The 72,089-nt window shown below is 42.6% G+C and overlaps 3 protein-coding genes across 6 annotated transcripts in view; 1 reads left to right on the plus strand and 2 right to left on the minus strand.

Moving 5' to 3' along the window:
* The first annotated feature begins 6,120 nt into the window (after nt 1-6,120).
* On the plus strand, nt 6,121-16,858 carry tbx1 (T-box transcription factor 1). 2 transcript variants are annotated; one of them, XM_020650575.3, is made up of 8 exons: nt 6,121-7,019; nt 8,151-8,541; nt 10,804-10,905; nt 11,333-11,504; nt 12,344-12,499; nt 13,567-13,634; nt 14,288-14,388; nt 15,818-16,858. In XM_020650575.3, the coding sequence occupies exons 1-8, from the start codon at nt 6,836-6,838 to the stop codon at nt 16,201-16,203; spliced, it is 1,560 nt and encodes a 519-aa protein (XP_020506231.1). In that variant the 5' UTR covers nt 6,121-6,835; the 3' UTR covers nt 16,204-16,858. The 2 variants fall into 2 exon arrangements, with proteins under 2 accessions (XP_020506231.1, XP_065818842.1); XM_065962770.1 differs by having other exon boundaries at nt 8,202-8,541.
* An 8,864-nt stretch (nt 16,859-25,722) lies between these two features.
* Nucleotides 25,723-57,145, minus strand: gnb1l (guanine nucleotide binding protein (G protein), beta polypeptide 1-like). 3 transcript variants are annotated; one of them, XM_020650577.3, is made up of 7 exons: nt 57,037-57,145; nt 47,104-47,275; nt 45,888-46,013; nt 45,479-45,641; nt 41,439-41,531; nt 33,663-33,878; nt 25,723-27,173 (listed from the first exon to the last, which is right to left on the minus strand). In XM_020650577.3, exons 2-7 carry the CDS (start codon nt 47,211-47,213, stop codon nt 26,895-26,897), a joined length of 987 nt encoding a protein of 328 aa, XP_020506233.1. In that variant the 5' UTR covers nt 47,214-47,275; nt 57,037-57,145; the 3' UTR covers nt 25,723-26,894. The 3 variants fall into 3 exon arrangements, with proteins under 3 accessions (XP_020506233.1, XP_020506234.1, XP_065818847.1); XM_020650578.3 differs by having other exon boundaries at nt 56,949-57,105; XM_065962775.1 differs by lacking the exon at nt 57,037-57,145 and adding an exon at nt 55,103-55,124.
* Nucleotides 57,146-70,907: 13,762 nt separating this feature from the next.
* Nucleotides 70,908-72,089, minus strand: part of txnrd2.2 (thioredoxin reductase 2, tandem duplicate 2) — a 30,566-nt gene continuing 29,384 nt past the window's right edge. Inside the window, exon 17 of the mRNA XM_065962779.1 lies at nt 70,908-72,089. This exon is cut by the window's right edge and continues 1,172 nt beyond it. The gene's annotated coding sequence lies outside the window, so the exon portion shown is untranslated.

A 72,089-nucleotide genomic window follows, 5' to 3' on the forward strand; every position in this document is an offset into this window, starting at 1 on the left:
CTTGTCCGTGCTTCCTCTGAGAATGGTAAAGGAATAATAAAGAGGAGGGGGGGGGGGATCATAAAATGAGTAACAAAAGGTGAAGTCTGCGGCCTATTTTCCCATGTTTTCAACAATGTGTGGGAATAAATATAGGACACACACTGGGGAATCGTGATTTTTCACCTTTGCTCAGCCATTGTGTTCATTTCCATTGTGATTTTTTTTTATGCACATGTTCACTTATGATGACCCCCAAATTACAAAGAAGAGGGCCGGGCTGGACGGGAAAACCACATTTATATGCCAACACGGAAATGTGTTTGGGCTTTTTTTTTACCTTTTCCCCAGAAATATAGCAACTCTATGTGCTTAACAAGTTCAGTAAAATAACAAACCAGATCTCGTAAAGGTCTGAACTGTTTGTAAAAGTATCTGTACCACATCCTTATAATGGATTTATTATGGATTTATGTATGGTCTATTTGATAGGGACAGATACAATACACATAGACAAACTGAAAACAGCAGCTATCAGAGTGTTTAAAGATGCTAATTTGCAACACTCCTCTCTAGAAGTACTTTTGTGGAAATAAGAGGTTAAAACAGTTCAAAAGGAAAAAAAGAAGAATAAACTGTGTACAGTAGGATACAGTAAGACACACATTTAGCTGTGATACAAACTATTAAACATGAGTACTGTATGTTGCTGAGCTTACCAGGATTTTGTGGCTTCCTTAAATGTGATGAAGTTGACAATAAGTTTTAGTGATCAGGTTGTGAGTTCCAGGATTTGACTCCTTTCACAGAAAAATCTGTGTGAGCAAAAAGATGTTTTGCAAAATGAAGCTTCCCACGTGAAGCTGCTCTGCTGCAGCCCTGTAGTTTCAATATGTATGTGTCTGCAGAAATGCTGAAGAGCAAGTTTCAACATAATGGAAGTCAAATGTGTAAAACTTAAAATATTGTGTTTAATGACTTGAAGGTGTGAAGCTTTGCTCTATGTCTGTGTTAAACTGTCTCTCTAAGATTAGTGCACCATGGTCGCCTTTAGGCATGACTGAAGCGCTGCTGAATTACCTTAAATATCTGCAAACATTTCCACACACGCGCATCAGTATTTACGATCTCCCCGTGCACACGCGCGCACTTGAGAAAAAAAATCGTTTTTATACTGTAATGATCTGTTTAAAAAAAAAAAGCATGCATAAATGCTGCAAAACAACGAGCCCATATATCATTAGAGGATGTTATTTTTTTAATTATTAGTATTTATTCATGATGGCACAAACCAACGGCGCGGAAAACGTCTTTTAAATAAGCGCCTGACCGCTCAGTGACAGATGTTAACTTGAAATGACAAACAGGGAAAAACAAACAGTGATAGACATCGGACACGTATTCATCACTGTGGTCAAATGTTTGGACGTTCAGACTGAAAAACACTCATTAGGATTCGCGCTGATGTGGACGTTTCAATAAATCAGAGGCCGGAGGTGGACTAGTCTATTTTTTTAAAATATATATTTTAAATTTGGAGGATTGAATGAAGGCATTCACTGATTGAACAAACACACAGAATTAGATCAGCGCTGGTGCTGAGAGGAAGGAGACTGCTTGCACCTGCACAACAAGAACCAAAAACAAATCCACGTACTCACCTTTACGCACAAAGACAAAATAGATTATTTTATACTGAAAGGCTTCTATTTGACTTTCCATGTAATGCGCGCGACTCCGCAGCAGCTCATATGGACATCAAAAACAGATTGACCCTCCATTTCCCGGGTGACAGTGTTTTACTACATTTTAAAGGAACTGTGGTTGTGCAGGTCTGGCTGGTACGATTAATTAAATTTAATAAAAATGATTGCTTCAGTCTTAATGCTTTTATAGCCACATGAGAAAATACGCATTTATGTTTATTTTACTACATTCTTAATGCATTAGGGGAAAAAATGTTGAGGATTTTAACCCTTTAAATGCCAGTTTGATGACATAATTCTAATATTTTTTATGAAAATGTCCTCAAAATGATTTAATGTTTGGTAGTTGTGAGCAGGGCGGAAGTTGTTTAAGAGATTTATGCAGAAAAAGGCAGAAAAAAATATGAATATGTACTATTTTTTTCAGCACTTTTTTTTTGGAAGTGGACATTTTTGTCCTTAATGTCTCAAGAGGGTAGTACATTTTTTTCAGTGTTGATGTATTAGAAAAATAAAAATTTTAATTCGAAAATTTTTCAAGAGAGAGACTTTCTTACAAAAAAATGTGTGCCGTATGTACTAACACAGACAAAACGATGGCCAGACCAAGAGGAAACATTTGCCCAAATGGTCAAAAATGTCCATAATGATGCATGAGGGTTAAAGGGGTCAAAAAGCTCCGGCAACACGTGCAGTATGAAGATCAACATTGTGAACTTTATTAGTCTGACGCGTCATCATGATGACCCTGATGAAGGCCACGAGCTGAAACGCTTGGGTCTAATAAAATGTATCTTCATACTACATGTGCTGCTGGATTCTTTTGACCTCTTCAAGTCTTTCACTCTCCGTGCACCTTTTGTAGTTGGTGAAGTTTTACCAGAAAATCCATTGCTTCTCCACCATTATTTAAAAGGACAGGGTCTCTGTTCACCCCCACAGTTTACTATATTAATATATTTAATGCATTTTTTTAAATGAGCTGCCAAAGAAAAGTCCATTTAACATTATTCATTAAACCAAAAATAATTAATATATTCCTCCCCAGATAATGATTCAGCATTCCTCGTGTCCTTTTATTCTTTAAGGTGAATTAAATACTCCTTGATTACGTGTTTCGTTTGTTTTTATATCAAAATAAAGGCCTTTCAATTATTTTTTTCTTCTAAATGTATAATGGATTTGTATTTATTTACTGCCTAAAGAAAACGGTGTCTCCGCTGTGAATGCTTCCTCCCGCATACCTGCGTCCCCGCGGAGAGGGAGCGGACACCCCGGGCCCTCTGCTGTCAGCGGTCAACTGCTCACTTCCTCTCCGTCTTCTTCAGGGACTCGCACTAATATTTAGATAGGATTGGGTTTAACACGTGGAGTGCGCCGCCTCGGTCCCTTGCAGCCTCACCCACGCAACATGTATGTGAAAAATCATTGTTTTTATGATCCGTGGAATGAAGCCGTGATTTATTATCTGTTAAATGACACGCGCGTGTAATTAATAACTGGATCGTCCTGATTGTGGCGCAGACAGGATCATTAAAATTAGAGAGTGGAGAATAAAAAGTAACTCCAGAGCATGAGACAACATGAGAGATAGTTTGAATGACTTCTGCTGGGAGGATAAATTAGAAAGAAAGAGGGATAAGAGGAAGATGGTGAAAAAAGCGCGCAGCCACGGGCCCTTCCAGATAAAAACCGATGATCTAATCAAATCTTTGCCGAACAAGAACACACAAACAGCAGCCGCGCGCTTTGACGTTTACGAGATCTGTGGCATTTAATGAGGCGTGGGTGGGAGTTGTTGTTTTTTTTTTGTCGGGGGGGGGGGGGGTTGGTGATATGCCATGTAACCACAACAAGACACACAAGAGCACGCAGGCCTCAGCTACAGGAGAAGCTTTTATAGGAAAGACAACAGCAAGAAACCCAAACAGAGTGTAGGGATCCGTGCTGTTCGGAGCTGACATGTCATCATGAGACAACCGAATGTTCAAACCCAACATCGATCACTCCAACAGGCTTTTATTTATTTTTTGATTAGATTAGATTGATTCTTTTTTTCTGAATTTGTTTTCCTATTTGTTTGATAAATCTTGTGCGTAAAAGCGCACCCCAAAATGAAACTACTCTACATGAAAGTTATCTTTCTTTCTGCTGGCCCTGTTTTCTTTCATTGTGTGCAGCCCGAAGAAGACCAGAGAATTGAACTATAAGGCAAAAAAACAAACAGATATGAATTCGTTTAAAATGTGGACACTATCGTCTTGTGCAAAATAAGCGCGGAAAAAAACAACACATCAAATCCTGTAAAATGTCCAAATCTGTAAATCGCAGACTGTCCTTTCAGCTTTAAATGTTTTTTAAAGATCATAGATTGATGCAAAAAAAACTCAAGCTGCTTAAACAAACAATAACATTTAAATGCATTATGCGGATGCAGTCATTGTCTACATTTAGAAACGAAGAATTAAAATGTTGAATATCAAAAAGCGGAATTTGATTAAATTTGTAAAGAAGTTTGGATTCAGAAGAACTTCATAACGAAGTTGTTGATTAGGACTCTAAGGCCTGAGAGAGACCTGTTGCGGTCATTTAACTAGCTCACGCTTACTATACACTTCATAAATATCACAAGTCTATTCTTTATGAAAGAGCAGAATCCAGAGATCTATAAGGACGTGTATAGGAGCAGCAGCTGCAGACAGATGTGTCTCCCGTTTTGTTCACACTGTTCAGTTTCTATCCGTCAGTGGAGCGGTGCAGCGGGTGTTCGGGCCTGTATCCTCTAATCAGTGAGAGCTGTTCACATACTTTGCTCACTTTGTCTACTTGTTGTCGGCTTTGGTCGGAAACGTGCTAAAGTCCTCGGGACACCGTCCACAGTTCGCGGAGAACCCCTCTGATCAAAGACGTGGAGATTATAGGCTGCATACATCTTTGTGAAAATGACGCTGCTGTCGGGGGAACAAAAAAGATTAGGATGATGTTATGATGAGATTTCCACAAGTAAAGGAAAGTTTACAGCTGCACCTTGTGGAAACTATCAGGCTCCAACGACAGACAATGTGGAGCCTTCATGCGTTATTAATTGCCTACTATTTGTGTTGCTAATGCACAGAAATAAATTGCGTTTTTAAGTATTGTATGCATATAAAGGTGATTTATCAAGCACTGACTCAATCATTATTCTTATTTATCTTGAACCTCCTGTTATTTCTGCTGTCACTGACTCCGCTCTAAAAGTGTTAGGGAAGATGTTTTTTTTCCGTGGTGGAACTATCCGCTGTTAAAGTTTATGTAGTTTAATGTATTTATTTTATTCCAAAGTGTGCCGTCTTGTCCACATGTGCAGAGCTGAATCCCCTCCGCTGTGCTCTCTGGTCTGGCTTCTCCTGAGGGCCTGCGAGCAAAATTCCAACAAACACAGTCTCTTCCCATTCTGTTCTGCTCCTGTATTCTGTCTGTTATCACCTGCGCATTTACAAAAGGAGGCTTCCGACTTGGCAATGATGAAGTGAGACGATATCGATGGCATCATATCTGATTTAAAAAAAAAAAGAAAAGAAAAAAACGACAACACAGAGAGGAAAACATAGTGTTGGATGACGCACAAGGTCTGAGTGCGCCGTGCGTAATTATTAATTTTACCCAATAATCCATGCGTCATCTATCTATCTATCTATCTATCTATCTATATATCTATCTATCTATCTATCTATCTAATTTTGTCTCCATACCGCTCGCTGCAGTAGTTTATTTGTGCTTCCTGCCTCCCGTTGAGAAACATCCAAAACAAACAGGACTAATCCTCTAACTGCTTTATCTCATTAGATCCCCGCCGCTGCCTTTCACGCTTCATTTAATCAAGCTGTAAATTAGACTATAAGCTTGCGATCGCTGCCGATCCGACCAAACACACACACACACACACACACACACACACACACACACACACACACACACACACACACACACACACACACACACACACACACACACACACACACACACACACACAATCTTTTGATTCCCCCGCACATTATAAAAAGCTGAACCTCGATAAGCTGAGAATCAACGAGGGGTCAAGTCCAGCTCGGGGCCTGAAGCGCTATGTGCGTGTTTATTCTAACTGCAACACTGCTACATACATTGGGATGTGATCTGGTGAAATTACGCAGTTAATGATATTGGAAGAATGTGTATTCAGTTGGCAGATATAAGTGGGGTGGATTGTTTGAATAACAAAATATTTATCTCAGATGGGAAAGTGTCGCTAAGTCCTGTGAATCATTTAAAAACTTCTACTTTGTTTCATTCCTGATTTTCTTTCATCCACATTTACTTTCCGACTCAATCCTTATTTGTTTCTTGAAACCATGAAACACCCCAACAGATTAAATTTTAAGGACACAACGTGAAGTTTTATTATGTCTTTGTGTTTAAATTCAGATTTTTTAAGTTCTGCACATTCAGAGTGAATGTTCCCGTACAAGTGGTTTTGCTCTTCAGCCCCTGATGTTCGAACAGAAGGCAGCTCTATCCGGACTCAGACTGTTAAAATATGCAAACGTACATATAAGCCCATAATTTACTGGAAAAGTGGCGCATTTTGACGCCGGACTTTTGCAATGACGTTGGAGTCGAAGTCAAATGACTGTCTTATTGAAATAAAACATCCAGTGCGGAGCTGCAGACACCTTTTTTTTCCTGGCGGTGCAGGGGAGGGGAGGCGTGGATCTTGCTCACTTTTGACATTCTCGTTGCAGTAGTAGCTTCTCCTCAAGGCAGGACTCAGATGACACCACCCCGACATCGACCAGAGGAGCAACAAGGGAAGCGCTCTCTCTCTCTCTCTCTTCTCTTCTCTGCGGATGAACTTTGTTTTGACACCAGGACGCGTTTAAAAGTTCATCAGATGAATCGGAGCACCGTGGAGCATTTGACGTCTTCACAATAGCAGCGGGGAGAATACTCTGAGAACAGTCCAGCTCAGAGTCTCGCACACTCGGAGCTCCGGGGGCGGAATGTGAAAAACCCCATTTTTGGCGCATGATCTTCTCCGTGGTGAGCTGCCTTCTCCTGCTTTCTGTGCGGTTGGAAAGCGGAGGAGGAGGAGGAGGAGGGACGGCTTTTCCCGACCCGAGCCCTTGCCTATGGACGACGGAGGTCCCCTCTCTCCAAAGGCGAATGCTTTCAGTATTGCCTCTCTGATTTCGGCTGCAGAGCAAGCAGGAAACGCAGCGTTTCACAAACAGAGCGCCGGCCTGGACAAGCCAGACCTGCACAGCCACAGCTCCTTTAAAATGCACTACAGCACTGTCACCCGGGAAATGGAAGGTAAATCTGTTTTTGATGCCCATAGAGCTGCTGTGGCCTCTTTACATCTCACCCAAAATTACGTAACACTCCTGCGTCTGTTCGGTTAATCGACTTCACCAAAACGCACAATCATTATCAAAGCGCAAAACAACATATCAGTGTTGTTATGTGTGCACAAATCAAACTGTGGTTAAATCAACAACCCTAAAATAATATTAATTTAGTCCTGTCAAGGAGAAGTATGCACACATAGCAGTCAGAGAGTAAAAAAAATAAAGGTTTCCCATTCCAAAAGCCCAAAGCGTTGCACAAAGCGTCAGCTTTAATTCGAACAGAGTCACAAAGATTGAAAACGAAGTAGGAGGAGGGTTTACACTCGTGCCCTGTGCGTAATGGTGAAAACAGACCATAATGCGCATTTCCAGCTCGGAGGGAGGTGTATATCCATACCAGGGGTCTATTTGTCCAAAAGTCACCTGTTTGTTTGTTCATGCAAATCAATGTGTGTTTACCTTGCAGACCGTTTACCCTCCGATCGGACGAGCAGATCCTCTATTGTTTGCTGACGGGGGTGATGTGGGCGATACCCTTATCCAGAAGTTAAATGGGTGCCGGAAAGGCCATTAAAAGGGGGCGCACTTCACTGTCAATCAGTCTCGTCCCAAGGCGAGGAAAAGGCACATTACCTGAAGTTCCTTATCTAAATAGAAATAAGAACCGGTTTTATCGCAAAGGGGAGGCCCTCTGCGTCAGATAAGAGACGAGGCAGGGTTGCAGTGTAACACACTGCAGCAGTGCACAGCAGAGGCCGCGCACAGCGTGATCGATCCACAGGAGAAACGCTCACAGCTCCTTTCTGCGTGAAGCAGGCTTTCTCCGCGAGCAGCGCACTTTTTGGGGAACATTTACGTCTCTATTCTGACGCTTATCTGTTTTACATTCGGTAGGCTGTATTATGCCGGCAGCGGATGCAATCTCAGGAATTAAAACGCAGTCGAAACGGAAACTTTTAAAGCGAACGGGTTGCTCTCGTGTGTGACTTCTTCGTCTGGAGATCGCTGAATTCTGCTTCTGTTTTTACCCTCTGTGTTATTACCGACTTCTGTGCACGGCATATTTAGTAAATCCAGTCTTTTGGGATGATTTCAGCCATATCCAGCCCGTGGCTGACGCAGCTGTCCCATTTTTGCGATGTTGCAGCCTTCACGACGAGCAGCCTGAGCAGCCTCAACACGCCGGGGGGCTATCACCTCTCTCCGTCACCCGGGGACCCCTACAGCCAACATGAGTCCCACTTCGAGCCGTGCCCGGCCGCCCAGCACAACTACAACTACCCGGGGTCTAACCCGGGCCAGGCCCCGCCGAGCGACAACGGGACTCCCAACTGCTCGTCGTCGTCCTCCAACTCCACGCCGAACAGCAAAAGTCTGGTGAAGAAGAACCCCAAAGTGGCCAACATTAACGTGCAGCTGGAGATGAAAGCTTTATGGGACGAGTTTAATCAGCTGGGGACGGAGATGATCGTTACTAAGGCTGGCAGGTGAGCACAGAGTCCACTCGGGACACACACCGAAAGTAGACCGGACAAATACTGCAGAAGAGAGCACACTCTTTAAACACCCAACATTAGGACTGTTCGATTAAGGAAAAGTCATGGCACAAAAAAACTAAACTGCAGCTTTTATGTGCTAAATTTAATTTATTTTATCAGCAATCAAGAGCAAGGACATTTACGGAACATGTTTCTCAATATAGATTCAGTTTAACTGAACATTTGTTATTGCAGAGTCATCAAATCAAATCAAAGAGAAACGTGTTTTATACACACAAATCCATAGATTTTAGAAGAACTTTCTTTTACACTATTCTTTCTTATGCTTGAAGTTGTTGTTGTTGTTGTTGTTTTTTACACTAAGATAACACACGAGGGTTCAAACTGGTAAAACTCTATTGCACAATAACACAAATACTCCCTCAAATGTTTGTTTACATCCAGATGAATTAAAATAAGGAACAGAGACCTTTGCGTCATTATGTTAGACTTTATGAGACATATTTAATAAAAAGCTGTGCAGGCGAGAGCAGGCCTTCTGACCAGGAGATGATTTAAAGTCTAAAAACAAACGCATCAGCACAAATATGTGGATGTGTCAGTGTGCGTGTGTGTGTGTGTGTGTGTGTGTGTGTGTGTGTGGGTGCGTGTGTGTGTTCGTGCTAAAACACCGTGACGATCTGATCCTACCTGCTTTTTATGGATTTAATAAGAACTACTCTGGCCCTCGGCTGGTTCCTCCGCCGTCAGTCTTTAACTTTTACGCAGCGCTCTCACACGGAACAGGGTGGCACTTGTTTTTCTTTAAATATTTATTTGATTAAAATTAAAGATCAGACCCCACAAGAGACGATTACAGCTCTGCAGTTTTGTTTTTATTCCAGCCTTGACACGTGTTTACTCTTTCTTATTTCCTCATTATAGGAGTGTCTGTCTGCCCCTCTCCCTTTTCCTCTTTTCTATAAAAATCCTCTGTGGTTACATAAGCTGCGTAAATACACCGAAATCTGGTTCCGATTTTTATAAAGGTCAGTTAAATGGATACATGACCTCGACCTTATTTATTCTAATTATTAGAAGAATTAGAGGGTCATTTATAGCGTAGAATAATACTTTGTGTCTTCGCGCTGGACTGAATTCTCACAGCGTTCACCTCTGACCCTCACTGAGAGCCAATAAAATGCAGCTCTAAAATATTCCGTTTACTTTTATCTAAAGGTGTTTGTCATGTTTTCGAGGCTCCCATGTGTTTGTCAGCGGAGCAGTAATACAAAGAGGCATGAGATAATTGATTTAATCCTGAAAGTGAAGGGTTGAGTTTCCCCGCGCTGCTGTCTGTCAGGAGAAAGGAGATCAGCAAGCAGAGCACTTTAAGAGCTCCTTCAGCCTCACCTAGCCACAACACTGACGTTAATTGAGCGTTGATTTTGGGCTCCCTTTCACTGACTCGCTGGATTACTCAACTTTCGGCTGAAGTTCTTGGGGGGATATGGATCTAGTCTGAATAGTGACCCGCGTGAAATGGAGGGGGGAAAGAAATGGCGCTGACGAACCTGTTGCATATAGAACACCAGCACTAAAAGCAAAACGTCCCTAATATTACCATCCTCATTTCTAGGCCGAAATCAGAAAACGTGTTTATTATAAATTAATTAAATTCCTAATGCATCGGCATGCAGAAAACAAATCTTTTAAAGGAAGGATTGAAGTGTAAATTTCACCTGATTTAAAAAAAAATTAAACTTAAAAACAAGCAGACTTTCTAAAAATCTCCTCGACATAAGGCAGATTGAAGTGTGTGTGTGTGTGTGTGTGTGTGTGTGTGTGTGTGTCTTTAAGTGTCTGAAACTCATCAAAACAGCAGAAAAGATCTATATAGAGAAAAGGACAACAGACCGGAAGCTGGATTCAGATTAAGTAGATTTTTTTTTACGCATTGACTGACTCAGGTTGTTTCTAGTCGCTGGCTTCAGTCTCCTTGTAGCCTCCAGCTCGGGCCGACAGGAGGCTCTGCGGGCCGGGAGCTACATGCCGGTCGCTGTGCTAACACGCGGCTGTTTCTGTGTAAAATATTTCGGCTCCTCTGACTCATTAGAAACACTTACAAAAAGCAATGAAAACATACAAATAAGCCCGTTGTAAAAAAGTGGGACAAACAAAGTAAATGTGCACCCTTCATGCAGCTGCAGCTACAAATGCTAAAAGTTATATTTAATAGTTCCTCTCTTGTTTTTATTTCCCCTTTTCTAGGAGAATGTTTCCAACTTTCCAAGTCAAAATATTTGGGATGGATCCCATGTCCGACTACATGCTCCTGATGGACTTCCTGCCCGTGGACGACAAACGTTACAGGTAACTTTTTGGACACGTGGTTCTATAGGGCACCTTAAACAGAAACACACACATGTGATCTGCCAAGAAAACTGTGAGGAACATTAAATATGTTATGTGTTTTTTTTATTGAGCTGAACAAACAGTATGCACTCTGCAGAAATTAATCCCACAGCAAAATTTAAAAAAATTACAGTACAGTGTTTTTACGCAGCGTTTTTCTAAATGAACCCTTTAGGAATATATTTACAATTAATCGATTGGTGCCCGAAACTATTTTATGAAATATTTCCTACATTATCAGGGTTATTGTTTTGGAAAAGCCCCACTGTGTTGTCGACTTTTAATTGATTTTTTTGTGAGCGTCCGGGTTTTAGTGACGTGAATCATGTCGGAGATTAAGTCGAAATTTTAATTCTAACTGGGTTTTTTTGTTTCGCTCTTGCAGGTATGCTTTCCACAGCTCCTCGTGGCTCGTTGCCGGTAAGGCGGACCCTGCCACACCGGGCAGGGTGCACTACCACCCGGACTCTCCGGCGAAAGGCGCACAGTGGATGAAGCAGATCGTCTCTTTCGATAAACTGAAACTCACCAACAACCTGCTGGATGACAACGGCCATGTGAGTGCGCAATAAGTCAATCAAGGATTCAGCGAGGCTGCAGCATTTAATTCACCGTAACGAGGTGCATTATTTAGTCACAGTTTAAGATGTTATCGACGCTTAAAGGAGTCATTAATATGCAAATCAACTTTAAATACATCTTTTAAACATTATCTTACACGGAGGCTGAACATTTTATTCTTTAGTAAATTGATTGATTAAAAATAATTACATTTTTAATTAGAAGTCAGATATTTTAATTAGAAGGCAGCTGTTCCTCAAAGGCTGCTTTCAATCCACCAAACTGCGCTACACAGCATGTTTAACTCCGGAACTGGAAACAATTTCATCCCGACCTCTTGATCCTCCTGCGTCTCTCTGTGCGTCACTTTCAAAGCGCAAAGAAAACGAGATTTATTTTAATATTAGAGAATCTATTGAATTATTCTCAGGACTGCAGGATGAAAATGAGGATGAATCAGTTTATTTTTTCCATCTGAGTTAATGGATATCCTGACAAAATCTTCCTTACTGTTCTTTAAAGATTTAGATGTCCATAATTTGACACTAAACATAGTCAGGTTTTAAAAAAAATAAGTAGTACTGACCAAACCTGCAAAAATATCCACACATAGTCATGCATCTTGACTGTGCATGTTTTTCATATTAATTAACAGCTTCATTAAGGCTTTATGCTTTTTTATTTATTTTTATTATTTTGTGCGTAATCGCCGTTTTTTAATTCTATAGTTCTTATTTATCACAATCTTGTGACCACACCAGAGGATCTGCTTGTCGGCTTGTTTACAAAATAATGTCTGAGTTCTGATAAGTCCTCTGTTTTTTTTCTTTTATAGATCATCCTGAACTCCATGCACCGCTACCAGCCCCGGTTCCACGTGGTGTATGTGGACCCCCGCAAAGACAGCGAGAAGTACGCCGAAGAGAATTACAAAACCTTTGTTTTTGAGGAGACCCGCTTTACGGCGGTCACAGCGTACCAGAACCACCGGGTAAGAAGTCTGTCTTTAAAGTGTGGCAAACTAACACCGTGTGTTTAGTGTGCAGAGACAAACAGCAGGTTCATGTGACCTGATTCTAAAGGCCTTTAAATATGTTCAAACGTCATGCGTACAGGGAGAGAAAATGATCGGAACACACATCTGATCAAAAAATTAAGATTTACTAAATTTTATTTAAGTGGATTTCTGCTTTTTTCACTGTGGGACAGTAATTGTTTTTTGAGTATAAAAGTCTTAGAGCGCTTTTTTTTGTGCGTAAATGTTGCCTCTGCTCTTTACGCACAGCCGTGCTCCTTACATGCTTTGCCTCTGCTCTGTCCTCCATCAGCTTCGGCGTCTGCTTAGATTTACACATCAGATCCGTTTAGTCGTAGCGAGTGAAACATCAGATACAACTCTGTTCCTATCTGCGATATCTCAGTAAAGTTTGTCGCTGCGTAATTGTTACATTTAGTAATTCCGCATGGTGATCAGGCTGTGGAGGATTATATCATTTGATTACGTTAGAGGTTAAATGTAGCACATTTTCCAAAGTGGAAATTATTCTTTGATGTCCGGATGGCTGAAGAAAAAACACACAAGGGGGCTGCTTTTTAAAGTGTGGAAAAATAGAGACAACGTGAAAACAATGAGCTGCGAATTTAAAACGCAGTAAAGTAATAATGATGTTGAGAGAGTTAGTGAAGCGGTGGTTATGAATAAAACTGAGACTGAGTTGTTCCTACAAATGGTGACCTACATACAGTGTGGAGTGTTACAGAAGAGGTCAGAGGTGAACTTATGATTTAAAGCTGTGCATCATCTTGATGTTATATAATCATGTTTTTAATATTAGATATGATGCCACAGATGTACACAACATCAGTAATAAAATGTGTGAATATTTTTTAAATATGATTTTGAATTAAAAACAGCTTCGTGCTGCTGACATATATTTTATATATTTAAAGGAAGAGCAGACGATTTTAACATTTGAATTAACTATAGATTTTGAATGCAATAAGTAAATTTATTAAACGTACAGTGTGGTTTATTTTCTGCTCTGCTCTGGATTTCAGATCACACAGCTGAAGATAGCCAGCAACCCGTTTGCAAAGGGCTTCAGGGACTGTGACCCGGAGGACTGGTGAGTGCTCACACTCAAACTAAACACACACACACACACACACACACACACACACACACACTCTTTACTGGCAGGTTTCCCACACAGTGTAAGAAAACATGTGAAGAAGCATTTTGCAAAAATAGATTTGGAATTTGTTTTATCTCACTTATCTCTCAGATGGGTGGAGTTTGCAACATGAAAGAAAACAATGAGCGGCATGAAGTTTAGAAATCACTGGGTATTGTGTGAGAGTCAATCGACTGTGATTTTCTGTCACTGACAAATGTCCTCTTTATGTTGTAAAAAGCCACCCATCTGGTGTACTCAGGCGGCGTGCAGCCATGAGGAGACTTACTCCACATGCTGTTTGTCCTGCTCTGCAAACTTTCTTTAAAAGCATTACATGCAGCGATTACGTCAAAGTTAATGAAAACTTTGGATGCTTTTATAGCACAGGACAATCTGAGTCATGTAATCAGCTGCTGCACATTCATCCTTTGTAAACCAGGAGGGGGGACGGGGGGACGGGGGCTGTCGATGTGTAAATGCTCATTACATGCATGAGAGTAAACTCTTAAATGTGCATTCATCATTTTTATATATTTAAGAAAGAAACCCTTGACTTTTCCATTAAACGCGACTGTAACCTAAACCCTTCATTTCTGTTGCAGGCCCAGGAATCACAGGCCCGGCTCTCTGCCAATAATGAGTGCCTTTGCCAGAACAAGAAACCCGATGTCGTCCCCTCCGCAGCAGAACGGCTCCGAGAAAGGTCTGCAGCACGCCCTTTGTTTCATCTCACAACTCGTGCCTGTTATTTAAAAAAACACGACTCAGCCGCGTTTAACCTCTCAGCGTTTCAGTCAGGTTTTTTTTTTCAGTAGAATTCAAACTTCAGCTCATGTGTCCTTCATTTATGATGCATTAAACAGCGAGACAGGGCTTTTAATTAAACATCAAACATCAGCCGGTCAGAGTCACCCACTGCCCGACATGATGGAGGTCATGTTACCTGCAATAATTCATTTATAAAGATTTAATTTATCCTTTCAGTAACAACATTTAAAAAAATAATAATAATAATTATTAAAGTTTCTGCAAGTTTCACCTTCAAAAAGCTTCAGAGAGAAGATTTTATAAATAGGTTTTCTACTCACTGTGTATCTGTTTTCTAATATTCAAATTTCTAAATCAGTTTTTTAAATATAAATATTTGTGTTTTTTACGATTTAAGTTTTTTCATTTTTTTTTTTATTCGACAATTTATTTCACATAAACATAAATTCACATCATGTTTTTATCTGATGATTATATTGCAGCCTTTAAGTCTCTCAAAAGATCTAAACACAGCTTTAATAACATGACTAGTAATAAATACCGTCTCCATGGCGATAACACTGTCAGTCAGTTGTATTATTATACTTCAGGACGAAGTGCAGAATGTGCTACTTGTAAAAACAAACAAAACATGTATCATTGGAATTTGTCACTGGTCAGAAGTAGGGCAAGAATCATAATCATGACTATTTTTAAATGAAACAAGATCATGGATTTTATCACATCTGCATCTCGTGAATTTAGCGAACTAAACACTCTGAACACTTTGAAAAACAATCAATTAAAAATTAACATTATGCAATTATTACATACAATTTAAAAATCTAAAATAATAATAAACTGATTAAGTCTGTTTTTTGAGGTGGTGGTAAGGAACTCTTGTGGCTAAAAATCTAACAACAAACATTTTGAAACATTTACCAAACGGGACAAAACCTTGGACCTAAACGTAGCCACGGTCATCATTTAATTCTCTTGTTTTCATGATCATGGGACGACAAATATCCCGATCTCTTACCTCCAGCAAATAATTTTACATTCTGTTGACAAGCCTGAATAAATGTTGTATTTCATTTTTCATTTTTTTTAACCAGTAGGAATGTTAAGTTAAATCCTTGATGTATAAATCTCTTCCTATTCTTATTTTAAATATTTTAAGTGCTTATTTATGTATCTTTTCTTATATTGTTTTATTTGCTTTGATGACATGCTGCTGTAACATCACAATTTCCCAGTTTGGGATCAATAAAGTCATTCTATTCTATAAGTGAAACTGGATGCATGTCCCAGCTCTAACTAGTTAACCTCAGACTCAGACTGTGCCCTCCATGTCGTCTGACTCTCTCCTGTCTCTTTCTGTGCAGAGGACAGCAGGCGGGAGTACGAGCGAGACCCGAGCGGCACGCCCATACACGCCGACCCGGCTCACCAGCTCATGTCCCGGGTCCTCAGCCCCGCCTTGCCCGTCCCAGGAGGCCTCCACGCCGTCCCGCTCACCAGTGGCGGCAGACCCAGCCCTCCCCACGACCTTCGATCAGACCACCACGCCCTCCCGCCGGACACCCTCCATCACCACCCGTACAAGTACCCCACCACCTACGAACACTACCTGGGCGCCAAGACCCGGCCGTCGCCCTACCCGTTACCCGGTATCAGAGGACACACATACCACCACCACATGAACCCCGCCACAGCGAACATGTACTCAGCCACCAGCGGCCCCTCTAACTATGACTACGGGCCCAGATAATGGCGGCTCTCCACCGGGGGGAGAACGGCACACAGCACTCTGGGAAATGGGAGCGAGGCAGGAAAAGCAACACTGTCCTGTCTGTCTGTCGGCGGCTCACACAACCCGCAGGGAGCGTCCATCAGGCTGGATAAACCCCGCCATATTTATTTAAAGGAAAACCTTTACGGCCACCTGCTCTGAGGACTGTTTGACCTTTGAACCCCAAAAAGGCTAAAAGCTCCACACCAGGTAACTTAGCGGTGCAAGACATTGAGCCGGTCGATCAGGAGACAGGAGGGACCTCTCCTTAACTCAGACTTTTTTTGATCACAGACTGGAATTGAATTCTTTTATTTGTGTTGAATGCACTTTTTTGATTTGCCTTGTTTTTAATGCTTTCAAAAAAAAGCCATACGTTATTATAGTCCTCCATCGACCTTCTAGGTAGAAGAGATGTTTGCATGTTGAGCTCATTGGAGAGAAGAGGAGAGAGGCTGTCGAAACACAATCGAAATGTTTTTGTTTAAGAAAAAAAATACTAGATTTGATTTTGAAACGTTGTGAACATCCCGGGCCGCTCTGAGAAGTTTGTACCATGGCACTGACTTGCAGCAATTCAAAGTAAATAAATGAAGCAGACTGACTGTTCTGTATCTGTAAAATAAACATTAAATTCTTGTAATTCATAAAAAGAAAAAAAAAGCAGTCTATGAGCAGATCTTCAGTTCCTAAGCTGTGTGTGCTGCTGCTGGGGGGGGGAGGCGGGGGGGGGGGGGGGGGGGGGGGGGGGGCGTTGTGGGGGTTAAAGAAAGCGTACCTCACTGATAGCATTGTTCAGGTTTCTCCGGCCGGATTTGCCCGGTTGAGTCGGGATGCGGTGTCGGCTGCTCCAGCTCTCACTGGTGATCAGGACTTGGAGGCTGTCTAAACATTAGAACACACTGAAGTTCAAATGTTGAGGTCTGCACCTGGTTCTGTAAAAGAAAACACACACACACACACACACACACACACACACACACACACACACACACACACACACACTCTCTCTTAATAGCCAAACTCCCGACTTCTTCAAAAATCCTAATTTTTCAAAAATAAAAAATAAACATAAGAGTGTGAGACTTATGGAAGTGGTAGTAAATGTAGCAATTAATATGAATCTCTATTCACAGATGTAACATTCAAACTTGTACTCAGGGGTCTTTATTTTGGTGACCTGGTTTCTGTTCATAGTACGTTTGTAAGCTCAAATTGGCCAGTCACAAATCAGCACACGTTGGTGTATTTCTGCTGAATCTCTCTCTATGAACAGATATCTAAATGCAAGATTGGCTAACAGTCAGTTTCCAGATCACATACTTTGAATTGCATGACAGATCAAGTTTTACACACCTTAAAATTGCTGCATTTAAATAGTTAATCATGATTAATCACGTGTTGAAAATTTGATTATTTTGCATTTAAAATTACAAATTGTGAGGCTTTTATTTTGATTTGTTCTTAAGCTGAGAGTACTTTACTTGCTGTGTGCTTTTATTTTGAAAATTAAGTAAGGAGCTGCCGGTAGCTGGAAGGTTAAGACATGAACTATAAAAGCACATAAACAGGAAATGGTTAGAGGTCGTCAAACACAGTATTTAATTTAGTATTTAAAATGCACACAAATTAACTGGCATTTACTAAACACGTGTAAAAACACTTCATACAGACCGAAAGAAAAAAACACCACATCAGTTACATTTTCCTACTTTCCTAAAGGAAATCATCGCTCATATTTAATGGGACAGTGTGATGATATTTTAAGGATGTCACGCGCTCCTATCTGCAGCTACCCCCCCCCCTCCTATTTGAAGTCCTATGAAGAATGCTTTGTTGTCAAGGTTAATCTCGCTGGAAAGAAAAAAAAACTCTGCTTTTGGATTTGTGCGTGTCACCTCACCACGGGAAACAGAGCCTAATGATTCATTTTCAATCATGTATGTTTTTTTTCTCCTTGCCATGGAGCCGAGAGGAGGGGAAGAGGATGCCCGAGGGCGCCTGACCTCTGACTGTTTAATGGCTTGTAAAGGTGTCAAAGGTTAAATAATGTTTCCACTCATTTAAACGCCGCGACTAATTGGGTGTATCACTGTGTTGTGTTTGTGTGCGCGCTCACTAAAGCATTAAAGATATATGGGAATTATTTCAAAGCCAATTAGGACAATAATGACGTCTCGAAAAAAAATAGTTTACTGACCTAGGTCAAAATTTAGAATTAAATATCCTGAGTAAACCTGACTTTAAAGGTTAAAATTATCCGTTTCGATTGGGGCTAATTTATATACTACTAATAATATGCTGCAGCTAATTACTTCATTAATACTCCACTCTGCCTCAATTTATTTTAAGAAAGGAATAAGGTTTTTTAATTCAGCTAAATTAGGAATTTTAAGACTTTTTCTTTTTGTTTCTCATCCGGGTATCCCCCTCAAATATCTAATACAACCTGTTTCCGTGTTCCTGTGTTGTCCGGTCAGGGGGCCGCCTGGTGTGGACCGACGGCGGCCTGCAGGTGCTGAGATCCCGGGGAGGACCACGAGACAGCGCCGGTGTTGTGAGGAGAAACGCATACCTGCCAATTCCACATGCACCGCGCGGTGGTATAGTCTACATCCCATTCCTGGGGTCAAAGCTGTGATGTCAGAGTGTGTGTAATAAACACGAAGTGTCTGTAAAGCGTTTTCATTATCCTGCGTAAATATGAGTTGCAAACTGTGTTTCACTCTGAAGTGTCTGCAGAGGAAATGTAAGAGTGGATTAAAAATACTGCAGTGTAGAAAATGTGTCTGCCATAGTTTAGATTGTCCTGTGAGGTGCATGCAGTTCTCGATATAACACCGGGTTTATGGTTTGTGACATTAATCTTCTCCACTTCACGCTGAGGCTCGTGGGGACTTTGGCAAGAGTATCGCACGCGAGAGGAGAGAGAGAGGGAGAGAGAGAGAGAGAGAGAGAGAGAGGGGTCGAAAGGTGAAATTGAGACTAATTATAGGTTTCTTCTAACACAGAAGAAACATCAATTAGACTGCCCATGCGCGTAGTAAAAGGCTGTTATCTGTATTATGAAGGATCATTTGACCTCACTGACCGCAGTGGGAAAAAAAAACAATCACAATGTAGGCTATCTGTGCACACTTAGGTAAATTAAAGGAAGCATATCCTATAAAAAAAAGTGAGTTTATAGCCTCCATTTCAGCCAGAGGAGACACTTTAAGGAAGGCCAATTTAAAAACAAAAACAAAAACCCCTATATTTCTATATATTCAGTGGTGTAGTGAAGGGTATACACATTTGTTTTTCAGTCTACAGGGTATACCCACTTCTAAATCCCCTCTGATTCATCATATTCAGTAGTATATGCTGCAATTTGTTTTCCCTTGGACGGTGAAGGGACTTTGTAGTAGTCTCATCCTGTCGTCTGTTTGCCAGTTAAAATGATAAAACCTGCTCTTCTTTTGTGGTAAATGTTCATTCATAACAATCCCTACTCCCGTTGAGGAGTCTTACATGTCACTGTTTATAACAGAGGCCGTTTATCCTGTGCTGGACCGGACACTTTGGGGGAAAAATGAAGAGTATACCCACTTGTTCAGGCACCACTACACCTCTGAATATAATCTATAAATGAAGCTGAGTCAGCACAGTGAGGTCGTGATAAATCAGAGGAGGAGGGAGTATATCGATGCTGCCTGTAATATCAAACGCTTCATTAAAGTCAAGCTCAGCTGTGAACCAAGCAGTTGCCTGTTGACAAGCAGCACCTCTGGAGATAGTTTAATAGAACATACAGGAGAAAATATCATTTTAAGGTGAATTATTTTAGAACAACATTCAAACAAAGATGTGTTTCAATTTATGTAGTAAAATTATGGAATAGTCCAGAGAGCCGTACATTGCTGTGTGAACGCTCGACGATTCAGAAGTCTTTATCGCTCAGTATGAGTCTGAAGAATCATGTTGGAGTTGATCCTCGACTCCTAAAGTTGACCTGAATGATTGGTTTCTCTGTCCTCTGTTAAACGTGGGGTGGATTGTACTCACACGAGGATTATGTGAATGTGTGTGTTTTTACAGTAAATTACTGTATTGTAAAATAAAGACAAAAAAGAACATTTCTACTTATGTATTAGTCATCGTACAAATTGTACAAAGGGCAGGTTTTTACGTTTTCCTTCCTCGTTCTTTGTAAAAGTAAAAAATAGAAAACAAAGTATTCCTCTACATTGAACTGCTTCAAAAAAACAAAATCAAACAAATTCAATAATCAGAAAAAAATCTCCCCTAGATCAAAAACATGGCTTCAGTATTTGTTCAAAGTGGAATTTATTTGTATTATTATTAAGTTACAGGTATACTGCATACTTTAAATTACTTTATATGCTGATGAATTGTGCTGTGATTAATTACAGAATAACTTTTAATACTGAAGTAACCTCAGGTTTGTTATTGTCTCCATCTTTAGTATTGAAGTTGTTTAACTTTGCATCAAATAATATCTATAAATGAAATGTTCTCCTGTCGTATATCACACCTGTGCAGAATGACTCGGTCCTCGTAGACATGACATCCAGGTCTTATCGGGTCCTGCTGAGAGGAGATCAGAGCCGTTTGTATGAATAATCACAAATGTCACATGTTGAATGTCCTCTTAAAAACAAATTTTCTGAATTCAACTCATGAAAGGACAAAGTTTAACAGGCAGAGAGGAGATTTTTTAATGGCTCTACAAAGACAAAGACTACACACACGTACTGCACACATCTCTACAGGTCGCCCACATGAAGACATTTAGCCAGAGGTCACAGATCAAGTTAACCGACTGCATAGGAAGTCATCATCACTGCTCCTTACAAGGTTGTTCTGCCTCCCACTTACGAGGTTTTCACACCTGTGTTCATTGCAGATTTGAGCTATATTATATTCCTCTTGTTTATATATTCTCAGAGGACTATCCAGGGTTTGTAGGAGATATTTTAAACTCTTTGCAAACTTAAAAAATATGTGATTTTATAGCCAGAGAAACTGTGCCTACTGGAGGAAGTAAAGTGAATTACACCTCAAAACTCAGTGAATCAGCACGTTGCCTTTCTCATGTCACATCTGAACATATCAAGATTATAACCGTTTCTTTATTAAATACCCTTAAACATTGCACTATATATCCAGTGTATTCTCCATATGTATGTGTGTGTAGATATTTGATTGTATTTGTATTTTCTTTTGCTCGTCAAATCTTAGGTCCAGGCCTCCTCGTGGTCATCAGGTTCATCTCTCTGTCTGTGTCTGTGTGTTGTTTGTCCTCCTGTTTTTGTCTCTCCTGTTATTTTAATTTCTTGGTTTTGTTTTGTCTGTATTGTGTGTCTAGGACCCCCTCAGAAACAAGATGGTTCATCACAAGCTGTTCATCCTAATAAACAAATCTGTATCAATAAGTTCTGATTTGGTTTTGACTCTTTCATTTTTATTTGATTTTAATGTTTTTAGTTTTTGAAAATGCTTTGTTTTAGTTCAGTTTTATTTGATTTGTGTTGTCTCTGAATTGTTAATGGTTCAGGAAAAGATATCACTGAGTGTGTATCTTTAAAAACATGGAGGCTGCAGTCCTCAAAGCAGGCGGCCCAGGTTCAAATCCAGCCTGTGGCTCCTTTCCCGCATGTCATTCCCCACACTCTCTCTCCCTGATTTCCACCTCTATCCACTGTCCTGTCTCTCCATTAAAGGCTCAAAAGCCCAAAAATAAATCTTTAAAAAAAAAATATATATATATATTTTATAAGAAATGGAAAAAAAGCGTTAAACTTCTGCAGTCAGAGAGCTCATCCATACAAACAAACCAATAGGATAGGTTTTGTGCAGATGTGGAAAGAGTACTGAAATATTCTACTCAAGTAAAAGTACTATAACTTTGATGAAACTTTACTTAAGTACAAGTAAAACAACCAGTTTAAAAATGTACTCAAGTAAAGGTAAAATGTAGCTCCTTTAAAATTTACTTGAAGTAAAATTACTTAGTTTTTTTTTTGGGATTGAGTTTTTTTCCCCACTAAAGTCAAATCTTTAAAAATTAAAGTGCATTAACAAAATAAAACACGTCGACACAAAACATTGAGACATGATATTTAAAACACTAAGGGAGGTTGAATGTGTCATTTCAGTCGAGACCACCCCATAAAACATTTTCAAATAATACAACCACTGAAGGTGGATTCTTTTCTTCATCAACAAACACCAACATCAGTCATACTCCAGATTTGGAAATCCAAACAGGTCAAGGTCATACATGTTGTAACTTTCCCTAAATGACCCAAACAAGACCAAAATCTGAGAATCAGGGACATTCAAGATGCTTTAAGACAAAACTGCATCAACTCTTGTTATTGTAATTCTTCTTCTGTGGTGTTTATTGGAGGTTGACATTGCAGTTGTTTTTTCTTTTGTTATTACCTTAGGGACTCTGTGATTTAAAATATTACTTACATACTAAAATAAAACCTACTTCAGTAAAAGTTAAATTACAGATAAAAAAAAAAACTACAAGTACACAAAAATACGACTCAATTACGGCAACACGATTAAATATAATTCACTATTTTCCACCTCTGGTTATGTGTCACTCAGTATGTTTGTGTCGGGGGGGGGGGGGAGGGCATGTTCAAATCCGACCTGTGGCTCCCTTCCTGCATGTCTGTCCCCACTCTCTCTCTCTCTCTCTCTCTCTCTCTCTCTCTCTCCTGACTCGATCCACTGTCCTGTCTCTACGGTAAAGGAATAAAAACTCCCAAAATAAACCTTTGAAAAAAGACAAAAAATAAGGAAAATATGTCTTTACTTTGATCTGAGTTTCAGTTAGTTATGTATCTGATAAAGCCTAGTTTCTTATTTGAGTTTCAGTAAACAAAAATGTATTTACATTTCAGCTTTTCTTATTTTGTAAGTATTGGTTCATGATAATAACCTGGGTACACATGCACAAAGATAGAATACATACAGGTAAAAAAGAGCAACCTGCATCCGTCTGATCACATCCAATCAGGTTAAAGAGCCGTCATGTGCCCAGATGTCTCAGGCTTCTGGAGACATGGTGCTCAGGACTTTGCGGCATTGAAGTATGAAGAGGTAGAGGACGGATGAGAGTACAACCTAGAGGCATCATTTGGCACTCAGCTGCATCTGGAAAATATGTTGTGACCGGTCGATCAGCGTCTCCGTTCTCTCCCTCCACCTCTGCGGACGTTTGGATTTAGAGGCCTCAGCTGTTTGCAGGATCTGAGGGAAATTATTAAAAATACATTTCAGGTAAACCAACCACAGGCCTCCACTTAAACAGCTGAACACCTGTTTCATACCCCCCCCCCCCCTTTAGCCTCTCAAACTTAGAGACAAGTGGAGGTGCATTTTATGTGGGACATAAAAATTCATCATCGATGACAAGAAGCTTTGTACTTTGTGTTAATTCACAAAGCCTGAGGTGAGATCTTGTAAAAAAGGATAATTTTCTTCATATTAAATATATATTATCTAAATAATCAGGTTCAGTTTGAAGACTAAAACTCAAAGGCTTAGCAAGTGTCAGCATCAACAAAAAAACAAATGCATTACGTCCTCTCCCTAAGCCAGGCTGACCTCTGACCCCCGGGGCCGAGGAAGACACACGTTAGGCGATAAGTGAAGCACAGGCTCTATTGTGCCCGTCCATTTATTGACTTCCTAAATGATCCATTATGAAGTGATTTATGAGGTCCTCCCCACCTCGCACTTCTGAAGGCCGGGGGGGGGGGTTGCCGTCCGCTCGGCTCGGCACACATCTGCACCGATGGGAGCTGGCGGCGTTTGATTTATCAGAGGACGGACGGAAGCTGCAGGCCCACGCCGCCTCCCGTGTTTGTTCAAAGTCAACAGCGGAGTTCGGAAGCTGTTTGTGAATGCAGTGGGGTCAGGGACAAAAGGGATGGAGGGTGCTCTGCGGGGAACAAGTGAAACAAATCAAAGGCACAGACTAAAAATATTATTTAAAAAAATAGTATTCCATGTTTCTTTAAATGATGACACATGATTTATGAAAGTTTGAAGAACAAGACTCAATAACATAAAAAAGGAAAACAAGAAAAACAACCAACCCAGCAGCGACACACTTTTTTGTTTCCACCACACGGAAGCTTGTCGTGCAAATGACCTCGTCTTTCCTCTGCTCACTAATGACTGGTGGCGGCCGTGTGAGTCTGGCTCTTTGATTTCTCAGGCCTTTCCTGTACAGCGTGATGAGCGCCTCCATTCGGGGTCATCCCAGGAGACACAGTTTTTTTATGAAGCAGAACATGGAGCGTTTGAAGCCTTTGGCCCCCCCTCTGCACCGTGCTCCTGGAACAAACGGGCTGCCATGCTGCTCGCTGCCTCACACAGATATTAATAGAGACAGTGGAGAGCTCTGGAACACCTCTGGATTCTCTCTGGGACGCTCACAAACAAGATCCCGTCTGTATTTGGGATGCATGTGAGGGAAATGTAGACGGTAACAATCATCTGACCAAGGACATGAAAACATTTTATTTCAGATTTTGGGGCGGCTGTGGCTCACTTGGTAGTCTGTCCTCTCTGGAAGGTCGGGGGTTCAATACCCAACTCCTGCAGCAACATGTCCAATGTGTCCTTGGGCAAAACGCCTAACCCCAAGATGCTCCCACTGCGTCGTCAGCAGTGTATGAATGGATGAGTTAATTCTGATGGTCTCTTTACTCAGCAGTCTCTACCATCAGTGTGTGAATGTGTATGAATGGATGAGTTAATACTGATGGACTCTTTACTCAGCAGCCTCTACCATCAGTGTGTGAATGTGTATGAATGGATGAGTTAATACTGATGGTCTCTTTACTCAGCAGCCTCTACCATCAGTGTGTGAGTGTGTAGGTGTGACCTGAGGTGTAAAAGCGCTTTGAGTAGTCAGAAGAATAGAAAATAAAGTCCCTTTACCATTTTCTTATTTTAAATAATGCTGATCTTATTCATTAATAAAGAGGTAAGACTAAGAGAAACAATGCTGCTGATGAAGGTGAGCATCTACCGCTCAGCACCTCCACTAAACCAACATCTCTCTCTCTCTCTCTCTGCTCTTTATTCCCCCGCTGTGATTGACCTTGTTTGACAAATACAGCTCACAGATCAGCGTGTGTGTGTTGAGCTTAGAGCCGCTAAAATAACAACACAAGATTACATAGTTGCTCAGGTGCCTCGTATATGCCTCAAATTCAAATGCACTGGAGCAAATCTCCTATGGGACGAGTCAACACAATCACATCGCTGCATGGAGCGATCACAAAAGACCTCGGCAAACAGCTGGCTGAAAAGGTCAACACAGGCCTCATTAACTAGTGGTATGGCTTCACATCACAGCCCGATCAGCTACTCTAGACCAGTTAGGGTCGAGTTAGAGTTAGTTTCTAGACTGGTCGAGCTTCAGGACCCGCCAAGACCTCCTGAATAATAAAATCAAGACCCTAATCTTCTTGAAACGTTCTCAACCGCTCAGATTTATTTCATGTAAAATCAAACAGTTTGATCCTCAGATGGAAGAACATGTGACATAAAACAAACATTTTTAATAAGCACATCATAGACCTTTCCCCCCCCCAAAAAAATGTTCCCAGGCACACATTGGGGACCCACTGGAAATGGCTTTGTGACCCACTTTTTGGTCCCGACCCCCCAGTTGAGAAACACTGCTCTCGACGACCAGTCAGATGATTTTTTTGGACATGTTGGATATTTTGGTCGTATGACTGCACACACATATTCCCAGACTTTTTTTCACTTATTGTCCCTGAATGTAATGACAGATAGCGTTAACAATCACCGTGGCAACAGCGGGCATGTTCTGTTGAATCTGTCTCCCTCCTCTGATGAAAGAAACGTCGGCAGGAAATATCTGCGGACCTCAAGTTGACAGGGAAGTTAGTTATGATTAAGCTGCAAGTTAGCTTGTGTTTATCAGTGATGTGGAGTGAGTGACAGAGAGAGAGAGAGAGAGCGAGAGAGAGTGACAGAGAGAGAGAGAGAGAGAAAGAGAGAGAGAGTGTTTTTGACGCTGTGTATTTGTATTTGTAATTTTCTTATGCTTTAAGATTACTGAGGTGGAAACTTCAAATAAGCTCTCAGAGGAATATCTGTGACTCAGTTGGTAGAGTCCGGCATCTCGGTCTAGGTCTAGGGGTTTGATCCCCAGCTCCTGCAGCCACATGAAGACCATTCCTCGGGCAAGAAACTTCACCAGCGATGGCGTGTGAATATGTAGGTGTGTTTCTGTTTCTTCCTTTGTTATTTTTAATTAAACTTGTGTGGGATAAACTTGAATGTCAGGAACCTTCGGCTATAGTCTTGATTTAGTTTTAAAATCTCGTCAGCAGTCAGTTCTCACAATGTCTGTAGATCCACGTCAGGAAACTTGAGCTCCCTCTCTGAGCTAACTGTACAGTATTTTAGGAACATAAACAAAATGACAGTACTGTGAATGTCTTTCACTTGAGAGCAGAGTAAACACAGTCCACATGTGCAGATATTAAACTGTTGCTTTGCACTAATACTAAATCGTTGGTCAGCTTAGACCAACATTGGAACAGACGAGGGTTCAGGAAGTATTGATTAAGAGTTTCTAAACCCTCGCGGCGCTCTGAGGCTCAGCCAGTGTCGGCTCCCTCGTTGTAGATGGACCACAGGCTGACCCGCTGGTCCTTGGATCCGGCCGCCAGCAGTCTTTGCCTGGGGTCCTGGTGGTCAGAGAAGGCCACACTTAGCACCATGTCAGTGTGGTACTGAAGCACGGCCAGCGGTTTCAGCTTCTTCCACCCGAACACCCGCACGCGATGGTCCCAGCCTGCTGACGCCAGGAGTTTCCCATCCCCCCTGATACAGAGCTGGGAAACCCCGGCGTTCACCAGCGTCACATCATCCTGGAGCTGTGAAAACACAAAGAGGAAGAGGATCTGAGCCATTTATCACCTCAACATGTATCACAAGAGGCTGTGGTGACTGTCAGAGGAATTTATAACCCAGTGAGCGTGTTGTGCATGCAAATAAGGAGACAAAAATAACCGAGACAAAACAATGAGGTCAATTAGTCGATGAATCAAAGCTGTCCAGGAACGTGAATCCAAAACAAACACAGACAGTCAGACGATCAGCTGATCTGATGACTGAGGTGTAAGCTGGATGTCTGTTGAACCTGGCTGGAGACTCCTGGGACTCAATCATCGGCCATAAAACATTACGGCACGCGGGCTGCTAGCACATCTCTCTGCATCCCACTATTTGGTTTGGAGTTAGGGGAGGGGGGCTATTCTGCAAGCCCCACTGACTTGAGTTACCTTTGTCACAGTTTGCGAGACCATCCCGCTGAAATACGTGTTTGCAGAGGCCTTGTTGCTTTAAGCGCCTTCTGATGAATTACACTCAAGACTGAAAGGTCCGGTCAGCGGGAGAAGAGACCCCGATAAATACGCTGTTGTAGCGTCTGCCTGCTAAAGATTAGCCACAGCTTCCTCTGCCTGTGATCTACAGTGTCCCAAGGACGGTATCAATCTCTCTAAAGGGGCAACATTCTGACATATTATAATGAATGGCCGCTCAGATCGCTATCTAAGGGGGGGGCCTGCCGAGGGCATTCCTGGGGAGCGAACGTGCTCTTCCATGCGGGGTAGGGATCTCTTCAGGACGGGATAAAAACATCTGGATATAGGGGCAGAAATCAAACTGGACGGCGGAAAATTGACTTCATAAGTCTTGTCCAGAGAGAGTAATGGTCTTGGACGGGAGGAGAGAATTTATCTGCATGCTCCTGTTCCAGGACAGGAACAGTCCACAGGCTGCATGTGGAAGATATAAGCCAGGTACTCCCCAGGCCAAGGGCCGAGTGGAGGAAGTGGAATGTACGGCAGAGAGGGGAGCGGGGAGGAATGTCCCCCCGATCAAAACAGAGAGACGAAGCTGTGGTCAGAAACACGCAGCAAACGCAGTGATGTCATTATTTCTGCATCAAACCTTCATCGCTGATGGTGTGACGCCGTTTAGACCAAACAAGTCGATACGATGAAAACGCTGGGGGTGAAAAGCTTGTTTGGAGCTGTTGTTATTACCTCAAGAAGTTGGTATGCCCCCCTTCCTCGCCACATCTGGTGTGCATTAGCAGCCTGATAATGATGGGTTTAAGTGTCTGTTTTTGTTTGTTTTGCTTCCCATAGTGTGTGTCAGGAAAAGGTATTTGTTTCATTAAAGGGTCAATTGTGAGCAGTAAGCGGCTAATGATGAAGTAATGGTCATTCAACCCCCGGCCCGGCCCGACTAATTGTTTTTACTTTGTGCAGAGAAAGTGCTCGTCCTGCTCCATGACGTGAATGAATAGTGAATCTAACGTTAAGCACTGCTGCTTCCTGAGTAAACAGAGATGTCTGCCATGGTTCTTTAGGATAGTGACGCTGAGAATAAAGGCTTATTAACTCATCACAATGAAAAGTATGAGTTACTGCAAACTATTTTAGTGATTCATGTTTAAGACAAATTAAATTCAAATAACTTTATTTATCCGTTAGCAACTCCAGCTGTGTAAAAAAACAAATAATGACGGATTAGCAGTAAAAACACCATCACCAATTCCAGGAAATAACATAATGCTAGCTCTGCTGCATTAATATTTGATATCAATACTAATGTTTGATTGTACACTGAATGTTTTTGGAGTTTGGATTATGATCAACTAGAATAGAAAAATAATTTGTCTTAACACAAAAAAACGAGAGACAACTGGCTCTGCACTTTATGAATGTGAACCAATTTGCACATTGTAGTTGTTGTTTTCTCTTTACTTATTAACTTATTGTTTTTTTTAATCATGTAATATGTATTATGACGTGTGCTGCTGCCCTCTTGGTGAAAGAGATCTTGATCTCATTGGGTTCATTACCTGGTTCAATAAAAAATATAAAAACTTCTACAGTTCATTAATATTCTAAAAAATCAATTTGTCATTGATTCAAATCTAAAAACAAGTTCTTCATCAGTCAGTGTTTGTACTGTATCTTGTGTGTTTTGATTGTGAAAAAAAATATTTTTTTTGGAAAAGTACTTAAATATCAGAGTTAAAACAATGTGATTATTATTGAGTTGACAAATGAAAAATAAAGATGAACAAGTTCAATAACTGATAAATAATTAGAGTCATGTCAGGTCGTTTTACAGAAGTCATAGTTTTTGATCTTATTCAGACTGCCGTTCCATATTTACACCCTGTGATGTTTCACCTTCAATCTGAATGTTGCAGAGGTGTAACAGGGGGACAAAGTGACCCCCCCTCTGTACTGTGTTTGGAGGTAGTAACAGAGGCGGCAGAGCCAGCAAAGGGGAGCGCAGCACTGTGTGTGTGTGCACGTCTGACTGTGTGTGTATGTGAAGCTCCAGCTGTGACACAACGCTGAAACGTCATGTTGACTGACAAACTGAGACATTAATATTACACCGTCGCTGAATCAATATGAATGTTCACAGACGTGATGACCTCTTAGCTTAGTTAGGACGCTTTTGTGGCTACACAGTCTGCTGTTCCACAGTTTTCAGTGTTTGTGCTAAGCTAAGCTAAGTTAAGCTAACCTGAATGTCTACTTTGTTCTATTGTTTTTAGACAGGAATATATTATTTACAGCTTTAAAATGTAATTTTTTAAATGTGTGTTCAGTGATAGTAAAATGATTTATTAGGATTTGAGACTCTTGGTGAGAGTAAACCATGAAAAGGGGAAATCACAATGATTCCATATCCAATAATAAGCAGACCAATGAATAATAGAGACCAGCCTGTGAAGTCTTTGTTCTTACAATAAAAAAAGGAAATCTTAACTTTGTGTTCTCAGCAGCTGGATTGTTGTTCTTGCTTCAGAGCCACACAAAACGGAAAAAAACTCTGCCGGCTCCTGACGCGGCCATTAAGCAGATCTCTCCATCTGTAGTGAGATCCATTAGCTCTAACAGGGGGAGTCATGGCCTCTTTCAGCTGACACCCCATTCATCTTACTCTCCTACTTCCTTACTATCTGATCACAGAAAGAATTCATCTTTAGGATCATCGTTTCTTTTGTCTGAAAACATCTCACCCTGCCTGTGTTTCAGCCTGTGTACACACACACACACACACACACACACACACACACACACACACACACACACACACACACACACACACACACACACACACACACACACACACACACACACACACACACACACACACACACACACACACACACACACACACACACACACACACACACACACACACACACACACACACAGCAGGCCTCTCTCTCTCTCTGGGCTGTCAGGGGGCGATCGGCTCTGCTCAGCCAACACAAACTCACACTTCAGGATCCTTCTTTGTATCATCTCACCTACAAGAGGAGCATCACCTTGGCAGATCTCACTCAAGCCTCGCTCCCCTTTCCTCCCCTCTTGGCACAGATGTCGGCGTTCACGCTCGCCTACTGAAACTTCCCATCATCGCTCACTCACTCGGGGCCGAGCGGCTGGGAGGCTTCTTTTTTTTTTCGCAGGTATTTTTGACACACCCTGTCCCTGAATCACACTCAGCCGCGGGGGAGATTACAGCCTTTTGTCACCTCGCTGCGGCTGACAGGAGATGGATGTGTCAAACAGGTGAGCAATCCCATTCAGAAAAAAGTGAGAAGAAGAAGAGGAGGAGGGGGGTGGAGCGGGGGCTGCTAAGAAAAGAGAGCTAGGATTTTTTATGACGGAAAAGCTCATCAGCCACAAAGCAGACAGGAGCAGTCCTGACCCATAGGTCGGGTCAGAACAGCGTGCACACAGGTGACGGGGGGGGGGGGGGGGGGGGGAGGGGGGTTCCACCTGTAGACACCTGTCAGCAGCCTCAGGAATAGCTTGCTGTCAGCCATGCTTGATTTACACTTCTAATCTTTCCTCCGTCTATAGGTGTTTACTCCTTCTCCAATCTTTGTCCTGGATGAACCTGTCACTGCACTTGTCAAAAGGTCTGAGCGTCCCGTCTTAGATATATGTCCGTCTGGCTTAACAGCTTGTAAACCCCCAACACCCACGCCCTCACCCGGACACATTCCTGAAAATGTGCGCTCGAAGGAAAGGAAGAGCGGGGGGGGGGGGGGGGGGGGGGGGGGACAGGCCGCAGATGATGCCTCATTACTATGAAAATGTATCAGGGGCAGCCAGGTCAAACAGCAGATAAAGTCCTCATGTGTAAGACATTAACCTCCATTCCTCCTCTGTCTTTATCTGGATACCTTGATAAGCTCACTTCACAGCCCTTCAGCTTCACTAAATCATAACTGCGCTGTGTTGTGTCACATTCAGTTTCCCCTCTATCTTCGCTGCCAGCCGGTTCCCTCCGACGCTGCAGTGTACCGCTCTGTGGGCAGCGGGATGCCGAGGGCACTTAACGGCCTTTATTTCAGCCTCCCACTGTGAACTACTGTTCCCTTTACTGCAGATGTGTTTTTTGTTTAGTTAAGGGGCCTCAAAGGTTTTTGATATTTTTATTACCTCTCACGGGGTCGTCCGTCAGGACCCGGGGCTGCCGGGGTCTGCCACCCGGGCAGGTCCTCCCGCCTCCTCACTGCTGCTGCCACACAAAAATACTTTTGTGGGAAAAGAACTGAGGATAGCTGTCTGGACGTCACACTGAGCTGCACTCCGGGATAATTTAAAAGCCCCTGTTGGATCCTTTCCCTCTCTCCCTGTGCTTTTTTCCCTGTCTTCCTCATCCTGGATTACATGCTGAATCAATATTGTGTCGCGTCGAGAAAAATAAACCAAATATTCACTCGTTCCTGTTTTGACGCATTTTTTAAGGGAGAAAAAAAAACGGCTTTTGCAAATATTTCTAATTCAAGCATTCATTTGTAAAAGAGCCCTGGAAAGAATAATACCCCTCCAACGAGCCAGCAGTGTGCTGTATCAGCCTCACGTTCCTTTCTGCTCCGGTTCACCGGGGGTGCTCGCTGCATGTATGGGAGCTTTTCCCTTTCGCTCATGAAACCTGGAGAAAATAGAGCTTTAAATGAGGCGCTAAGTCTCCGATGCTTTGGCTGTTATGTTAAATGAATTATGCTGGGGTGGGGGTGGGGGAGGGGATTGTCCGACCCATTTGGATTAGGTAAGACCAGAAGGTGAGTCTGTGTCTGACGGGAAGCTAAGACTGTAGTCGGGGACTTTGGGGTGATATATAGAAGGTGCATTTATGTGATTGTTTGATTTTTACATGTCTTCCTGTAACTAATGTATCTTTTGATGCCTTATGCGAAGCCCTTTGAATGACCTCGTTGCTGAAATGTGCTGCAGAGCTGCTGATCTCTCTCTTTGGTGGCAGGAGATGCCCTGATGTCACTTTTAATGCAGAGTTTGCATCAACTACGACATCTAAGTTTCTCTGTTTTCATGGGTTGTTGCGTCTCATTAGTGTCCTGATCGTAGGAGCAGTTATATTTGTCGTTTTCTAAACTTCTAAAACGGTATTCAATCATCCTGCTCTTTTCTAGTACACAGTCAAACGAGAAATGACATCCCAGTGGATTGTCTTAAGGCAGGACTATACACAGTGTGTTGTCCAGAGCTAACGTGTGACTCTGAGTCAGTGTTTGTCTGTGGGTGGCTTTAAGTCTGGAGTGACAGCTCTGGTTCGGCCCTTGGCCCCTGGTCCTGCCAACGCTGTGTAACCAGCAGCTGATTTATGGCCCCTGGAGCCCTGCTGAGCCTCTTCCTCTTTGGCCCCTGATGTTTTCTGAGAGAGTCTGGAGAAAGGCATTACTTCTCTCCTTACATCTCCACCACTACCTTTTCATTACTCTCTCTCTCTCTCTCTGCAACAATGAGTAAACAAAAAGAGATTCAGGACCTCGACCAGGCGCTAGACCACTTGGCCACTAGGCCACAGATGTGCCACGGACGCCCCACTTAGGAACTTATAATAAAGTGTATATATAAACTGTTAACAAGTTTCTAATAGAGAAACAGTTCTGATCCGATTCCGATACATTTGTAGCGATACTGATTCTGATATTTGTATTATCATAATTAACAGTGTTATTGTTGTTGTTGGTTTCATGTGTGAGGATACAAAACGCTGTACTAAAACTGACATTGCATTGTGCTGGCTTCACATAAAAAACAGGAAGCAGCAACAGCTGTCAGGTTTTTCAAAATAAATCTTTTAAACTGAAGAAGGAGCTGTTCCATCTCGTCTGAACGTCGTCATGGAGACGATTTGTGGACACTTCTTACAGTTCGGTCTGAACGTCTTCAAAGTGAGACTGTGCGAGCTGAGAATGTTTTATCAGACTGAGAAGTCTGGAAACTACTGAACCACACAAACACCCCTGCCCCCCTCTGAGAGTCTGCATGTGCTCTGCTGACCTGCAGGTTGTTCTGTCTGTCCAGCATCCAGGAGGAGAGGGTCTTCTCAGAGGAGCCTGATATGCCCCTCAGACGCTCGGGGTCAAAGGTCAGGCACATGACAGGCTCAGGGTGGGCTTTGGCTCGGCTCAACTCGGACCTCTGGGTAACATCCCACAGCAACAGGGACCCATCCTCGTATCCAGCCAGCAGGAGAGGTCCGGGCCCGGAGTCTGGCTGGAAGTGAGGGGGGGGAGACGATAAGAGAGAGAGAGGAGGAGGTTAGAGGAGAGCTGTGTAGTTTAAAACCCACAGAAGAAAACCGCTGCATGCTGCTGGAAGCCGAGCGGAGCAGAGGTTATCATCCTGGAAGCTCCTGCTGACACTCGGAGAGACGCTGTGGGCTCCACTCGTCAGCCTGCTGCTCTCTCTCTCTCTCTCTTTACAGCCCGCCAATACACCACTCCTCACTTTACTCCTCATCTGTATCACTGAGCATGCACAGAGCTCGCTGCAGGCACTCTGACCGAACATGAAGGAACCTGCTGCTCATCTCACCGCCTGAAACCTTTAAAATGTTTTTTAAAAAATCACAATAATTATAACATGCATCATGTAAGGTTTATTTAGCTATGTTTTAAAGCGTAGTAAGCTCATTTATATTTATTAGACTTTGATTTTTAATAACCACATCTATCACCTTTTACAGTTTTTCTCATTGTCTATTTACAATGTCTATTACATTGTCGATAGAGCAGGAACCCAAAGAGAGAGAGGGGGAGGGAGGGAGAGAGAGAGAGAGAGAGAGAGAGTGAGTGGGGAACGACATGCGGGAAAGGAGCCACAGAGCAGACTAGAACTTGTGAGGCCCACTTGGAGGTCTTTACCTCTGTACATGGGGCGCGATCTTGCAGCTAGGCCACCTGCGTCCCTACTATTTTATATTTAAAAAAAATGATATTTTCATTTATCAGTCTAGTTTAGTTATAACAGCCGTTAAAAGGTGGCGCTGATTTAGCTCTGTAGGTACAGCAGGCGACTCATAAACAGAGACTACAGTCCTTGTCACACTGACCCTCTGTGGTGTGTATCATCCCCCACTCTCTCTCTCCAGATAGTCCCGTCACTCTAAAGCTTTCTATCCAGATTAAGGGAGAAGCCAACAAATATATATATTTTTTTAAACATAAGGGGCAACAGATAGCCTAGCAGTTAAGTTGCATGCCGCATGTACGGAGGCTACGGTGCTCGTCGCAGTGACTGTGTCTTCGAGTCCAGCCTCGACCCTTTGCTGCATGTCGTCCCTCACGGTCTCCTCCCAGCGTTTCCTTTCTCTCTTCAGCTTTACTATCTGAAAGTGTAAAGCTATTGGGAAAATGTCCCAAAAATATCTTTAGAAAAACAAAACACATTAAATATATGTTATGGAAAGGCTGACTTTTTCCCTCAAAGTCCAAAAGGAAAGATTTTACAGAATACGGACCAAATGGACTGAAAAGTCAAACCTTTAAGAGCAGATTTGATTTGACTTATTAGAGTTCATGGGTGATATTTCCATATTTTTGTGATTGTCTTTTACCCGCTAACCTGCTCTGTATTACATTTTCTTTCTTTACCCCTCCTAGATGAAGGCTTCCTGTGTTCTTTTGTAAATAGTTTCATGTCATGTTACTTGAAATATTTAGAAGAGCTAAATTGTTAAAGAGACTGCAAGCCTCATATCCTCCTCTTTCTGCTAAAAACAAATGTTTCAATGTTTGAAAAGTTTAGGGAAGAGTCTTGCTTTATGTGAAATTATTAATGTGAAGAGAATGCTTTTCATACAAATATAAAGTAATAATCACAATTTCTCCGTCTTCTTCCCCAAAATGCAGTTAGAATTACAGAAAGGATAATTGTTCACATTAAAGAACATAACACGAGCAATCTGAATTATTCGGTTATTATTGCATAATAATCTTCAAGTCAAAAAAAGTAATCAGCTAACTGTTTCAGCTCTCACACCTGATGGACGCTCACATAGTTAAACTGAAACACACCACACGTTATCTTTCTCTGCCTTTCTATCAAGCGATGTCACAGATTCAGTCTCCATGTTTATAAAAAGATCATCAGAGGAAATCTTCCAAATCAAAACAAATCAAACCCGGTGCACAAACCAAAAACACAAACAGTTTGTCTGTAAAACACATCGACCACCCCGTATCAAGCACAATCTCTTTCAACATAAATACGTTTTCACAGGCTTACAACTGATACAGATGATGGATTCTCTTTTTTCCTTGTTCAGAGAACATGAGTTATTAATTTCTGTCAGGACCTAAAGACAATTTAAAACCAAAATCTGAAAAAATGAATCTGGAGAAAATAAACAGCCCTGCCTTTGACATTGAATATGTGTTGTGTTTTTTTAGGGGTGTAAAATATCGGCAAAACCCCCAAAAATATTGAGATTATTTTATTTTTCAAGAATATGGAGGGAAAGCAGCAAAACACTAAAAACATTGAGATGAACTTTAACATCTGTCCCAAAATAAAAAATAATGCCAGTATGCAGACCAGTGTGAGAAAAAAGGTTCAAGATGAATATTCTTTCAGGTGAAAATTAAAACTTTTAAATTCTTTCCAGTCGTTGTGCACAAGTTTTGTTTGAAATAATAAAAGGCCCGTCTCCTAAAGACGCCGGTCCAAAATGAAGGCATGTCATTTCATAGAGACTGAAGTAAACAAAGTGATTTTCTCCTTCACATCCACATGTGCCATTTTAAACATTTCCACTGGAAGAAGACTTCAGGAGAGCTGTGTGCACACTCAGCGCTGACTGGTTTCTTTAAAATACCAGCAGGCAGTCAGCGAGAGCTCGATGCCCCTTCAGAAAAGAAGGAGGGAAATAAATGTTTTCCATATGTTGCAAGAGGGGCCTCGTCTGTGACTTCTTCCATCCATCTTCAAGTCGTCTTCTCACTTAGCGCTCCATGTTTCTCTTCTCCCAGGTTTAAACAAATTATAGACAGAGCCGTGTATTCCTTCCAAACATATCAGCCCGGACGAACACCGCGGGATTATGAAAACAAATAAAAACAAGTGAAAATCAGTGGCCTCTGCTCGCCGGCAGGGGCCCGGCAAAGTGTTCCAGGCTATGAGGCCCACCGCTTCACTTGAGTGGAGGACCTCCTTGATTGATGATGTCATGGGTCAGAGGTCGGGGAACCCTGGGTAGACACCTAATTCATTATATCCTCCACAGGCCTTTCTACAAGAGGGCTCTCTGCTGGAGTGGGGCTGGGGCCCGGGGAGCAGATTCATCACCAGGAGAACAGCTGGAGAGACAGATGGATGGGAGCTGGTGGAGGACCACAGCAAGCTTCATCGTCTTTGAGATGGCAACGAGTTTGGCCTCAACCTGTTCATCGTTATGTGAGCCTCCGTCTCACCAAACACTTGTTCCAGTATTACACGTCTGATAAACAACAACCTGGATCAGTTTTTTAATCATGAGGAAATGGTTTTAAAAAGTGCTCAAAGTAAAACTGTTCAGGAGGGCGAGCTAGTAAAAGGCCTGTAGAGGATCAGAAGAAGTGTGGCTGCAGCCTCTCCAAACACATCAGTTTAAGGTAATTTATTTCTCCTCACATTGTGACACTCTGAGGTGGTAGGTAATTTGGTGAATGGCTGAAGTCTTGTAGTGAGTACAGTCTATTTTGCTGGCTATAAAAGATTGTAACTGAACATGTGGGCCAACAAACATGTTTAAATTGAGTCATTTTCAATTCTTCATTAGGGACAGAATATCCACAAAAAAGTCAAAAGGTGTCTCTTTATTGTAGAGACAGGACAGGGGATAGAGTCGGACATGAGAGAAAGAGAGTGGGGAATGACATGCCGGAAAGGAGCAACAGGTTTTTTTTTCGGATTTGAACCTGGGCCCCCCGCCCCACGTACGGAGGACTACAGCCTCCGTACATGGGGCGAGCTCACTAACCACTTAGCTACCAGAAGCCCATTTTTAATCAATCAATCAGTTTTAGCAAAAGTTACAGCAGCAAGGCAGACATCTTGGGCAAATCCAGACTCATGACGAACAGCCATCGACCAAAACTGCGCCGGAAATGGGATGGGGGAGATGGGATAAGAAGCAGGAAGAGGGATAGGGAACAAGGCGGGTTGGTCGTTCAGGCAGGTCGTCTACCAACGATTCCGAGGAACTTATGATCCCAAGTATCAACTCATCCATTCATACGCCACTGGTGAAGCAGAGGGAGCAATTTGGGGTCAAGTGTCCTGCTCAAGGTCACATCGGACATGTGACCTTACGGTTGAGAGACAACCGACTCTACCAACTGAGGATTGCATGTGTTTTACAGGGTCATTATGCGTTTAAGCCTCCTTTTGAAAAATCTGTTCTTTGAATTAATCAGGCTTTCAATCATTTTCAGCTCATTTGCATATTTTAAAAGTCTCCCCGTCACATAATCTAATAAAATAAAATAAGAATTGAGTATGTTGGGGACGTCCTGGATTTAATGTTTTCTTTGCAAACACATCTCTGTCAGTTCCTCGTTTAGGCAGACGTTTAAAAAAAAAAAACAGAGGCCCTCCCGCTTGTTTGCTGATGTGGCTGCCGCAGGCTTCAGGCACGCACTGCCTCAACATCAGGAACCAATCGCTTTCCTCTCCGCTTTTTTTTTGTCCCCGGCCATGATGTCATGATGGCCACGAGGCAGAGCGAGGTGATGAGCTGAGAGTGATGGATATCTGTATAGGAACATTTCCTTTTCCTCGACCAGCCTCTGTTCACATTAAAAGACTTTCACATCATACATCACCGCCCCCCCCCCCCCCCCACCGGCCTAACCCAGCATCCTCACACACACATGTGGAGGAACTTTCTCCCTCCATGTCCGCTCCATTGTTCACTGCTTCACAGCCAATCAGATGGAGAGACTTAAGGCAGTGGCTGTGTCGCCTTCTTTCAGACAGAGTCAAGCACATGATCTGAGGGGCTGGGTGGGATTCTCAGCAGGATCGAGAAGAAAGCGCAGTTTAGCTTTTGTCTTTAATCTGTTCCATAAACTCCAGCAGAGAGAGAGGTCGGAGAGGTCCATAATAATAAATCTGTTGGTGAGTCTGATGGAGGAATAATGGAGGATAATCACTTCTCAGCTGTAGCAGTGTAAGAGAGGGAGTCATGGTGACGGAGAAGACGGAGAAGAAGAGTGTTGTCAGTGTCTCCTCCTTTTTCTTCTTCAGCAAGGTGTGTGTGTGTGACGGGGTGGAGAAAGAGGAGGATGGTGTCAGCTGTTGCCTCCTGCTGTGTGAGGTTAAAAAAACAGCAGGTACCTGATGAGCGTCTGATGTGAAAGGCAGCGTGAGCTTATTTCTTTTTCTTGTTTCCTGACGTACAGAATGTGTGGGGAGAGTTTTCAAACTGTGTGTAGAAAGAGCGTTCACACACTCACACACAGACCGGGGGCTCTGAGTCTTATTCCCCCTTGAGTCGCTCAGTCAGTGTAACAGATGAACACGCCTCAGCCTTGAAAAGAAACCGGCCTGAAATGATTTAAGAATCACCTGGGCCCTCTCGTCTTTGAAGTCCGACAGCTGCCTGCGCCGCATTACAATGATATTAAATAATTTATAATGATATAATTGATCATTATGTTTCCTGGCACTCAACACTGACGCAGCGCTGCCTCATAAATCAGATGATGAAAGGTGGGTGCAACAGTGGATTCAAACAGAGGGGAAGGGAAAACACAGCGTGAGCATGCACTGAGTCTCTCTCCATGTCTCCATGATAATTACACAAGCAGCTTCATGACCATCGTAGGAAAGTCCTTCAAGTGTCTCTAGTTAGTGTAAAAGAATACAAGGCGTCCTGATGGTGTTTTCACACATGCACAAACGTCTTGAAAACATCCTGACATTTCCAGCTGCATATGTGATCACAAAGACATACATTTTTATTTTGTGAGTAAGAGGGTATTTAGGTCCTTGATACAAAGGCAAGAATCCTTGATACAAAAAAAATCCTTGATACAAAGGCAAGAAACTGTAATCTTAAGCCCCTTTGAGACTGCCCTTTTCTAGCCACAATACTGACGTCCCCTGTGATGTTTCAGCTTCAATCTAAATGTTGCAGAGGCGTAACAATGAGGCCAAGTGATCCCCCCCCGTACCGCCTTCAGAGGCAATACAGAGATGATATCAGCGGAGTCAGCAGGGGGAGCACAGCACTCTGTGTGTTTGTGCATTTCTGAATGTGTGTCTATGTGGAGTTCCCGCTGTGCTATACTTCCTCAATGCCGAAATTACATGTGAATTCACAGACTGGGACATCGATATTACACTATCTCAGAAACATAATGATTGTATAAAGATGTGATGACAGCTGAGCTTAGTTACGGCCATTTTGCAAAGTACAAAAGACTAAAAGGGCTATAGGATCAGACTCTGTTGTTTAATCTGCTATTTCTGTGTCGTTCTACTTCCTGTGACCTCCCTCCTCTCCCTCCTCTCCCTCCTCCAATCCAACAGGGAAAGTCTCCTGCTGAGAGGTGCATATGTGAACAGACAACTCAGGATGATTTCAGGGTTCAACTGGCATTCTCTAGAAACTTGTGTGAAAAAGGTATTAAGACAAGTTATCAAGTTATTTTAGTGTTACAAGATTACTAGAGCCCGACCGATTAATCAGCCGGACGATTATACCAGCTGATATTAGCATATCCAGTGACTATCGGTATTGGCTAATTTTATCGCAGATAAAAGATAATATCACGAGATCTATTCACCAGTCAAACAGCATTTCATTTAAGTTTAATTGAATTACACTATAGAGTGCTATATGGATTAAAGCAAACATCATCACCTTCCAGAGTGCTAAGCGGTACATGCAAAATTACTTTTCCAGTTGAGCAGCCATCTTGTCTGTGTTATTCTATTCCACAAGTGTTTGATAAACTGCATTTGAGGGATCAGCGTAATAAATGTGTATCTAAATTTATCTCTACAGATAAGATATCAGCCGATATATCTGTATCAGATTTTTCTCTCTCCCCATTCTCCAATATCTGTATTGGCCCCAAAAAATCCCTAGAGATTAGAGGACTGAATGCACACAAAGCACGGATCTGCCTCACTCTGGCTGTTAAATTAAAGCTTTGTTTTTCTTTCTGTTGCCACTAAACTACACAGGACATAATATCTATTCAAACTGCTCTCAGTCATGCATTAGTCTGAAACCTCACTCCCCCCCAGGAGCCCCAAACCCAAAGAGTTAATAATTAGCCATAAAAATAATTACAGGGTCTCGTTAATGGCTGGGGGAAAAAAATAAAACTTTCGACAGCATTTACAAAACAGTGAGCAATCTCTTTCTCTCTCTCGCTGGGATCAGATTGGATGTACAGCTGCAGGCTGATATATGGCTGTGAACCCCCGGCCCTTCCAAACGCTCTAATTACAGTGTCGGAACTCGCTGCCAGCTGAGAAGACGTGCTCGGAAAAAAAAGGCCCGGGACGACTTGTTGGGCTGTAAATCATGTGCCACGACTCTTGTGTGCATTTTTGTTGACTTTTCTATCATTGCGTTTTGTTAAGGGCTTCTGGCCAATCAGAGTCAAGCAGGTAAGAATTGACAAAAGAAAGGAAAGAAAAGAAGGGGGGATAATCTCCTCCGTTTGATTATAGGTGCCAAAGTGAACCGGGTGAACTCGTTATACAAAGAGATCATTTTGGGTGAAGTTATATCACGACATGTTCTGTTAACATCAGAGCGCGTTGTGGTCTGCTTACCTGCCACAGCTTGATACACATGACCATCCCCACCTTAGCGTCTGGTACCAGGGTGCAGACCGGGGTCTTACTGGGCAGCTCGATGATCTTGATCTGCAGACACACGTGACAAAAGATCTTAAAGCCATTTACTGACATGTTTACCTCCACATTCTACATCCATGCTAGCAACTATGTGGGGCAGTGCTCACAAAATGCTAACGTGCTAAAAATGTTAGCTTCTTAGTTTACCATGTTTGCATCTTATCCCATTACGTTTTTACAGCAGAATATGAGAGTCATTCACCTTTTTGAAAACTGTGAGAATCTGTTCTGCAGTGGACCGTACGGATCTCTTCTGGTTAATCATAAAGTTTAATGTCTGCTTTGGCTATCTGAAGGGGTTGGGGTAAATTCCGCAGCTACAGCTCCCTTCTGCTCGTGTCTTGGATCAAAACGACATCAATTCTGACTCGTATACACCAAGATCGTGTGTTCTTCCTCGTATGTGTAAATGAACTTGGCAATAAAAAAACCCAAAAACGATTCCTATTCTGATAGAAGTACATTCAGACGCACTGTCCTCATTTACACACAGTCTATGATCTAGATCCGCACTAGGCTGTCTATGATCTAGATCCGCACTAGGCTGGTGTTTCATTGTGGGTAATGTTCACAACAGGTTGTCAGAGAAAGGATGCATTGAGTTATAAATTATAAAGTGCAAGTTTTGAAGTTAGAGTAGTTACTCATTTTCAAAGTATTGCACACTTTTGTACTGATAAAGAAACTTGATAAAAAGTTCAGGGATCAACCAAAGTCATTGCAATTCATCCTGATGGGAACATAAACGTCTCAACCAAATGAACTGGCAATCAGTCCAATAGTTATGAGGAGAGATCCACAAACGTGTAACCTCATGGTACCTTTAGAGAGAAAGGTGAGTGAGCTTATCCAACTGAGAACCATAACATCTGCCCCAGATTTCATGGAAAATGCGTCCAGACGTTGTTACCAAAAAAGTGTTGGACAGACTTACAGACGTCTAGACCTCTTGAAGTATGCAGCCTGCTATCGATGCACTTCATGACTTTGGATGCACTTTTGGGTATTAGCTTGTTAAACGGCCAAGTAAAGCTTCAAATCAGGTAACCTGGATCATGTTCATTCACTCCGGAGGTTTTGTTTTTAGGCTCGTCCAAACTGTGGTCAGACTTTAGCCCACCCAGGCTCTGAGGTCACGACCTAAAGGCCTTAGCTGGTTGACCGCCTTCAACATAAAACCTGTTGTATTCTATTTTATCCAATAAATCCAAAGTGTTTTAGTTTTAATTCAGAGTTTCTTTCCAATCATTCGTTTTAACATCGTGACCCACATACAGCTCCATGCTGTTGTGCATTTATCTAGTTACAAGCTGTCTGCTCTGTCACGGTTTGTTTTTCCCCTCTGAATTCAAATAACAAAGCAGCAACCTGAATCTGTCATTGTGGTTCAGGACCTCCGCAGATCAGAGAACCTCCAACCGGCACTACGGTACCATCCATCAGAGCGGAGCAGCCGCCCCAACTGTCTATAATAAATCCTGCTAAAGACCGACCCCGGGACATGGAGTGGTGTTTCCTGCACACATTGGCACTGATTCTGATAGAATACACAGCCCTAATGGAGCCGGTGATAAAGTGTGCACCCGCATCACCACCAAACCTCATTCCTTCCACTTCCTCAGCGCTGATGATCTGCATATTCATCCTCATTAGGCGTCCGTTTAACAGCGCTGCGAGGGAGCGATCTGTATTTTAGCACGAGGCCACATCTGTCCTGCAGGTTTACTTCTGCAGTACCTGACAAAGAGGGCCTTTAAGGACTTCCCCGTGCCTCAGGTGATCGGCATTCTTGTGTGGCATCACGCTTGCCCATAAATAAAACACCCACACTAATCACAACTAATTAATGTTTCTGCTGGCAGGGATCTCACTGTGAGCAGTAAACAGTAAAACCACCTGGATTAGCGATGAAGGAAACTGTGATTCTGTGGTTACACAACTAAATATTGACCTACCTGCTCTAATCATGCCATTGTGCAAATGTATTGTTGGTTTGAGGGAATTCATTGACGTGGGTGTTTTATTTTCAGACACATGATAAGCATCTGTCTTGGACGGTCGGTTATGTCTGTAGAATGAAGCGGGGAGACCGATGAATAAAATGGGCCATGGCCTGTTTTGGTCTGACTTGAATTGGTGTGTGTGTGTGTGTGTGTGATTTTCTGTCTGCCGGTGTCTTTTGGAACAATGGAATTATTGAGGTGCTGGGAGTCACCGGCGCCCCGCTGCCTGGCCTGCTGGATTGGGGTTAACACAGGCACTTTTGGCGGGATCAGGTGACCGCTCTGTCCCTTTCAAGTGTGGCTCCTCCTCTGCAGCAGCAGAGCGAGTAACATGAATCTGGAGGCAATAAAAAAGGTGGCTGAATCGCTCCACAACTCCACAGGCTTGTGGATGATGAGCATTAACTATGAGACATAATGTTTAGACAGATCCATTATCTCATTTTAAGTGCGTGATCTCGTCTGACCTGGGAATTCTCTTTTTAACCCTAGTCATAAATTCAAAATGTAAACAGTCACTTTGACTTTTTCATCATCCAAGGAGAAGCCAAATTAAGAAGTATTACTTTGTATGCCTTGATACCAGCTTGATCCCTATGATAACATACGATGCGATCACGGTACAGCGATGCAAGATGATCACACAGTTTTTCATCAGGATATCTGATTTACTGAAGAAAACAAAATGCACATAAAAAGGTACACAGCAGGATTCTTGTACTTATTCACAGCAATTGACCCTTTGTTGGCTCGCTGATTGGTCCACTGACCCACCAATCTATGAGGCCCCACTCCTAGCAACCGTTGCTGGGCTACTTCCTGTTTTGACAAACAGGTAGCAACTACAAGATGAACGCTAACGTTAGCCGACATCACTAGCATCAGACATCGTTTTTTTACGTATTTTGAGTTCACCTCATACACCCTGCTGTATCCCTATCCTGATTCTTTTCCCGAGGACAAGCTTAGAAAAATCACATCAATTAAGTATAAATAAAAGTCCCTCTAACCGAACAGCATTTTGAATGATGGCAAATATGAAGGAGCCCGGCAACAAGAGATTGTGTCTAACCTAGTAACAGTAACTAAGGAGGGCGGGGCTTGACAAAGGGTCAATTTGTTGCCACCTCTAATCATGCTGTCAACCTCTCTGTGGCCGGTTTACTTCCGTTAACGGGCCACCGTTAGGAGTCACTGACGCCAAACAGCGTTGGTCTAATAAAGTTTATAAATGTGTTCTTCATACTACAGGTGTAGCTGCAGCTTTCTGACCTCTGCAAACAGAGTGCTCACTTGTCACATTGTCTAATGACACGCACAACATTACATCGTCCACTTAAAAGTTTTTTTTTCTATTTCTGGATCGACCTCAGATTGAGAGATCCCAGTGAGATAAAGATGACAGCGGTCTGATGTAAGAGAACAAACCTCGCTGTACCACCACCAATGTTCTGACAGAACTGAAAGCCACAAATATGTTTGAGCACTTCAAGTCTTTGAGCGAAATTTTCAACAGCAAGTCTGGTCAGGTTTGTACAGGCTGGTGTTTTTATTCTCAAATTGGCAGTTTAACCAATTAACCATCCCACCTCCCACCAAGAAACTCCACGATAACTCCTCCTCCTGAACACGGAGCAGCACGAGCAATTGGGCAACTTGATCTGGGGGGGGGGGGCTGCTTTTATTTGTACGTTCTGCTTCTGAAATCAAAAGTGCCTCCTGACAGGAGTTCACATGGAAACATTTAGATTCAATTAAACAAAGAAGGATGAAAATGTACTGTAAACACTTTTAAATGACATGTCAAACATTAAGATCCTTTTATTCTTATTTACTCCTCAAGGTGTCATCTCATTTTGCACAGAGTGAGAGTTAAGTTGAAAATTGATTTCTCCTCAAGGGGCATCTAAAAAACAATTGCACAATTTAGAGTTTCCCTTTGTGACGTCTCACCTCCTCTGTCTGTTGTCCAGCAAAGGCCAGCAGCTGGTTTCCAGGGCTGGTTTCCAACACGGAGCACTGACAGAATCCAACGCTGCCGGTCCACACCGAGTCCACCACCTCACTGCGACCTTCACTCAGATCCCACAGACACACCTGCATGTCACGGCCCTGACTGCTCCACAGAGACCAAGATGAAAAAGAACTGTTGTTTTTACATTTTGAGGGTCTTTCTTAAAGTCACATCTGGCATGTTGCTTTAGGAGCTAAGGATTGAACCCCCGACCAAACAGTTGAGAGAAGACAGACTCTACCACTGAGCCACAGCCGCCTGACTTTCACCTCTAACAATGCATGACACTAAATGTTTCCTATTAAGTCATGATATTCAAAAAGGCTGATATTAGGCCGTCATCCTCACCTGATGAGGGTATGTGCCGCCTGCAGCGTGCTCACCCAGATGATGGAGTTACCAGAATGACCTTCGACAATCCTCTCAGCCCTCCTGGTGTTCAGGTTCCAGATATGGATGGCACCTTTCCCCGACCTACAAACCCCAACAGGATGCTTTATGAAACATGCAAACAGTCTATCAAACATGACTCTGCTTTAACCCTCACTTGTGGTAAAAAAATATAAAAGTACAAATCTGTCAGCGGGTTTGGAATTAGCCCTCTGACCGTAGAGCTCTGCCTCATCGTGTCAGTGTTTACAAATAAAGTCTATGTGCTGAAATAGCTTGACTAGGTGTCACTTGAGGGCAGCGTGAATTCACATCTCCATTACAGACGGTCTACCCGAGGTAGCCACAGTGGCAGGTAGGAGAAAAAGTTCATATCCAACTCGATCAGATTTGATCAAATCAAAACTGCCAAAAAACACTTGGTATGCGTTACTCCAAAAACGTTTCCCCTCTGTTTTTTTAAGTCTTAAATAAAGAATGCACAACATTTGACACATAAATACAGTAGAAATCAATGAGTCATGACTGTCTACAATGAGTGAGAAGCTCGAGTCCCGCTGGCTGTGTTGTTGTCAGAGCCGTGTTTACATGGACGGGACGGCCGGCTCCTCCCCTTGTGTATAAAAGCTGTTTTAGTCAAGAACTAGAGAGAAGAAGAAGAACATACTCACTGATTATTTGGATGTTAGTAAGAGTTTTTAGATCACGCTCATTCTGTGTCAGTTTACATGAAATATGAAGCTACAAGCTAACTAAAGAGTGCTAACATGAGCATGCTAACACAACAATACAGGACACAGGTGATTACATCTCGAGCCGAGGACAAATGATCTGTTCCATTTGATAACTCCTTCATCAGAACGGGAGTGGAGAGGGGTTGGAGGTGTGTCTCTGGAGGAGAGTGGAGGCTTCAGTATGGAGGAGGTGTGGACAAACAGCAGTTTGTTTTGGTTTCATGCTAGAGCTCAAGGGCGACATCTACTGGATCAAAAAGTAGCATTCTTCCATTAAGTGAATTCTGATTGGCTGGCTATATATCTACATAGCAGGTGTTTTGTGACGGTCTCACCGCAGCACAAAAACTTCAAAACATACTCAAGAAAAAAAAAAAAAGTTTGTTTTTGTTTGTTGAAGAAAAAGAGACAAAACATTAAAGTTGTGATTAATGACTCACGCAGAATAAAGAAGGGGAGTGTCCCCACCATGGCAGCTAAAGTGGAGGGTGTTGAGGGGCCCTCCAGCACCCCTCAGGGTGTAGATAGGGGTCGGAGCAGGACGAGACATCGCCGGGTCATGCAGTCAGTGTATGGATGCAGAGAGTATGTAAACTGGTGTCAAGAATCCCACTGAAACAGACAAAAACTAAAGTTAGCTCAGAGAGGAGTTTTTTTTAGTTGACATTTGAAGCTCATGTCAGGGATATTCGTTCTTTGTGCCGTTTTCTGCAGAAATTATATCAAGTTCATTCACATCGGGTTAATCTGACTCTTCTTAGAGGATGACAGCGAGATGAAAGTTAAACATCTTGTTATGTTTTCACACAAACACTGAGCACAGACATAGAAAGTAGCTCCAGTTTCCCTTTGAGCGTCTTTCTCTCCCTCTCTGCAGACAGTTGTGTTAAATGCACTGTCTGTACTTTTTCTATTGTTAGTAGCTAAAAACCCTGTGGCTCTCTCTCTCTCTCCTGCTTCTAGTCGACATGATAACACCTCTCTTGCTCAATACGTCATAAATCACTGCCCCTGACAGCTTAATTACAGTAAACAGAGATTCTGGCTTCTCACTGCTCCTGAGATCAACAGCCGTTGTCCCAGAGGCACAGGTAACAGCTCAGGCTTTCATGTCGTCTGTCAGCCGGGCGGCTGAGGAAACCAAACCGACCGCAGGTATGCTGCTAGGAAATGATGCATCAACATTCACCTACAGCGCTATCACTGGTTCATGTCTTAATAGAGATGACTTCAGAAAACTGGTATCGATGTATCCATCCTAGTTGTGAGCTGCTCATCATGTACGGACTAACAGATCGCTCAAGGCTGGTTATTTCAGTATTCAGATGATCTAAATTTACCAGAAAACACTGAGCAGTAACACTCTTAACCAAATCATTCAAATACAAATGCTCGCACGACTAACTGGAAGCCACACCTTGAGCTGTTCAGTGAATTGTTCTCGTGTCAAAGTGAAAATAGATGTTTACCTGGTTATCTGCAACAACATGTTCATCAACACCAGAGGACAAGAGGAACACTCTACACATTGAGGAATATTCTTATCGCTCTTTACATGAACATGATAAGGAAACTCTCCACTCAATGTGTTCAATTGAAGACAGTCAGGAGGTGAGCTGTTATCCTAGCTTAGCATAATGACTTGAAACAGCTAGTATGGCCCTGTCTCAAAGTCGAACAGCCAGTACCTAAATCTAAATCTTCAGAAACTTTTTTTTCACCACTGCCTTCAAATCATTTGCTCCTGATCTGTACAGAAAACCAAGTCATGCCAGGCAACCAGAAGAGGCTGCATGTCACAAGTCACTGCCCACCACCCTACCCCCGCCAGGAAAAGACCAAGCAAGGAACACCTGAGTTTTTAGTTTAAAAATCAAGACATTATGTGATACTGAGAGAATTCATGAAAAAAAAAAAAAAACAAGCACATCCCTCAGTGGGAGCTGGGTTAAAAAAGACGAACAAGTAAAGAGAAGCAATGAAGATCCACACCCCAAGAAGCTCCCGTTTGAAGGATTTATAGATAAGTGAGCCAACATGCTCTTCCTGCTTCTTGCTGTTTTGATCTTGTCTGCTTTTCTTAACCTACTGAGAGAATCAGCCTCTTCCCTTTGATTTCATGTTAAACTTTGCTGACTGGTTATCTGATGATGGTTATACATTTTCTCAGCAAACTCTAGCAAGAAAGTGAGCGGTTGTTTTTCTCAAAATTATGAACAACTCAGGCACAATGTTGGTAACTATGGAAGCATATTGCATTCACATGAGAAAATACAAATCTGCTTTGTTTCCCTGGTATAAGAATCTCACAATTACAATTTACAAATGGTAATTCGACTTAAGCTTGTTTCAATCTTTTCTAGTCTTCTGACTACTCAAAGTGCTTTTACACCGCAGGTCACACCTACACATTCACACACTGATGGTAGAGGCTGCTGAGTAAAGAGTCCATCAGAAGTAACTCATCCATTCATACACATTCACACACTGATGGTAGAGGCTGCTGAGGAAAGAGTCCATCAGTATTAACTCATCCATTCATACACATTCACACACTGATGGTAGAGACTGCTGAGTAAAGAGTCCATCAGTATTAACTCATCCATTCATACACATTCAAATGCGGGAGCAATTCAGGGTTAAGTGTCTTGCCCAAGGACACATCGGACATGTGGCTGCAGGAGCTGGTGATCGAACCCCCAACTTTCCGGTTGAGAGATGACCGACTGAGCCACAGCCACCCCAACAAGGTGCTTGCATTTCTCTACAGAACAGCGTAGACAAAAGCAAGCGCTTCAATGCAAGAATGCCTCAGCTGCGCTTCGTGGGGATGCAGTATTTATTGTCTCTTGAGTCACCATGTGGCCACGTAGCCAAAGTGAATGCATTTTAAGATGCATCAGGTTGTAACAGTGAAGCGTGTTTCATGGGAACGTTTTCTGCTCTAAAGGTCTAGATGAAGCCTCTGTAGGGACTTTGAGGAACAGTATGTTGTTAATTCCTCATTTGAGTGCAATATGCTTCTGTAGGTAAGTACATGTTTTAGGTCATTGGAGTTCAGGAGCACGACCCTTGCCATCGTGGACCCCTCCTCCACTTTTACTTATGATAACTACTGCCCCCCCCCTGCAATCAGTGGAAGCCGACACTGGAGCCTGAGGCATTCAAGAGCGACTCATTTCAGGAGGTTAGTGGTTAAATTGTCCATGTGAATCTGTGAAGCGGAGAGACAGAGACCCCTGACCGACCAGTCTGCCTAATTAAGACACACACTGCTGCATTCTGGGAGTCTCAGGGGCAGAGCCGAGACGGAGGCTACACGATCAATGTTCACCTATAGACAGATAGCACCCTCATGACACAACCTGGATCCCTAAAAAGTTGGCACACTGTGTAAAATGTAAAAAAAAAACCTCAATGTGATGACTCCCCTTATTTGAAATTGATAACATTGATTGATAAAACTGAGAAATGTCATTGTTTGTAAAAGTATCGGCCCATTTCAAATTAGATGCCGTTTCTAAAATCTATTGCATCACTTTTCCATTCAAAAGTTCAAATTGGGCATGTCACTTTCCAAACAAAGAGAGAACTCAGCTTCAGCATTTGTTCTGTTGTCTTTGTGCTGTTTTCAAATATATATGGTGTTATAATGTATTTTGCAAATCATCACTGTCTGTTTTTATTCAGTTTATACAACATCCCAACATTTTTAGTAATTCGGGGTTGAAGAAAAGAAAGCACTGACACAGCTGAGAAAGGTCAAATGTCACAAATAAATGATTTCTTACTACAGGCTGTGATGGTAAATTCAAAGTTAACTGTGAACCCAACATCAAGAACGAGGTATAATGTTTTAACAATTTTTAAGAAAACGTCGATATGACACTTCAAATAAAAAAGCATCTTAATGCATTTTAATAGGACATCACTATTTTCCCCTATATACTCAGTAATATACTTCCAATAATAACCATGATCAGTTAGATAATCCTGAACTCTCTTTTTACTTAGAAAGTGCTTTTATTTATTAAGTGCACATCATTCCCAACTCTCTCTCTCTCTGATTTCTGACTCTATCCACTGTACTGTCTCTCTAATAAAGGCATAAAAATCCCAAAAATAAACAAATTGGAAACAATATATTGGTCAACAGCTGACAAAAACCACAGCTGATCCAATCTGTTTCTCCAATAGCTGCAACACAAACGATGTTAAAGTGGGGGCATCTTCTAGGCCATGATGGCTGCGTCTCGTCTATTTACTGATATCGTGAGACAATTACCACTACAATGAGAAACATTGTTACATTTCAATATCATGCGATCTCATCGATCCCATCACACCCCCCGGATGTTTACCTTTCGATTGGTTTAAGAAAATGGCTGTTTGCATAAGATATGGACTATGAGGCATCACCCACGCAGCTGAACTAAACCAACAGGAAGCTCTCTGACCAACAACTGTACAAACTTGTTTTAGTGTGGTATGGAAAAAATTGCAAAAAGCATCAACAGGGTTTTTGTGAGGGTCTTTCAGTTAAGCTGTGAATGGGGTGGGTAAGGCTGCATTCCTGAGCCAGAGTCCTGTGCCTGTGTGAGTGTGTGACAGGGTGAGGCTAGCCCTGATAACAGGTGGATTAGGAGTCCCGTATTGTCTCCTCGTAGCAGACCTGCATGGGGCTGTGAGTCACAGACACAGCAGCCTCAAACTGTCTGTTTTCATTGTCTCAAGGTCAAGGGCTGTCAGACTTTCCACTAAGCAACCAGAGTTCACTGTCACTCAGGAACGACAGTTGAGGACGCTCATGGAGATGTCGCTTGAGGTACACCAATGTTCACAGGTACACCAAAACATGTATTTAAAGGCCACTTTCCCCTGCCACTACTTCCTCAGAGTATTCCTGGCGTCAGCGTTTTCCAGGGGTCTGGTTTGCCCCCAACAATAGGTCTGCTGGGGCTGGCTGCAAGTGTGTCAACCACAAACCTAAATACAAACATGCAGGCAGCTCAGGAAGGGAGAGAAAGATACTGTAAACAAACAAGATGGCGGCAGGATGTCACTCGGATCTATTTACACGGACCCTTTTTTATTGTTCCTTGTAACAAGAGAGAGGAGGCAGAGCAAACAATCCCGCTGGTCGCTTGTCCAGTTTGTATGTTGGGTTTCAGGAAACATCTCGAAATGGCGCAAAAGCAAACGTGTCAGGAATCTCAAAGCAAAGCAGCTTGTTCAATCAAGAAATGTTGGAATTCTCGACAATTCCCGAGCAGTTTTAATGAAACAAAGAAGCTTTCATAAAGTGATTGAGGGATGGATCCAATAGGTTGGAGACGTTTCTTATTAGAAGTGTCCACAGGAACCGCAGAGCAGGGTAACCAGGTCGGTCTAATTAAACTTGTGTGTGGTGGACAGGCCTGCCTGATAAATCAGACTGACTGATTAATAAACCTGAGCCATTGGGAAGAGGCAGGAGAGAGGAGGACTGAGGGCTCCTGCTCGCCCCTGTAACAGATAAGACAGCTCGGGGGTAATCCGACTCTAAGTCCGTGGATAAAGGCAGTTTGTCTCTTCTTGGGCCGTCTGTCCACACCTACCGGGTAATTAGGCCTAATTATGAGAGAAAGGTCCGCTTCCCCTTCATGTTATTAAATAAGAGCCAGCCTCGTCCGCCAAGCATCTCTCAACACCAGCAAGGGGCTGGCGACCTTCAGATCAAACGCAGCCACTATCTGTGCCCCCACCCTTTCCCTCGACTGAAGCACCCGTTCCCCTTCCTCGGCATGGCCGCTCATATTAGGGCTTGGGGAGGGAGGGGGGCAGGAGAGGGTATGCGTCATGATATGTGGCATCAAAGTTTTTGTTTTTTTTACCAGAGGCTAGAGGGGAGTCCACTCTGCATTCCATCGCCTGGCTCTTTTAGTCCTGGTATCATGGGATCGGCAGCAACCTACCTGAGCTGCCCCCCCTTGTCAAATTCTGCCATTCATAAATAAGAGCAGGGAGGGAGGCAGGGAGGGAAGGATGGATATACTGATCACAGGGGTTTATTATAGAAGCTTTATAATGCCCCCAGCTTCACAGGAGCCATTATGGTCGGCATGGGATCCCGAGATCCTCTGCTGATATCAGCCTCATCAAATATGAGATCTGAGCTGCGTGATGAAAACTGAAGTAGATTACACACGACTCAAAAAGCTGCATTCTAGATATAGGCCCTCGAATGAAAAGCCGACTGTATAAAATGTCAAACCAGTGGGGGGGGGGTGGGGGGTTTTTGTGAGCCGTCTCTGCATGCCTGACAAATCTGAATTTATGAGAGAAAGACACCCAGTCTGTCTGCTGCTGCTGCTGCTGCTGCATCATACCTCAGTTATTATTCATTCTGGTCTTATCTTCACTGCCCTGCTTTTCACAGTCTCGCCAACGAGGCACTTCCTGCTCACTGCTTTGGTTTGGTGGGTGGTGATCCCGGCTCTGTGACCATTAGTCAGCTTTTCTGCCGTTAACTTCCCCACAATGAACACAGATCCCTCAGAGGAGGAAAAACCAACATGCCAAATAGAGAGCGAGCTCCATTCTAAAAGTCCAGTAACACAAACAACATGGGAAGTGGCGAGGAAGACACACGCCCTTTATTGTGTCTTGGTGGGTTTTTATCTGGGCTGGATAAACAGACCAGCGGCGGACAGAGGGGCCGAAGTCAGACACAAGTGCACCAACACCCACTGTCAGTCACAGATCCACTGAGTGGGAAGAGGTGGCATTGTTCGCGTGAATAGCGTGAATGCTAAGCAGGGGCCATAGCAGATAAGAGCTAAATGCCTTGTGGGTGTCATTGAGGCAGGCACTGATGGAGGGTCCTGTTTTTAGGAGGTCCTGACTGTGGTCAACAGGTACCAGGAGCCTTATCTGTTTGCATTATCTCCCATTTCCTCCACGAGGTCATTTACCTGGACACTAGAGGATAAAGAGACACAAGAGGGTTGACAGCTCGAGTGCCAATCATACATCTCCACACGTTAAGGGGGGTCACAGGCTCTGGGTCTATACAGGGGGGGGTTTGGCTGTCTTTACGGCCAAGACGTGTTAAAAGTTTTTAAGTGCAATAATCCCATTTCAACGTCAGGCAAGAGGAAAAAAACACAGACAACAACAAGAGGCTACACTTTGTCAAACAGCACACCCCCACAGTGCTACGTCTCCGTCATCCACACTGAGTGATGAGTGACGGCGTAAAGGCTAAGTAATGGATGGTGAAAAGACTGACAGTGTGTCAACTACATGGACATGTGGGCAGGCCGGACTCAGCTGCTGAAATAAAAAGAAACTCTAAGCAGAACAATAACAAAAAAAGCACTGGTTAAACGTTTTCAGCTGATTAAGAAACACTTTGAATTTAATATCGATGTCACTTCATAAGCAACAAAAGCAGACAGAACAATCAGCAACGAGATTGATAACATCTATAATATTGCATTCACACTTGTAAAAAAAATCTTGAAGTTTTCAGGGTGAGCTGTGTGTGTGAACGCAAAGAGACAGATGTTTCTCTATGACTATATCCAGACAGCCGCATTTTTCGCGCAGACTTTACCTGGAGTTTCTCCTCCAGACCTCTAGTATTTTATCCGCAGAAAGTCCGTGTGAGCTGATGTCTGAACGCAGCCGCATATACTCCGGATAATTCACCTCAGGCCAATGCAAACAGAATATATAGTTATAGATTATAGATTATATAGTGACTGCCTATAGTGCCTACACGCGACCACTACGATCTCCGTGCTCTAATTAAACGTCTGCATTGTGTTTTCTGTTGGTCAGTATGTTGTTCTCCTCTCTTTAGTGGATGTTGTCATTCCATTGGATTACACATAGCATTGATATAAAGACAAATATTCTCATTATAACGTCGTGTAGCGGACTCTGTTGCTTCGGCTGCTACTTCCGCGTTGTTTATTTACCTCACGTCTTACCTCGTGATTATTCAAATTGATCTGCATTTGTACTTGGATTTGCTTTAACAGAATTGATTGGTGAATCAGATGTGTCACACCCAACTTATATAAGTCTAAGTACAAAATTAAAAGACGCTGAAGTTTAAAGAGTTATAGGATCTTAAAAAAGAGATCGGGCAACAGAAGCAGGAACTACAACTAGGAGTATGCGGTCTAAGATAATATCTTAATTGTTTTTTTAATGATGTGCAAAATGAAAATATCCAGTATGTCATCCATTTTGCAAAGAACAATCAAAACAGGCCTTGAGAGTCCACACACATCCACTGCTTATGATCAAGCCTTACAGGACAGACTTCTTCTGCACATGCACGAAGAGAACACAGGCAGTGTTTAGCATCATAACAAGCTAAGCTAGCATAGCTTCCTCCATGGCTGAAGTTAAAATGGGTGAACAAACAGCACCAGCCTCGGAACCAACCTGGTTAGATCTAATATCTAGACGTGACTCATCCTCATTCACATGGAGGTTGAAGAGACGGATGTCGCCCCAGAAGACAGGAACCTGCAGACTAGGTCGGAAAGTGGCTGCCATTAAAGACAGCATGATAAGAAGGGTGACAGAAATAACAAATGCTGTCACCATTTACGTTGCAAGACAAGGTGCCAATTTAAGCGGTCGTGAGAGATGGTAGATACAAAGAAACCATTTAAGACACAATTTAGGGCTGCGATTAACTAAGCTCTGAAATTAATGCATTCATTTATTAATTACGATTAAATGGATATTTTGTCCATTTAGCTGCACCATAGATATTCCTCCTCAGTGTCTCTCTGTAGTCTCAGTGATGTTAAAGAAGGTCACTGCTGCATCTTTAAATGTCTCATTTCACTTTAACAAACTCTCAGACAGCTCAGCTGACGAGTCCAAAGTAACATCCACCTTATGACATCACACATTGACCTTATGACATCACACATTGACCTTATGACATCACACATTGACCTTTGTTACCGTTCCTTTGAGCTGTTTGACGTCAGTATGGATCTCTAACCACTTCCTGTTCCTGTGGTCAAGTTAATGTCCTAACCATCACTCTACATTTCAAAATAAAAGCACGGTTGAATTCCAACAGCATGTACCGGTATACTCTCAGCTTAAGACAGTACAAATGTTAAAAATAAAAGCCTAACAATTGTTTTTCATGGATTTTCAAACATTGTTAATCTCAATTAGGCCTAACTATTGAAATGTAGCTGTTCATCGCGATTAAAATGTTTAATCGTTTGACGGTCCTAATTTAAATGGCTATTAGGGATGTAAGATTAATTGTATTATCATGATACATCGATTCAAAGGTGTGAAGATTCACATCGGTACTCTGAAAAATGAATCTCAATAATATGGTGAGCGTCAGCAGCTGTAGAGCAAGATTTAGAAATTGAGGACGCACCACCGTCTTTTAAATCAGAGGTGTGGAAGCGTTTTGGATTCACCAAGACAGAAAATGAAAGAGGTGAGAAGATAACAGAGGAGACAAAAACTGTGTGCAGATATTACAAGAAGACAGAGAACTACACAAATAACACAACCAACATGATGCAGCATTTAATCCACGCCACAATGAGAAGCTCCAATCACATCCCCTTGTTGAGAGAAAAAAACATTAAAAGCCTAAACCACACTGACAAGTGAGTCTGCAGCCCTTAAAGGAATCTCTATCAGTCATCATTTCTCTTCAGTCTCATTTTGTAAAATAAATCGTGAGAGAATCGTATCGTGAAGCCAGTATCGTAAATCGTCACATCCTTGATGGCGATACAGGTAGATTACTGGATATAGCCTACTGGTATCATTTTTCTGTTTATTTGTTTGGTGTCTGTCTTATTATATTCAATCATTTTCCACTAGTTTGTAATTAAAACACTCTCATCAGGAGATTAAAAAGGTCAAATAAGGAAAGTTATGATCATACCTTTATTACGATACATTTTAATTGTGTCTTACTGATCACATCCTGCTTGCTGTACTCTGAATATCATCAAAATGAAGATGAAGAAGAAGAAGATAACAGATAATAAAGTTTGATGAGAGTTTTGAATGAGGCTCTACGTTCTGTTACCATGACTACGCGTGTTGTTATCAGTCTATGGTTGTTATGGAATAAATGATGAAAGCATGTCAGTGTGTGTTATAATAATAATATAGTATGAAGTATAATGAGGATGTAAATGCACTCAGTTTGAACTGTCAGTGTCTCCTGTGTCTACAGGGTTAGCAGCACGCTAGCAGGTAGCTACACAACAGCTTCAAACGGCATATTTACCTGGTTACCATGACAACACAGGCTCTACCGCTGGGTTACATGGGGTCATTTTAGTTCAAAGACGTTTAAAAAAAACTTTACTAAATACCATTTCAGCGGTTTCAGCCGGGTACAAAGTGAGAGATAGCCAGCAGCTCTGCAGGGAGAGGATACAAAAACATGCGCCACAAGTGAAGGACCTTTGTTTACTTCCGGATAGCTGCCCTTACAAATGCCTGTCTAAAAGTCTCTCTCTTTTTCTGCTTTCCTCTGTCATACTCAGGCTGCTACGAATCCCGGACGGAGCCCTTGTGAGAAATCTCTACTTCATATACAGTGTGTGTGTGTGTGTGTGTGTGTGTGTGTGTGTGTGTGTGTGTGTGTGTGTGTGTGTGTGTGTGTGTGTGTGTGTGTGTGTGTGTGTGTGTGTATGTATATATATATATACCAATATCCGCCATGAAGGACATGAAAAAGAAAAGTTAAGTGGTTCAAATGTTGTGCATATCCATAAAAATGTTCTGCATATCCATAAAAATGTTCTTCTATCTGAAACGTGTAAGTCTGCTCATAACAGCAACAATGTAGGTGTCTGGTGATCTTTACACATGAACATGAACGCATCTGTCTATTTAGTTTTGTTTGTCCACTTAGTGCTCAAGTTAAAACATTTACATTACTTCTTTCTGCGTCTATATATATATTTTTTGGATTACTATATAGAAAAGTTTATTGCTTTTTTGGGCTGTTGTATTCTGTAATTGTTCCTTCATGTTACCAGTGTGTAGATAGGTCTATTAGTGTGTGTGAGTAATGATGTGGGCTACGTTATATGTCTTAACCTCCTTCAGGGACGGTGGGGGTCCCAAGTCTCTGGCACCCTTATTTTGTGGTCCCTGACTTCAACTACTTGGTGAAGAAAAGTTATGAGAAAGAGTTATTGTGAGAAATTCTTATTTCTTCTATAGTTGTCTGATAAAACCTTCCCTCTGACTAGACCCACCTCCACAGTAGAACTGAGTTATAACTTGACTATAGAACTGGAAAAGCCTTACAATACTTTCCGAACAGGAGAGCCTTTTTTTCTTCATCCTCAGCAGTCTAATGGAGAAAGACAGAGAGAGAAAACACAGGGTCCTAATCCACAGAGCACACAGGCCCCTTTCATGGGAGTGCTGGGGGAGACCTTTATTTGTCCATTCCTATCATAGAGAGAGCGGGTTTTCAAGCTCGGCTAGGCCTGAGCTGGAAGATTAGATGAAACCAGAGTGTTTTAAACCTCTTCTGTGGGCCATGGATTAGAGTCAGCCAGTCCCCCCCCCCCCCCCACCTGAGTCTGAGACCAAAATGAAACAATAAGGAGTACAGGTGGCTCAGTGGGAGAAAGTGCATGGTGTGTCGAGTAAGAAAAAGAAAGAATCTATCATACCAGACATATAAGAGCCTCAAAAGATTTAGCATATAGTGCTTATATACCTTTTAAAAATGTGAACATTTCAAAGACACAGCCTCATCATGGATGCACATTATCTGGTGTGCAGTGCATGAATGTTGATGCTAATATGAGCATGCTACACTTCCTGGACTATCATGTTCATTTTATACTAAATGAGATAATGTTTTAGTTTTATAGTTGACCTAATTCCCTACAGTGAGTTAAATGAAATGCATCAGCACTTAATGACATACATGTAAAGGGTGAGTTTCTAATTAGTGCAAATGGAGGTGACAGGAGGCTAACCCTTCAGCAGGAGGCGGGAGAAAGTGTCTGCTGTCCTGCCTGGACAGATACCCTGGCTGACATCATCATCAATTATTCCTGGCATCTCGGCTTACTCAGGGGGCAGGGAGGGAACCAGGGTGCACAAAGACAGGGTGCACTTTGAGAGCTGCATGGAGCCTTGGTCTCCCCATGGGTCCTGGAGGAGAGTATCATCCAGCCAGCCCATGAGACTAGCATGGTAAGGAAATCCCTGGAATCCCACTCCCCGCTCCTGTCGCCCGGCAGGTCACTTTACAGCTCATCACCAAATTAGAAAGACTGCGGGTCAGCCTGAGCAGCAGCCAGACCACAGAGAGGTGGAAATAGACGATGCAGTCTGCTGACACTCATTAAGGAGGCTGCTCTCTCATCATGGAGTGGTGGAGAACTACACTGCACGGCCCGAGGGCAGAAAACCCAGAGAGGAACACAAACCACTGATTTAAAGTCCCATACAGACTGACCATAGAGTAATGAATCTCAGAGAGGACACAGAGAGCTTCTGCACCAATACACTCATCAGTATGATGACTATTTTTACTAACATACAAAGCTTATAATATTCATAGCTTTTACATGAGGTCACACACTTAAAGAACCTCGGCCGCCCAACTGGCGAGAAATAAAGGCTTCCTGCACGTTACAAAAAAAGTTGTCAGTCTTGCTGGCACCTATGTGTTTAACCAGTTTTAATTTGGTATATTTTGCATTCTTTTATTGACTAGGACAGCTGAAGAGAGACAGGAAATGTTGACAGGAGACAGTGGAGGATGTCATGCAGCAAAGGGGCCATGTTGGATTTGAAACCACGTTTTGAACCCGTGACAAGGATCATTACCTCTGTACATGGGGTGCGCGACATAACCGCTAGGCTATCTGGCACTCCAGAGAATATTGTTTTAAATGAAAGACAGATGTTATTCGATTAGATGCACTAACCGCTGTCTCTTTAAGGGTCTGCTTCAAATGGGTGCTAAGTGTGCTTTTAGCTGGGACGCAGTTTAGGACTCCTTTTGATCCATAAGCAAGGTTAGGCGGGATGATTATGAGGCAACAGCCTGCTTGCTTTATCCCCAGCATCCCTTCCTCCCAGCCCTGATACACAGAAAAGATCAACAAGAGTGACAATCACAAGCTGCGCTCACTTCACATGATGATATGAGGACATATTATCCCCCTTCTCCACCTTTTCAAACAGTCCCCTGTGGTCCAAATCTGTGCTGTGATTTGGTCAAAATATAACATGAATCAAGCACCAGAGGAGGTTTGTGACCCTGTATAAACCAGCTCTCTCAGAACGCTCCATTTTGGTGTGTGTGTCTCTTTAAATGTAATGAGCCCCCCCTGAGTTTTCCCAGTAGACGTCATTCCTCTGTAGAAAGAATAAAAATGGCGGATCAGCGAAAAAGGTTTGTTCTAGGCTGGGGGTGGAGTCCATGGGTGGAGATACCAGGGGAGGGGAGGGGATTTTTTTTTTACCAGAATCCCACTGTGACATCACAAGGAGAGCACATTTGAAACGGAGCATTTTTCTCTGTGTTGTAAGACTTGTGCAGACCACAAACAAAGGCCTGGATGGGTTTATTTCACATTTTGTGGATCAGTAGACACTCACGTTACCCAAATATATGTTCAAACGCACTGTAAGAGTGGATAAAATTCATCCATTTGGACACCCCGCAAATTCACTGCAGCAGTCTTCCGTGTATTTCTCTGTTAACTTCCCCATTTTCTCCTCATGTTCACCTTTCATGCTTTCAGCCTGTGAAACCAAATGAGTAGCTTTGCATGATTGGCAGCTCAAAAAAACTCCTTACTTATCTGATACTGGTGTTAGTAAAAACCCTCATTTCAGCCTGAAACGCTGCGTTTCATGTGCTGTCTCTTTAAGACCCCCACTCTCCATGTTCCCACTTTCTTCTGATTGGCCAGCTCCCTAGAAGCCTTCCTCGAGGCAGAACGCTGCAGGGTTGCCAGGGGAGGTCTGTCCTGCAGGGCTAGGAGAAAAGAGTCTATGGAGGAGGATTCAACAGCTTATGTAGAGTCTTGAAGTCGTCTTGTGAAATTCATGGTTTCATATCGGGGAACTAGGATTACTCCAACATACGTTTACCTTTTGTTACACTATGTGTGAGTTTTAAAATTGGGGTCAGCATCATAGGTCAACTTAAATAACAGTCCTGATCGTCAATGTGTTAGAAAACGTTTGTAACCTTCTACGTGTCAGTGGATGAGTATGCATTACGTTATCAGCACAGAAGGAGAAGATAGTGTGTATGGGAGTAAGTGTTGAATGTGCAGGTATCATAAGACGTGATGGTGAGGGCCTCCCCAGCTCGTGTTTTCATTGGGCGTCTCTGCACGTGTGAATGGAGAGATTTCAGGGAGGGTGAGGAGTGAGCGGCCTCAAACACAACTTTAATGAATCCGCCTGTTGCAGTAAAGGAGGAGGAACAGATGCACAGGCGCTATCAGGGACACTAAATCATCCTCCCTTGGAACAGTGAGGAAGCGGAGGAACCCGGTGTCCAAAGTTAATATTCTTATCAGTCGTCTTTGAAACTCCTCTATGATGATGACGCTGTTTCTCATGGTCATGTCCACTGGGAGAATCATCGTCAATTAATCAACGTTCAAATGTTCCCTCCATCTGTGTGCTCCAGAGTTAGTATTTTAAAAGTTGATTATAGTCACCAGCCAAGGTTGGTTTTTTATTCTAATACCACAGAAATATTCTTATTCCATGTTGCATATTTTAGTTGGAGATGGTCATTTTTATTGCATTCCTTTACAAAAAGTATCGAGAGATAGCAAATAGTCCATCCTCTGTCAGGAAGCAGGGACAACATGAGCTTGCAGTCTCCCAGCTAGTGTTGTTATCAAAACCAAACTAACCGAGACTGAGACATAACCAAGACCAGAGAGCTTAGAGACCGAGACAAGACCAAGACATTTAGGGATCGAGACAGAGACAAGACCATAAATATCAATAAAAATCATCATCTTGCCAGCAGCAGGTCTGTCACTCACTCAGACCGGCACTAACCGGGGGATAAGGATCAAACTACAAATAAATTGGAGTTATTTGGTCTTAAGAAAGAGGTGTTTTCCTTCTAATCAAAGTAATGACGTGGATATAGCCAGTCAATGGTGGTCTTGACCGGTCTTGATTTAAAATCCGAGAGCCGCCCAGTCTGAGACCGAGACAAGACCGAGTAAAAATGTTTTTTTGATTCTGAGACGAGACAGAGACCTTCATAAAGTGATCTTGAGACCAAGACAGATTTTGAGTACTTCTACACTACTCCTAGCCTTCAGTCGGATTACAAAACTTAAAAATGAATATTTCAGTAAATGCATTGATTTTGTAGCAACCCCAAATGGAGAGTCGCTGTGAGATCAGGCAGTATGTGGAGCTCATGGGAATGTTAATGTTAGTTACACCATGAGTGTTTTAGACTTCTGGCTAGTGTTATTATTCTGTGTGGAATAAAGCTGTGCTCCTGTTGCAGGTAGCACAGCAGCTGTGAGTTAAACAGAGATCTTTGACTCTGACCTGTTCATGAACACACCAGCTCACCACAATATCTAACTGTACAGTGACAATGCTGCTGCAAATCCCTGTTTGTCCAATGAGCTGAGTGTAAGTGTGTTATGAACCGACCCATGTATGCACATCCTACTAATGCAACCTCCAAATGTCAGGAACATACTGACCTGTTTTTTTTTTATGTCATTACTGATTAGAAGGAAAACGCCTCTTTCTAAAAAAACAAATCTTTTGAATTAATTTCTCAATTAGATTTGTATCCCTCGGTTACAGCTGCAACCTTCCCGCTGTTCTGGTCTAAGTGAGTGACACGCCCCCTGCAGACAAGATGATGATTTTTCAGTGATATTCATGGTCTTGTCTCAGTCTCCATCCCTAAATATCTGGTCTGTGTCTCGGTCTCGGAGCACTCTGGTCTCGGTATGTCTGGGTCTCAATTAGTGTGCAACACTACAGCTAACATTGCCCAGAACTTCAGATCAGCTTCAAATCAACACATAAAATTGTACTTGGGGGCAAAAGGGTTAGGGCCCATTTTTCCTCTGTGTGTTATTTTTAATATTCAAATTAAACATGAGATTCAGTTGGCTTTGTACAGATGTGAGAAAAGAATGTGGACTGAAATGACATGATGCATTATTTCAAGCTTGACTGCTAAACTGGCACATTAACATCAGTCACTTTAACATGAGAAATCAAGCAGCGACCTCCAGAGTTGAAAAATGAAGCCGATGCAGAAGTGAAAAAACGACACTTGTTGAGTATCAGCTTGATGCTCCAAAAGACCACGAAGTCACATTCTGATTCAGTGAGTGTTTTCAGAGCCTGTCCTCCTCTAACTGTAGATCTACAGAACAGTCTGTGTTTGTGGACAGAATCTGTCTCTGTGAACATACCTTGTTACGAGAGAAGACACGGCGCCACAAAGGTCTCCTCTTCTTCCAGAAACTAATTTAAACACACCTGAGTTCACCACTGCTCACTTCCTGTTTGTATTTGCACTTTTCAGCTGTTATAAACATACCTTCTTGAACCACCTGCGCCATGACTTTTTAGTCTTCTCCTTTGGAGGTTCAGGGGGAGCAGAGACCGACAGACTGTAGGGGACCTTGATGTTGTTTTCAGGGTCCTCAGCAGTGACACTGGTAACACAGAGAACATACAGTAGTGATTATTTTGTTACTCTGACCTTCTGTCAAAATGCCCTTCAATTAATTTAATGGACATTTCATTTTCAAACCTTTATTTAAGCCTCCAGAATCATGGAGGTTTCCCTCATTTACAATGATGTCGAGATGAAAATCAAAACAAAAAAAGAGCACAAATAAAAGAACGGTCAGTTTATCTTTTGGTCATTTCAGATACGGGTATTAAAAAAGAAAAAACAAATGTTTTTTTAATTTTTGTTTTAAAATACAAAAATTAAAATTGAAATACAAGGCTTTTTTTTTTTTCCATGGTCAAAACGGGATGAGGGAAATTTAAAAAATAATTTGATTTTCATTTTCTATATCATAAAAGAAAAAAAAAATCACTAGAAAACAGAAAGGAAAAAAAGGACAATGAAAATCAAATAAGCACTCATTTTTTGTTTTTTAATACTCTGAAAGGAAAATCGAATGACCAAAAGATACACTGGCCAAGAACAAAGACAGGTCAGCATGATTCTCAGTAGAAATAATCACACACTGTGGTAAAATGGTTTGAGATCATTGTCTTAATTTGTCACGAGTGTCCATCTTGAGAGAGTTGTAAATTATTTCACAAATTTTTGGAGCAGAAAAGCTAAATGCAGATTTTCCAAAGCAAGGAAGGAGCAAACTCGACTGTAAATAAAGTTTCAGGTTCACGACTGCAGAAAGACTTCAAGTCAAGCTTCAAGTCCTGCAGGTTTACTCTGAACTTGAAAAGAGACAGAAGAGTCAGCACAGTAAATGTCCTTCAAGTTTTCTTTACCTGGGTAAGAGTACGAAACAACAACTGGTGAAGGCCTAGTGCTGAAACACGTCCGTCTGAAAAGTCAGACTTTAGTGAGCTGACTTTTCTGTCTCTTTTCAAGTTCAGAGTAAACCTGAATGACTTGAAGCTATAGACGGTCATTGGAGCGAGTGAGGTAGGGTCTGGAGGTCCAGTTCAGCAGAGATGTTCTATAAGATGGTGTACGTCCAATAAGAGATTTATAGATAAAGACAGACATGTAATTATCAGAGAAGACCAATCAACTCTGTTCTAGAGAATACACTGATGAGGGTTAAAGGGGTCTCCGGTTCTTAATCTGAGAGCAGAGGGATCAACTGAGTGGAAGCAGAGGCATGTCTGTTTCCTGTTTCCTTCAATCAGGAGGGAAGTCAGCTCTGTTTCTGATGAAGTTTGACAGTCAGATCTCCCACCTGATGCTTTAATGCAAAAGCTTCATCCAGCCAAACATCAAGATATTTACACACTCTGACCCTTTCAATACCGCTGCCATTGAGCGTGGAAAACTGTAGACTGTTCAAATCAATATCTCTGGATTCGGTGAAGATCATGGACTTGGTGTTTGGCGTCTGTACAGAGTCAGCAGAACAATAAAGTACAATATTGTCCTGGTAAAGATGAATATTACAGTCTGCTATAGATGAAATAATATTGTTAATATTAATTGTAAATTAGATCGGGCCCTGAACTGACCTCTGTGTCTGTTACAGTATCCTGGTAGAGATTTATAAATATCATAAGAAACTGTGTGACTATCTGTGTTGCTTAATAACCATGAATAATCACAATATGAAGACAGCATTAAGAGGAAGAAGATGTGTTTAGGATGCATTATCTGACCTCTGCTGTGTGCTTGAGCCACCTGTGTCTCTAAGCTCCGCCTCCTGTGGACGTTTTCTCTGTTCAGAAAATGTAAATGTAGACATGGTTACATATGAGGGACACACGATCAGTTGTTTCACAGACAAAAAGGTGAAGAGAATAACATGAACATTTTGATAAAATGAAGTGCACATCCTCTTAATGTCAAAGTCAGATCAGCTGCGTACCTTCAGACGTCTGCAACAGCAGCTCAACATCTCTGTTGAGTCCGTCGACAACTCTTCTTACTGTAACTTCTACAAGTCGAGACTGAGACGAGTTTCCTCCAAAAACAATGAAAGTGTGTGGTTTGGTTGGAGGTTTTGAAAAGCACTTGTGTATGTCACTGTGATATGGAGGGAACTGATTTGTGTGCAGCAGTGAGGAGATGGAGAGAGGAGCGACATGTAGAATCTGAAGATGTAGCAGGAGAGGAAAAACGCAGCGCCCAGCATCTTTTTTATACGGCTGCTCTGAGCGCTTCAATGTGAAAATCTTCAAGTCAACTTTACAGAAAGTTGCTGTACTGTATTTAAATAAAAAACCATGCTGTAAAAAGTAACAGAGCTGCGTCGGTCATACAGCGGCCATTGTTAAAATACTGTTGTCATAGAGACAGGACGGATGTGCAGCACTTTTATTCCAGCGAACAAACGCTTCATACAAGAGCCTCCAAGCGCCCGGAAAAAACGCTGGGTGGACACGAGGTCTTAGTCTTTGTGAAATGCCAGGAAATTAAATTTTTCCGTAACCTAGGACTTTTCTTTGCCATGAGCAAATCAACAGGGATAACGAGGGTCTAAAGATGTGACTGAGGGGACAGAACAGAACTCAAATCAGTGACTGAGGAGGCATGCCATGTCTCCTCTGAATACAGTAATGAGCACTCTGCATGTTGCTGCTACATTTGTCATGTGGGTTATATTTGGTCTCTGTGCATGTGTGGTGACCCTGACCATGATGCTCCTGTAATAGAGCTGTCTGAAATGTGTTTTCCAAAGAGAGAGAGAGAGGGTAGCTATAGCCCCCCCCCCCACTGATTTATTTTTAGGAGATGATCATGAGTAGTGAATGCAGCCTTACTGTGTATTCAGCATGCCATTCAAACATGCAGTATGTGTGGACATTCAAATAAGAAGCACACAAGAAAGCTCATGTTGCCAACACACCCACATTCCCACCTGCTCCCACATCAACCGCACACACACACACACACACACACACACACACACACACACACACACACACACACACACACACACACACACACACACACACACACACACACACACACACACACACACACACACACAACATACCATGCAAGCCATCTCTCATCAGCTCTGTGACCAACAAATAAACACAGGCAGAGCATAACTGCGAGCTCCAGAAGCAAAGCTAGCCGATTCACACTGCATGCAGAATGTGTGTGTGTGTGTGTGTGTGTGTGTGTGTGTGTGTGTGTGTGTGTGTGTGTGTGTGTGTGTTTGGTTCATTCACAACAAGCCACTCATCCTTACACACAGGGCTTTTATTGGCTAAACAGGAAAGACAGAATCAATCAGGGAGGCATCGACAGCAGCCAGAGGGCGAGCCCAGCATGCTCTCCATCCCCGTTGCATAGCACGTCCGTCTCTGCAGTTCGGCCTGCGACTTTGCTTTTTTTTTTATCCTACATGCATGTTTATGTGCAGGGCCATTGGCAGGAATTGCAATTTGTGCCAGCGACATGCTCAGCTCAGGCTCAGGCAGTGCCTTGACATTGCAGCCAGATGTTTGTTGTTGTTTTTTTTCTGCAGAGTGGGAAGCCATCGAGGCTGTGGATAGGTTCTGTGATTTATGTGATGTGACTCAGACTGATAACACCAGAGCCCCCGGAGCAGACACAAGTCAGAGAGGAAAAACTGTCAAGATGGTGTTTATACTGATGCTCTCCCTGCTCTCTGTTTGTGTCGGGGAAAACCTTTAGGAAGTGTAATGAAGTCATTTGTTATGTTCGCTGCAGGAGCTTGTTAAGTGAATGATCTCCTTCATTAGCAGTTTGATCACGGTGGGGTTGTGCATGTCTTTAAACTCAGACATAAAAAGCTGATTCATAAGAAATGTTTTGACTTTAAATTACTGGAAAATACGCCACAATGTGGGAGTTTTATTTGATCAGGATATGTCCCACAACTCCCACATAAAACACATTTCAAGGACCTTTGCCATATCACTCAATGCAGGTCGCAGCTGTTTACCTGAGACAGCATTAACTACAGTCTGCGGAGTCGTTAACTAACTTACATTGGAACAATGATTAAATGAAGATTTAGTTTCTTGTCCCTCCACTTCTGTGAGCAGCAGCATGCCCGCAGTGAGAGAGAGTGAATGAGCTGCCAGGATTTGATTTAAATCATTGTGTGCACATTCGATCAGCAGTGTTAGCGCTAGCCTCCTGGCTAACATTAGCTCCCATCAGCCTTTTGGAGACGACCAAAATACGTTTGTTAAGAAGTTCTTGTTGGGGTCAAATGTTCTAGCCAGCTCCCTCCTTTTCTTCTTCTTCTTTCTTTTCTTTTTTTGTGATAGATTTTTTATTGATGTTTAACATTGCCAAACCTCAAAATCAGTCCTCTGCAGATGAAAAATAATGCTGGTTTAAATGAAAAGTGAGTCATTCTTTTACTTTGTTAATCATATAATAACTACAGAGCCCTGCAGCGCTGATCTGTATTATTGAACAATAAACCTAACATCATCTGATATTAATCATAAAAGTGATCACAAAAACAATGATAAAGAAGTGCAAAAACAAAGTCAGAATACCAACGAGTGCCAAAGTCAAAGTGTTCTAACACAAACATTAGCGTGTTTGGGGCTATTCCTCCAAACGGCATGTTTTGGCACACTCAAACAGAATCCCTCTGTTGTGAGACATCTTCCAGTATATCAGCTCAATAAATCTCTGAGCACTTTCCAGAGCTAATAAGGCGGCTTCCTGTGTGGCAAAAGACCTGACTAAATGATTTAAGAGTCCTCTGGTCTGCTCGATCTCTGAGAAGTCAGCGGATCAAAACCCAAAACTAGCTCCTTTTTTTCTTTTTTCTTTTTTTTTTAAACACCGGCATCTCCTGAGATAAGGTCGCTGTAGAAGCCATGTGTATTGAATTTAGAGCCTTCCTGAGGGTATCCTGTTCTTATCAGGGGGGTCAGATAAGCTCATTTCACAGACCCTCACCTCTACTGGGCTACCAACAGGACCCCACTCTGTCAGAAGACGACCTCGCCGACTCTGTTTAAGTGCTTGTGGTTGAAGGAAAAGTCAAGGGAGGTGACTTTTTTATTTTTTGTGTGTGTGGAGGGAAATTTCCTCGAAGCTGCAGTTTGTGGCAAACTCATCTATGTAGTGTTCAGATACATTTGAAACAAACCCGACAGCCTTGACATTCCTGATGGGGAGTGTTCAAGATTAAAAATGGTGTCTTTGGAGAGCTGGAGCCCCCGCAGAGGAACAGTGTGAATCTGAGACAGGAGAAGCCTTTGACTCACTCTAATCACCCCGTGTTCACATGCTGGTTTTTGTTGAGCCCACCATTAGCTTCAGCGTGTTCTATGAGCTAATTGTCTTGAACTTCGGAGGCCAGAGAAACCAACAAATCCAGTGTGAGAGGACTCACTTTAGTTATGAGTCTGAGGGCCCCCCTCCCCCTCCCCAAGCCACCGCGCCCCGTTCGAGGCATGCAGGCATCTCAGGCTGACAGCTCCTGAGCCAGTACAACACAGCGCTCATAATTGGCCCCCTATTCATTTCTCAGGGATAATCCTCACCTATAGGCTGAGCCCTTTTCTGTTCCTTGCATCATTTTTTTTTTGCGAATGTTTACACAAGGTTTTGTATCGGTTTCTCCTCCTCCTGGCTGTGAGGTTGTATACCCAGCATGTGTGTGTTTGAACGTGTGTCTGAGGGCTCTGCTCTTCCAGGCGAGGCTGCAGGGGCTCAAGACCTAAAATGACAAAAGGCCCCGTGAATGTCTGACTCACAGACAACTTGTCAGCGATCAATGGTGCTGGATTAAGACGGGGCGAGGAGACCGAGCGCTCCCTGACATGTTGACATGTTCTACTAAGTGCATTTCAAGGTGGATTTAGCCTGTTTGCTCCATTGTGGAGGGACAGGAGAGACACAATTGCTAAATGGGGGGCGGACGGTGGATGAACTTTTCTCCCTCTGTCTGGGTTATAAGGACTGACACTGGCCTTCTTTTCTCAGGGTGAGTGAGGCTGCTGTAGATCCTGAGGAGGTTCAGAGAGCTCCGTCCTTAACCAAACAAACAACCTGGAATTTCTGCCATTGTTGGTGCTACAGGGTTGAGTGACAGCGCCGCATAGCAGAGCTGCCTGTCAGCAGAAACGAGTCCAGGTCTAAGTGTGACCACCTCTTGAGACACTGCTCCATATTAATACAAATCCATGGAGCGTATAAGAAGACACACTGGAACAGAGCGAGGTCGTTATGGTTACAGAAAACGAATGAAATAATGAAAACTAAAAGATCAAAAACAGTTTCATTCACTGAAACTAAACTAAGAAGGTTTGCTTAGTTTTTGTCTTTGACACGAGCACACTGAGGGACACACAAGATTCAATATTTGTATTTGTCACATGCTCATACAGATGTGCAGTGAAATGTAACGACTGTTCCGCAAGGCCATGCAATAATCACTCAAATTACTAATAAATGTAAATACAGTGATATAGAAATATAAAAATAAATATTTGAATATACAAAATAAGTGTCTGGGTGTCAAAGTGCAATGTGCAGATTGGAATCCACAGACTGTCCTTTACGATTTATCTCCGACTGACAGCTGACAGAGGTGAAAACTTTCCCCTCTTATTTATTCAATATTTGACAGGGTATTTTTCAGAGAAGTTGCTTGATATCTTTCTCTGAACCTCTTCAGCTTTTGGGTGTTCTGAACCATCAGCCTCATAAATCGGTCGCAGAGTGAAAGACCTAGAAGCAGATTGTACAGGATGTTGATGTTTGTAGCTCGACTGCTTCAGCTACTGACTCCCAGATTTGCCTCAGAGATGTTTTTTTCTCTTTTAATTCAAACTTTGTGTCTCTGTCCTTTACTCACATTTTTTTTATTTCAGCAAAACTCTCACTTAAGGACTATGGTTTTATTTTATATTGAAGAACTTATCATTTCACAATAATGGGAAAAATATGCAGCTTCAAATCTTTTTATTTTGGAAGGCTTCCCCCCCTCTCAGTGTTTCACCCCACTTTGGGAACCAGTCTCAGTCTTACCTCTGCACACATCAATGCGAGCTGTTGGTAGTTTTAGCAAAAACCTTTATTTATTTGTCAGGAAATCAGAGGTATCAATCTTGATCTCTCTTTTCAACACATGAACAGGATAGATCTTTGCTTCTCTGCAATCCTCCAGGGTAGCACATTAGTTTTTAAAATATCATTTTGGCACTTCAGTGCAGTGTCAGTGATTTCTGGATTTCATGTGGGACTCGACGGCTTTGATTCTTATCGTCCCAAATTTCAAAGCTCCTTGCTTTTTTTGCAATTTGCCTCGTAGATTGTTGTTTCTCATCCTCATCGCCTTCTCTATGCTGCTGCCAGTTTTTTAAAGCGTATGTAAATATGCTGCTGAAAATGGAGTGCATTGACATGATAAAAAAAACAAAAAAAATAGACATGTCATTGTATTAATGTATCAGTCAAAGAGCGTTCTCTTATTGAGACATTATATGGTCCTACATTTTAATAAAGTCATTGAAGGCACCATGGGAACTCTGTCATTTATGAAGAAGACAGGAGACTCAGTCGGTGAGCATCATTACTTTAATGGTCACATTGTACGTTATTACTTTACATATAAATTATGCATAAAGAAGCTTAAACGGAAAATTAAACGTCTCTATTTACAAGTTCTAAAGTTGGCAGCCAGGTGACATCAGGCCTGCACTCCCCACGTTTTGGGTTTTAGTGCAGGTCATCATTAGCTGGCCGACCTGAAAGATGAACCCTGACCCCCCTTGGGCACTGCTGAGGGGCGGCTGACGCGGCAGGACTCGGGGGCCTGGAGAGACTCGATGAGTAGACGTTTTTCAAAATAAGACACATCAGTAATAAAAATATTTTAAATTTTGTGCGCGAGAGGCCATACTGTGTGAAAAAAAAAAGATAACGGAGCAGACGAGGAAACAGAGAAGGGAAGTAGAGGGTAAAAAGCAAAACAGACATTACAGTTACTCTGATGGCCTCGATAACTTCCCTCTCGGTGCCTCGGAGCCCACCCTGAGGTCTCTGAAGTGGATCGTTAAGCACAGGAACATACACACAATGCTACCGCTCCATGTTGTGTTGGCTGGTTGATTCTGTCCGTCTCTTGCCCGTCCTACCTTACCCCCCCCCCCCTCCTCTCCAGGCCCCTGCCGTGCAGCGCTGCAGCATGTGAGCCCTCTGTGCTCCGAGTGTGATAGAGTCAAGCTGTTCCTGCTGAGCGGAGGTCAGGGTCCTTCAGTCAGCACCTCGGCCCTGAACAGAGCACACAGGAATCCCCCCCCACCCCCCCTTCCCCTCCCTAAAGCTGGCCTGAAACTCGGCTCCCTCTCTCTCGCTCTCTCCTCCTGGCTTGGGTCCAAATAAACCTGGTACCCCTCTCTCTTTCTCCTTTTCCTCTCTCCATCTCCTGGCACACTGTCATTCCCCTCATCGAAACCATTAATCAGCCGCAGCAGATTAGACTTCACATGAAAATAAACGACGCCCAGCAGCCTCCTCATGGTTCCCCAGGTTTCTGTAGCAAACCCTCTTTATTGACAGCCCTCCTCCTCCTCCTCCTCCTCCTCCTCCTCCTCCTCCTCCTCCTCCTCCTCTTGTTAATAAACCCAAGATGTCCAGTGCAGCCAGCAGGTTGAGCACTCTGGCAAACTGCGGGGGTCTATTACTGCTTTATTGATATAAACAACCTGCCTTATCTTCCAGGGTGATGACTTGTAGGCC

The sequence above is a fragment of the Labrus bergylta genome, chromosome 2, assembly GCF_963930695.1.
Source record: "Labrus bergylta chromosome 2, fLabBer1.1, whole genome shotgun sequence".
Classification (NCBI taxonomy): Eukaryota; Metazoa; Chordata; class Actinopteri; order Labriformes; family Labridae; genus Labrus; species Labrus bergylta.

Excerpts from the sequence above, each read along its gene's own strand:
- tbx1 (XM_020650575.3), top strand. The coding sequence starts at position 6,836 with ATGGACGACGGAGGTCCCCTCTCTCCAAAGGCGAATGCTTTCAGTATT. Across the intron at positions 8,542-10,803 it reads ATCGTTACTAAGGCTGGCAG|GAGAATGTTTCCAACTTTCC; the intron begins GTGAGCACAGAG and ends CCCCTTTTCTAG. Across the intron at positions 13,635-14,287 it reads GACTGTGACCCGGAGGACTG|GCCCAGGAATCACAGGCCCG; the intron begins GTGAGTGCTCAC and ends TTTCTGTTGCAG.
- gnb1l (XM_020650577.3), bottom strand. The coding sequence starts at position 47,213 with ATGTCTCGTCCTGCTCCGACCCCTATCTACACCCTGAGGGGTGCTGGA. Across the intron at positions 41,532-45,478 it reads CTGGACAACAGACAGAGGAG|ATCAAGATCATCGAGCTGCC; the intron begins GTGAGACGTCAC and ends GTGTGTCTGCAG. Across the intron at positions 33,879-41,438 it reads TGTGTATCAAGCTGTGGCAG|CCAGACTCCGGGCCCGGACC; the intron begins GTAAGCAGACCA and ends CCTCACTTCCAG.